A 72,089-nucleotide genomic window follows, 5' to 3' on the forward strand; every position below is an offset into this window, starting at 1 on the left:
CACTGCAGTCTGTCTACAACTTGTCTCTGCTGGGAGCCCAGGATTGGACTTGGCACTCCTCACATGGCCTCACCAGCACTGAGGGTACAGGAAGGACAGATTCCCCTGAGCTGCTCTTAATGCACTCCTAAATACAGTTGAGGATAGTGTTGGTCATTTTTACAAAAGGCCAGTGCTGCTGGCTTGAACTCAGTTTAGTGTCCTGCAGGACCTCACAGAACTTCTCTGCAAAGCTGCTTGTCATCTTCACAAGTCCCCAGCATGTGCCAGTGCGTGGAGCTACTCCTCCTTACCTGCAGGATGGTGCAATTGCTCTCGCTGTTCTTTGTCACATTCCTCCCTGTCCAGCTCTGCATTTTGCCTGTTGAGGTTCCCCTGAAGTGCAGCACAGCTGTCTACTGCACCTTCCACTCCTTCCACTTTTATATGCTCTCTGAACTTGCTTGAGTCTGTGCTGTCCCATCCTGCAGGTCACTAAGGGAGAAGTTCAACAGTTTTGGATTTGTTTTGTAAACAGTTTTTGGTTTTCTGCTCAGAAATCCAGGCTGACTACTCCTGAGCACCTTCTGATTCTTCATGCTGTTGGAAATGCTCTCCAAGAGGATTTTCTCCAACATTTTCCAAAGGATTGCATGAGGCTGTATCTTCTTACATGGTTAGAAGGCAGGGCTGAGAGTAATTTGCAACTTTTCCCACTCACCTCCACCTTTCAAAGGACACTGAGAGTGGCCTTACAATGCCACTGGCCTTCACCTGCCTCAGCTCACTTGGGTCAAACCCATCTGGCTCCACAAACCTGTGTACATACAGGATGTTGAAGCATACCTTAACCTGATGCTCCCTAATATGGTATACAGCAGGTATCTGCTTATCTACCTCAACAACATCTCTTTTTCTCTGCCAGCTTTCCCTTTCCTTGGAGCCTGGTTATGTCCTTCAGATTCTCACCATGGCTGCTGTGGCTGTGGGACTCAGAAGTCTGCTATGAGCAGCAGTTCTGCAACCAGTGGTTCATGCAGTTTCTGCTGAGTCCTCTTTGGGCACAGTGGAGAAAACCACTTGGGTGTCCACACTCTTCAGCAGCTCCCCTCTAGCCTGCTAGTTACATTTGATAATTCTCAGGTTGCCCTTGGTGGTGTCTTTGGTACACACATGGAAAGGCACCACTGCACAGTAGACAGGCTGATAAGCCTTGGTAGCCTCTGCACAACATTATCAGCGAAAGGCCCACATAAGCAGCAAACCTCCCTAAAAGATAAATCTGATCAGCAGATATGGGACTTCTGACCCCTGTAGTGGACAGCACTGTCCTCTATCTATGACTTGTCACTTCCTTCCAGTTGTTTTAAGTGGCTCACATGCCCCTAGGAAACCCCTTTCTGTTGGTCCTGACAAGGCTGGGACTGAGACTACATGGTTAGAGGTATCACACTTAAAATTCTGCTCCTCTGAGCTGCTGGCAACTGCTGCTTCTGTCAGCAAAGTACACTCTCCTGAGTAAGATCTTTGTGGAGAATTAGAGGAAAATAATATGAGTTTAATTTTCTGTGTCACAACACGGCAAACATTATGCCCAGTTCTGTCCAAATCCTTGTTTGTGGAAAAATGATGCACAATAATCTGTTTAGGAAAGTTCTTAAAATGAATGCATACATAAATGAAGATTGTTTCCTCTTCTGATTTTCTCACCTCTTGTTTTAGTGTGTTTTATCTTCAGTAGAAATTTGCACATCCAGTAATTATGATCACACCACAAACACCCCTTGAGGATTCTCAGAGGAAGGGCCATAATAGCAGAAGTTATCTGTGTTTTTCATCTTTCTCAGTGCTTAATCATGAGAAATGGATAGCATATGTGAGGGGCATTAGAAGTAGATAGAGGCAGCATAATTTTATTTCCTTTAACAGTAGAGAGCTTGGGCCTTCATCTGCTTTGGATGTTGCCTCATATTCTTCTCTCTTTTTATTAGAGTGAACAACTGGGCTTCTTCTTTGTATTGGATTTGATGCTTTATATTTTCACTGTCTTGACTCACGTGGTATATTTGATCAGGTCTTGCAAGGTTTATGGGAAAATACCATCACTACCTTAACTCAGCTTCAGGTCTTTAAATGCCAAAGTTGAATCTTTGCACTGATTCCATATCTCTGCAGGACTTGATGTGAGCAAATTTGAGCAAGGAACAAAAAATTCTGGTGAGTAAACCTGAGGGGTAGTCTGTAGGGTAGAATCACCTAAAAATGAAGGTAATGTATTTTGAATCAAACCTTACTTCCTACTGATAGCCCTTACAGAACACCTAAGCTTCTTTGACTTAATGTAATCTGGAAAGCTTAATTTCTAGGTCAAGTACAGTGTATCTGATTGTGATGCAAAATGTTTCGGTACATTTTTTTGACAGGGCACAGGACTATGTATTCTCCAATTTTCACACAGATGTTCCTACAGAACTTTTTCATGTGCGTTTACCTGAGCCTTTTGCAAAAATTATGTCCACTGTGATTTGTGAGGCAAATGAAATCTTTGGGAAGATTTAAATGAAATTCTGCTCAAGCATTATTTTCATGAAGAAAGGCACAAGATGCTTTGTCCCAGCTGGAAAAGTGGTAGAAGTAGCAGCATTTACAACAAGGTGCAAAATAAGGAACTGATTTTACTTTCTATTGCTGCTGAAAATGGTTGAAAATAGATTCAAGGGAGAGACTGTGTTTTCCTAAGGCTCAGTTACTCTGATTTGAAGCGTGTCACACATTTTTCTACACACATAAATTTTGTCTGCTCATAAACCCACAATTGCTTTTGCTGGTGGTAAAGTTAAAAGTGCATTCCTTCTCAAGCCAAATACATTTTTAGGGAAGGGAAGTACACTGAAAAAGTGAGGCACAGGTGAGAATGCTTGCCTTTTTTCTGAGAGGAGTGGTGAAACGGGAAATAATTGCCATACCAAAGAATATTTTGAGTTCAAAGGGACACACAATGGTCTTTGAGCCCAGCTCTTGAGTGTATGGCCCATCTGGGGACCTTGTTTTTAGGACCTCAGAGGTGGATCATAGCAGTTCACACTCAGGTTCTTAGAGTGCTTCTGTCTCTGACCCTTATGCCTAGAGGGTTAAAACAATTTTTAGGAAGCTTTGGAAGCCTCTGGAAGTGAAAAAAAGGCTTGAGAATTTTTTATTTTCATCATCATAAGGAGACAATGAAAATCAGGTGCAGTCAGTGGAATTGTCAATCATACAGAAAGAAGAAACCTTAGTTTTTTCAAATGATCACTGGAAGGGAGCAAATCACTGTGTTCACGGTTCATGGAAACTGATTCATCTTACAGTGATGGAACAGGCATCAGATCCTTTCATGAAAAGAATATAAAACATGCTTCTCTCCCCATTGGAAGGTAAATGTAGCAGAATTGTTTCGCTATTCATTTGAATTCAATACCAGAAAGGAGCAGGTCAGTATACCAAACATGAAGCCCTTTCAGCTACCTAAAGCTGACTATGTTGCTATAGAATATGTTCCTCTCACAGGACTGTTTTAGCTGCAGGCTCCTCTGTATGTGTGGAGAGGAGATTTTATTGATTATTGCAACAGCAAGCATTGTAACACTAATTTTGGGAGTATGTGGCTCTTGGAACAGTATCTTTTAGACATCAGAGAAGAAAGGCCACCACCCTGGTAAAGTTCACTGTGTTTTTCTGCAGTCAATTATTAACCCAATTAAGCACTGAAGAGATGGAAGTTAAACCTATTGGTCTCTTCTGCCTGTTTTACTGGAGTATGCCCAGGCTCTAGGAGATCCAGTGGGACCACTTAGAGTTCACAGAGTACTCAATAAAATTTCCTGATGGTTAGGACAGGCTGATCTCTATTACACCTATACAGCTGGACTTGGGACTGATAGTTTTCACTCTCCCACCTCCATGTGAACCACTGCAGATTCTCAGGGGGGCTCTTGTTTCAAAAAGAGGGTATTTTGAGCAACCTCTGTTCAGGGATATTTTCATCAAGAGTAACAGTTGCTGTGGTTCAAATACAGGCCCTGTTCTGCAGAGACCATCAGTTTTTTTCCCAGACTCACCTTGCCAGACAAGGCAAGAGTCATGGAGGTCTGTGGAGCAAGGCTTGAACTTCCTAGTGTGAACTTCCTTGAAAGTGTTGTTCCAGAAGCAGAGTGAACTTCCTTGAAAGTGTTGTTCCAGAGGTGAGTTTGGCACCCTTTGTTCACAAGATTGACTCTGTACCTGCCATTTGTCTCCAGCTGTAGGTAACCTAGAGTTTCAACTCTTCCATACTGGTACTTTGCTGTACTGGCCTGCTTTTCACAGAAAAACACTTGTGAGAGAGCATTAGTTAGTTTAAGGCACTTGTGCACCTTCAGAAATTTGCTTCCTGATGCTTTATTCAAGGTGGGGATAACAACTGGTGTCTTTGAGGGCATGTTCTGTGAATCTGGAACTTGAGGTTTTTTTTTTTTTTTTTTTTCACTACTACTTCCTCTATCCATTGTCTCTATTCTTTCAATGGGTGGTTACATTTTAAAATTTAGTATGTAGTAGCTGATCTTTGGTTATGTAATCGATGCTCCGGCCCAAAAGCACAAGACCTTGAATTAAACACTCGTTTAAAATAAATTCCTCCTTCCAGATCAGTGATTTGTACCACTTTTTTAAAAACCCTGGGAGTTTGGGAATCAATGCATTCCGGAGAGTTTATGTTTCACTATCAAAATGGTGACAGGTCCTTACTCACATCTGTTGGAGCTATCAGTGCCTTTAGGTGAAATCGAATGCAAAGCCCCACAATCCAATACTTCATTGATTTCTACACCTCTCTTTCTTTATGTGCTTGACTTCTTTGTGTATACACTTCAGGGCTTTTCTTTTTGTTGTAAGATTGTTCAATTAGGGAAGAAAACCCACACCTTTAGTGAACATTAACCAGAATTCTGTTATTCTAAATGTAGCATTACCTCAGTCCAGAAGAGGGAACTATTGTTTCACGTATTGTAAGTCCAAGCAAATAGTTTAGAGCATGTTCCAATGGGAAGATGAAAAGATGAAAATGGTCTTCTCTAGTGACAATAAACAACGAGGTGTGAAAATTGAGATATTTAGTGACTTTAACAAAACAACAAAATATCAGAGCATACAAATGCCATCTATCTTTGTTTTTAGAATATTCTTACGGCGGTGATTTACATAAAAATGTGTAAGTATAATTGAACTGTTTACCATAGAATAGGAACACCTGAGAGCACACTCATTTTCAGACATGTGAAATAAATTATATTAATTCAGTTATTTTGGTAATGTACTTGGATTTAATTTGATTTTATGTTAAGCGCATTAGCCTTTCTGGGGAACAATAAATGCCCTATTAAAAAATACATTTCTTCATGTGCAGCTTTCTGCTATAAGCCATTGCCAGAAATTAGAGGAGTGTTTTCCGTCCCACAAGAATTTACTTAAGGGAACACTCTGGCACTTCAAACTTAGATGTTGTAAAGGCCTCAGTTTCTTCAAGAATCACTTATGAGGGTAATTCTATAGTTATGGTTGTATAATTCAGTTCTTATAAGTACATGCTGAGATAATTTAACAGTCGGTGCCCTTGTAGCTAATGTTTGTCTTTGGAGAAGGGGCTTACATCTGCTCAGGGATGATGGTATATTTCAGTTGTTAACTATATTGTTTTTAGCCTATATGCTCAACATTAAATAAAGCCTTTGTATCCCAACATATTCCTGTTGGAATATTCAAATGTTCCTGTACATGTTCCTGTTATCATGCATAAAATCATGCAAATGAGTGTCAAGTAACAAGTGAAGGCAAAACAAGAAGTCATTGAACTACTATCAACTTATTTGGATCCGAGACTGGGTGTATAATTTAGGAGTGAGGATTGGAGAGAATCGTACCTTGACTGTTCTCAGCACAATGTGTGGACTGCATGTGTTTGTGGTCTCCTGGTGCTGGTGCTTAGCACATGGGAGCAGGTCTGCAGAACTGTCAGCCCTGATGCTAGCTAGCATCTGTGCTCAGGTTTGAGTAAAAACTGCAGGGCTACCATCAGCTGCCAATTAATGATTTGTCAGCCAAACCACAGCAGCGTTCTCACTGCTACTACTAAACAACACAGGAATGTATGCAGACAGAAAAAATCAGCCCTGTGGCTTTGTTTTATTCCTGCTGATGAGTTGCCTAATGACTTTCTCTTACATAGCCATCACTGGTTCATCTTGCTGACAAAGGGCAAAACTGATGAAACTATTTAAGTATAGCTATCAGGGAGATGACACTGTAGAATGACTTGTGGTTGCCACCAATAGGCTAAATGCATTTCTTAAGCGAATCCACATGAAATCAGCAGAATTTCACATATTGTGTGTCAATACTGCGCTTTGCAGTATTGCTAAAGCACTTTTTAGTCTGAATCTGAGAGGAAATGTTTTGCCAGTTATAATGAGTTTGTTCTCACTTTCTCCATTTCCTAAGTTGGAATTTCCTACTATTTTGCATGGTTCTGTGTTGAGTTTATTTCCTTCTTCACCATTCCTTGTATCTTCCCACTGATTTTTAAATTTTCCTAAGGAATAGTGAGGCAGTGGCAAGACAACAGTAGTGGTTTGCCCTATTGTCGGATCTCAGGATCTCAGTCCTGAGGTGCTGAGCCACCGAGACCACCTTGGGGGGCTCGGGAGTCCTGGAATGTTGCCAGAAGTGTCTGGTGGCTGGACTTTGGTCCTACACAGGAGACGACAAGGATGAGGGCTTCACCGGGGTGAATGGTGAAGGGATTAGTTAATTAAAGGGTGAGAAACAGGGTTTAGGATTTATGTACAGGGGGGTTTAGAGAAGTAAGATGGAGGAATTGGGGTGTGTCCTGTCCTTCTTCTTCCTCTTCTCCTCCATCTTCTTTGGCCATGGTGGCACTTTTGGATTGGTTATTACTGAGAGTGCACCCAGCAATGAGAATAAATGGTATTGGGGAAAAATGATAAATATTGTACACGTAACAATGGGTATAAAGATACGTGGCGGTCCGGAGGACAGCACTGTGTGCTCATGGCTGACTGCTGAGCAGATCTCTGTTCGGCTGAAAGAACATCTTTTAGATAAACAATTAATAAACATAAAAACCGAAAGAAGAACTGAAGCCTCTTCTCGTCCTTCAATACGCGGGCTGCCCCAAGGCCACCTCGGGCTCTTCCAGGCCCCTCAAACAGCCGAGATAACCGGACACCCTATGAGCCATCAAAGAAAAACACATTAAATTTCAGCTCTTGAACCTTAATGATTGAAAATTATATTCCAAGTTGTAAGAACACAGCTTAATTTGCAGTTAGGGTCACAAGACATTTCAATGACAATTTAGAGTAGCTCAACTTTTGTCAATAAACTAAGTAGATAGGGCTCCAGATGATACCTTGGGGCTATATTATAATATTTCTCCACATATTACTTGTATTTGCATTTACAGCTGTATTTTGCCACCATGTGAAATGCTTTATAAGTTTTCTGTACAAAAAGGTTTTGCCATAGAAGCATACAAATGTATTCAAGCAGATATGATCTGGAACTCGCTGGGGAGACTAAGTGTGGTTGACTCCAGTGTTTCTTCCTTCTTAGCTGATTTTTGATTCAGATGAGAGTCAAAAGAGCAGAGCTGAAAGGATAAGGGGGTCATCAGTTCATGGCTGTGCCTGATGCAGGATTAAGTGCACCCACACCATTTTGGCAGGTGTTTGGCTGTTCTGGTTTGACATTGGCACAAGGCCAAATGCCCACATGAAAATACACCTTCTCTGGTGTCTGCTGTGAGATTTTGACCAGAAATAAACAAAGCAGGCTCTCACTTGAAAAAGAAGAAAAGTTTATTAACTAAACTACAAAGACAATTACTAAACTACACACAAAAGGAAGAAAAAGGAAAAAAAAAAAAAGAAAACACAAGGAAAATGAAAACCTCACAAAAACACTCTCCTCCTCCTCCTCCCCCCCAAATTCCCAATACAATACAATCCAAAATCAATTCTGGGTCCAGCACCACCCTTTAGAATGCTCATCTTCAGTTCCTCAAGAGGAGAGGGAGTCCTTCCATGTGTCGTGGTGGCCTTTTCCGTCCTTGTTCCGGTGCTCTCACCACCGGACCAGAATCAGGGCTGCTTCCAGGGTTGTCCTTTTAAGGAGGCTGTGTCCAGTTCCAGAGAAGCTCAGTCTCTCACCTCTGGGACATCTGCTGTCCCCCCCATATTTTATATACCCCCTGGGGCTGAGGGGTACCCACACTGAATCTTCTTTGGCTCTTAGACATTTCTCCCCCTGGTCTCAGTCTCTGTATTCCAGGGAAACATAGCTCTGTCCATGGCTACACAAAAGAGTCCAGCATAAAATGCCACTCCCTCTTCTCCGTCTTTCCAACATCTCTCACTCTCTCTCTCTGGTCCAGACTTTCATCACTCACTCATCTCCTTCGTCCTCCTCCACTCTCATCTCTCGTCTAGGAAGAGTTAGTGTTCTGTGAAATTTTCATTGTCCAAAGAAAGGGTTAAAAACTCCTCCAAGCGGCTGGACTCCTGGCTACACCCCCCCACCATCTCCTCAGCCGGGCTGCCTGCTGCCAGCACATGTTTACTGCTTTCAAGGTAACGGCACACAAACACCGGCTGCACTTTCTCTGTCTGCCTCCAAAGGGGGGGGGGGGGGGGGAACAGGCTGCCCATTGCTTCCCGGTATTTCTTTATTTTCTTCCTTCCACCCTTGGGGCCAGGCCTACCTCTCCCAGGCTGGGCCGCATGGCTTTTCCCCTCCCCCAGCCCAGCCAGCAACTGGGCCGGGGGAGAGACTCAAGTCCTCCACTGCCGGAAATCCAAAGAGAAACTGCCAGGGGGAGAGCCCTGCTTTTACCCTGTGTTCTCGGAGGTGGATCCCATTGCCCAATGGTTGGGCCAGATGGCAATATTCAAATCTGAGCACTCATTGGCCCCATCCACACAGCATCCCAGAAATCCTGTTTCCGGGTCAAACCATGACACTGGCCTATTTAAACCTCCAATGATGGAGATGTGTGTCATCTTTAAGTAATCTGTGCCAATTCTTTTCCATCTTTACCCTCAGCAGGATTTGCGCTAATGTCTTGTCTGTCTAATCCTTTCTACAGAAGAATTTTCCTTTCTGGACATGAAGGTTGTTACTTTTTGTCCTATTTTGTGGAACTGTAGAGCTCACTATTCCTTTCTATTCTGCAATAGCACTTTGCCTTGCTGGAGACAAAGTCCCTCAGTGAAATTACCCTTAGTTCATTCTCTTCTGATTCATCTCATTGATCCCCTGGCTTATTTTAAGTGGTTCTACTTAAATCTTATGATGCAACACTGTACACAGGCTCCCAGATGACAAGGGTGCATTCAAAGATTATCTTGTCTGTAGCCATGTTTCTGAATGCCTGTATGTTTCTTTTTTACCTATAGAAAAGAAATGAGCAGAATCATGCTCAATATATTCACTGTAAACCTGGCCTCCATTTCTGTAGAGCTGCTATGTTCTTTTTGCCTCATATTTTTCAGATGATGTTTTGTGTTTATGTGTAACATTTAATGCATCTTTGTAGAAGTATTTTATGAACACCTTGAAATAAAAATGTGCCTGAGGAGGAATGCGAGGACAAACTTCAAAATTGTGCTATTAAGAGCTAGCAGGTGAATTTTTTTCCCCTGGAGGTTACAGTGCTATGTTAAATTACAACAATGGGAAATTCAGCTGTCTTAATTACTGGAAATCAATAAACAGTTGTCCAACTATTTTTGCTCAAACATTCATGAAGCTGGGTGCCTACCTGACTCAAACGTTACTTTAATTTACTTCTCTTATGCTGTTTATAAAATTACTAGATGCCTTGATATCCTGTTCCCTGGGAAAGAGTATGAGAATGATCTAAGTACAGAGTGCCAAAGCATGGGTTCTCTTTCTCATAATGAGGCCTCTTTCTTGAATTTTCAGTATTGACAGAAAGTCTTCTTTTTCCCTGCTATACATAGGTTTCCTGAAATACACATATTTGCATATAACAGAAAAATATTAAACACATGCTACAAATATTAAAAAATGTAGGAGAAAAATAATTAAGTACTTACAGAAATTGAAGATAGGAAGGAGCAGGATGGAATTAAGTCTTTCCTTTCAATCCTAAAATACTGACAGCTGAAGGACATTATCACAGAAAGGCTATGGTGAATTCTTTGACCTGTGACATTCTTGGATTATGAAAGAGTACTTATTGGATAAAATTTTAGCCAAGTGTGAGTCACAGTGTCTCTTGTAAAAATACCTGGGTGAGGTTTCTCTGGGTTGGGTAGTGTGGAAGATTAGAAAAAAATTTAGAAGTCCCTTCAGCCTTAAAATCATTGAGTGAGGAAAAGGTCAGTGAGAATACTGTTAACAATACCAAGGGCAAATAATGTGGAAGGGAAGCTAAAAAGGAGCATAGAAGATGAGGGAAATTCAGTACTAATAGGCAATATGGCTTCTAAAGAGGGGAGAATGGATAACAAAACAGAGGTTCAACTCCATCTGCTGGAGTCTGCTGGAAGATTGGACTCTTAAAGTGTCTGTAACTCATATGTAAACGTAAGTATATACCCAACGCATGTATGCACACACAGGCATACCTTAGTATTTAGAGTGTTTGTTTTGTTATGAATAATTTTGAAGGTTTATTTGGAGAACTTGAAAATGAAATTGTGTTCACCCATGAGGGAAAGACACTACTATGACTAACACAGTGTGAAGCATCAATAATGGTTGGCTATTTTCTGTGCACTTGTGGCTTTCTTAAAGATTAAATTAAGAAGCATCTCCTAAAAAAACCCCACTATATCATCATTTTTCAGAGAATAGATAGATCTTAGATTTGGGACAGAGAAATCAGGAGATGTGTGCTCCATCACAAAGAGAGCTTATATACTTTCTGGGAAGAGGGTGTGATTCATTCACTTGTGTACTTCCTGTTAATAGGCAGAACCATCCTTTCTATTGGCATAGAACAAAATGTTTCAACTGAGCTGTCAGATGAAAGCACAAATATATCTTCCTAAAATGAGGAAAACAGTTTTCATAGAGCTTGATTTTACTTCTGACCTTTAAATTCAGGATTTGGGGAAAAAGAAGGGAAGGGAATGATTTTGGTAGCAATACTCCTTTATTAAACATGTTCAGTGTTCTGGGTCAAAAGGGGCATCCATCAATATCCAAAATACTCAGCGGAGCAGCTGTGGTGGTCCAGTGTAGTCAGGTTACAAACCATTGCTGTGTATTAGCCATCTGGGAACATTTGGAAACGTCTGCCATGATCTGCCAGGGGCAGCAATTTGTAGGAGCTATGGCACATTATGATGGATTAGCTCTGCAGCTGAAGGTGTCATGACCCATTTCTCTGCATCTTCTTTGGGATAACATTGCAAAGCAAAGGCTTTTATTGTTGCAGTTTCAGGGTATAGAATCTAATTTGCAATAATGCTGTAGGGCAGAAGGGAAGAAAGGCTTAAATAGCCACCGTGCCTGTGAACAAAAGCATGCACTTCTGTTCAGCACTTGGCTGCCTTCATGGTTACCTACTTCAGGGAATTCCTTATTCATTAATTATTTACATACTTTCATGGACATTGGAGCTGAGCCATTAACACTATTCTGGGCCTTGTTTGCCAGGATGCTTCTTCAAGGATTGATCTGCTCTCTCACTCCTGTCCCTCCATCTCCAGTGAGCCATGCGCTGGCTGACCTTTGCCATTCCCATCAGCCCCAGGCTGCTCTGATAGTCCTTGGTAGCCCAGCTCCTTGCAGTTCCTGCCTCAGGGAAGGCACGGAGTCTGTGCTACTGCTCTGTGTGACACTGGCTTGGACATTTGTAGGGAGTATGAGGCCTCCATTGTCTTCACCCTTGTCCTGAGAACCTTTCTGAGCAACCTCTCTGTCCCTCTTAGGTGCAGCTGATGAGGTAGCTCACTTCATCTCATCTCATCTCGTCTCGTCTCGTCTCGTCTCGTCTCGCCTCGTCTCGTCTCGTCTCAATCATCTCATCTCAGTTTCCCTTTATCCTTGTTCTGCTTTAGTACAGCAGGTTGTGCAGTGTGTAACTAATCTATACAAATACAGGCATACAGACATATTTTACTGTCATGATACTCACATATACATGCACTAACACACACCACTGCTGATGTGTACGTAGGTACTTTGGTAGTAGACTTCTTTCAGTGTGCAGCTGATCATATTGTTATAAATGATCAAATCAGAAACCAAATTTATAAGAAAATTTAGCAATGATTTATTGGATGGGTAAAAAAATAGAATTTGAGAAATAAACCACCACAACCACATAAGACTCTGCTCCCAGCCAGGGTGGTCAAAGACATAGCTTGGATTTTACAATATTTTACACATAAATAGCATGAATTATCTCTACCATATATTACAATATTTACATTGTTCCTGAAGCAGGCACCAACAGAAGTTTCGTATTTTCATTTGTTTATTTGCTTGTTTTTATTTTTTGTTTTGTTTTGTTTTGTTCTTTCAAAAAAGCCTGGAAGCTATGCATTTTAATTTACTTTTCTTTAAAGCAGAATGGTATCTGGTTGTGTGAATCCCAAATACCCTTTACTTCTGACCACTGTTCTGACCACTGTCCAGGCCTGTTTCCCTAGAGCTTAAAGGGAAAATAAAATACCATATTTGTTGGACTAACTACTTAAACTGTTGCTGGCTATTGGCTGATTCCCATCTCAAGAAAATAACTGCAGCTGACCCTTTGATTAAAGATCTTTCAGGAAGGCTTAATTCTGTTTAAGGAGGAACAAAATGGTCTAAAACATCAAGCAGGAAGTTCCTGCACTTCTGTCGTTCTTTTGGCCAGGTGAGTGAGGGCTTTGTACAGAAATGCAGGACATTTGTGAGGGAAAGGTGAATACTTTCTTAATCTCAGAAATTCCTACATCTTCTGATAGGTTTTGTCTTTGTCCCAACAAGCAGAGAAAATGTGATTTCTACTTTCTGGGATCAGATAGCTCTATAACTCCTTTAACTGGAATTTGAATCCTGAACCAGAGCAGCAGTTAGTGTGCATGACCTCACACTAGAGCAAAACAAATTCTTGGCTGAATTAAGTCATAGCATCTGTACTCTCTCATGTTGATATTAGCATCAGTAACTGCATGTTACTTCAGCCCTCACTGATTTCCTCTGTAGTGATGGAGTGCTGTGAGAAGGGTCATTTTGATGGGGACAGGGCTGACATGAGGACCTTCTGTCCAGATGATTCTGTAATATTCCATATGGCATTCTTCCCCTGCAAGACACAATAAACAGTCTCAAACTGCAGGCTCCTTGTGATAAGATGATAGATGTTATGTAGACATATTCTTTGAAATGTGAAGCCTAATCTACTCTTGCAACAATATTTATCCATTCCGCTTCACTATCCATTCCTATTCACTAACCTTACAGTACTCTTTCATAAGCCCATTGAGAGACTGACCATCAGAAGAAAAATAGAAAATGCAGTGTAGATACCAACCAATATATTTATTTGTTACTCCTTACTGCTTCACACATAAGTGAAGGTATAAGGTTGTGCTTCACATATGGGTGAAGTTGGGATGGGTGGTAAAGTGGGATATATAAGTTATATATCTTAAAAATAATATTATTTGGGGGCTGGGAGAAGAATATTGTGCTGGTGACATGAAGAGCTGAGTTACAGAGCAAGTGCAAGTACACAGGACAGAGGAGAAGACATGCAGTGAAAAGAGGCAGGTCTGGCTATAATCTGCCTTGCTGCACCCTGCCCTGTGGAAACATGGTGTTTGTGTAAGCCAGTGGCAAGTAGTCACAGACAGATGGAGTTGGTGCAGTGCTGGGGAAAGGCAACTCTTCTGTGGCTTTTTCTTCATGCTAAAAGGGTTTGCGCCTGTAGCCAGATTGTTTGACAAACTTCTGGTGTTCCCTCTACCACAGGTTTGGTTATGTATGGTGAGGAAAAGTGTGATTCAAAGAAGCACAGCAACTAGATTTAAATTCCAATGAAAGTGCATGTACAGAACACTGAAAGGAATGTCAGCTCTCCTTGTTTTAAGCCCAGAAACTTTTTGTTGCTAACCTTTTGGTGAGAAATGAGAGAAGTAAACACATCATTGTGTGTTATATATAGGTCGTAATTACTTTTCTGTCCTGTATACACAATAGCCACTGTTCTCAGAGAAAACAATTGGACACATTTATGGAGAGCTCCTAATGGACCAGCACAGCAAAATTTTTTCTGAAGTTCCATAAGAAAAATGCAGAAGAGGTTACCTGTTGGGGTATTATTACTTAAGCCTTGCTGCACAAGATAATGGTGGATTGCATATTAACTCTTGAAGAGGTGCCTCATATGTCACAGCTATCAATACAAGTGATAGCATTGATATGCAATCAACTTGGAAACTGCAAGTGTAAGGCAGATAAAATAATGAAAAAAAGGGAAGGAGTAATCTTAAGTGCAAAAAGCAAAAAATATGCTAAGAATGTTCCTTTGGAAAGCCCAGAATTCCTAACAAGTCTACAGATAAAGTGTCAAGGGGTGAGGCAGAAGAGGGTACAGTTGGCTTCTGTTTCTGCTGTGAAGGAGCACTGGGCCAGGGACTGAATGCCACCATTCACACACAACCAGGGCAGAAGTGAGTTGCCTCAGGGAGGGGCTGTAATCGTTCTTTCCTTGGCATCTGTAGAATAGACAGCACCTAAACAATCTTGGGCTTATTTAGGAGTGGTGCTGGTACTTTTCAAACTGCCATGGAGATGGTGAAACCATAGACTTGAAGAGCAAAACCCAAGCTCTGTGCCAGAGCAGAAAATAGTGCTTGTGACTGCCAGCAGGTGGATGAGGTATGCATGGTAACTGTCAGGCTCAGAACATTTAAAAAGGCACTGGGGCATTTAATATATCAGTGCCTGGAAAATTAGCTAAACATTTCTTAGAAAAATGTTAATCTTCCACCTGTGGGGAGAGACCTTACAAGCCTCTCCTGCAGGTTTTATTCTGGAGAATTGGTGGAGTGTTTGCTGAAGAGAAATGACAATGAATAAACAGGTTGAATCATGCCATATCAGTGCTCTTTACTCTGCTGTCCCAATGGATGTGTGCTTTTGGGCCAGCATCTGGTATGGGGTTTCATCTTGTTTAGCTGGAGGCGCGTGGTGTGCATATATTTGGCTCCAGACCAGACACACCAACCATGCAGTCAGTGGAGGAGCAGCCTGCTTCTGAGGAAGGAGGATTTTGTCTTGGGTAGGAAATGCTGGTTTTTCAAAATGGTGAAATCTGTGCATGGTGTGAGGACCCTGAACATGGTGTCACAGTGATCCTAAGGGGTTCATCAAAGGCATCACTTAGAGAGATAATTCTCAGCCCTAATCTGTCTGGAGTCTTAAAACTGGAGAAGTTTTCTTTCTGTATCTCAAAGGAAGTTATTGAGGACAAAGACATTGTTGATGCTCAACTAGCAGAATAAGGCACTGTATGTACTTTAGGTTTGCAAAACCCTGTGAAAGACATGTGCAGCACTAATTGGCTTTTGTTATTTTCTTAAGGCACCTTTTGGGGCATTCATTCCTGTGGCCTCATTTTGGCTGCATGGCAGGTATTCATCATTAGTGCTTCTTTGCCTGCTACAGAAGTATTTTTTCTCAGCATTGTGAAAAGGCCTAATTTATTGTCGTGGGGATGCCTTTGGAGAAGCCCTGGCAATTCTTGCAAGAGCTGTGTAAGGTAGAGTGACCCTTGGCTACCAGCAGCAGTTGCAGAGGAAGGAGAATAGTGGGTGTGTTTTCCACCTGCTTGCCCAGGGTCAGGGACAGGGAGACTAGAGCAAACTGAAACAGTGACAATGATCCCAGCCTGAGCACAGCAGATCTCATATACAGGTAGATCAGGGTTTTGGGTTTCTGGGTTGTATTTGCTATTGAGTCCTTTTCATATCCTTCTGAAGATCAAAAAAAAAGTAGCTACTTTTTTTTCTTTTCCTTTCTCCAGGACGGATGGGCCCATACATCTTCCTGCTTCCAGCTACAAAGTTTGATTCTGCTTGGATGAGGACATAAATGTAGTCTGAAGCAGGGCAGGAAGGAGTGACTTAGGGATATGCTTGAGCAGGGGTAACTGTCACCCTCATGTCTCATCTTGACAAACAGAGACATTTTCCAACAAGGTATTCAGTACTGTGATACAGGGGAGCAGAAGTTCAACATATCTCTCTTAAAAACCCCCACACTGATGACTAATGAAGGCTAGCTGCTACTATTGTTATAATTAGATTATTTTCAGTACCAGGAAATCAAACCTCTGTTGATCAGTTTCCTCTTTTTCTGTCTTACATATACCCACAGCAAAGACAAAATACATCACATTCTGTATTTGTGGGTAATGGCTGCATCTGAAAGCAACTGTGGGAGATCATAACAGCAGAGTTAAGGGACCTGAGATCTGCTGTAGAGCTTCTATCACTATGCAGCAAAATATTACTCTGTAGCTGGAATTATATCACTAATTATTTCAGGTTTTTTTCTGAAGCTATTATTTATAAATGGAAGTAATAAATGTGTGCTTACTGTGCTCACCTGAGCAAAATGTACGATCATAGAATCATTAAGGATGCAAGACTTCCAAGACAGTCAAGTCTAACTTTTCACAAAAAGAATCACCATTTCAAAAAAACCCTTAGCACTAAGTGCCATATCCAGTCCTTTCTTGAACTCCACTGCCTCTCTGGGCAGCCTTTTCCAATGCTTGACAACTCTTTCTGTGAAAAAATTCAGGCATAACCTGAACCTTTTCTAGTATGGCTTGATGTGGTGTCCTTTTGTTCTGTCACTGGCTATCTGGGAGAAGAGACAAACTTTTACCTGGCTACAGCTTCCTCTCAGGTAGCTGCAGAGAGAAAAAGTTCTTCCATGAGCCTCCTTTATTCCAGGCTGTGCAAATCCCACTGTCTCAGTTTTTTCTGTTAGCTTTTGCTCTCTGGACCCTTCTCCAGCTCCACTGCCCATCTCCGAACATGCTCCAGCATCTCCAGGTCCTTCCTAAATTGAGGGACCCAGAATTGGACATAGAACTTGAGGTGCATCCTTGCCAGTGCTGAGTGAAGGTGGACAAGAAGTGCCCTGCTCCTGCTGGCCACACTATTGCTGATACAGGCCAGGATGCCACTGGCCTTCTTGGCCACCAGGACACAATCCTGGCTGCTGTACAGGCATTGTTGACCAGCACTTCCAAGTCCTCTTTTCTGCTGGGCAGCTTTCCAGGCATTCTGCCCAGCCTGTAGCACTGCACAGGGTTGTTGTGACCCAAGGGCAGGACCTGACACTTGGCCTTATTGAACCTCACACCTTTGCCCTTGGCCCATCAATCCAGCCTCTCCAGATCCCTCTGCAGAGCCTTCCTGCCCTCTGGCAGGTGGACACTTCTACCCAATGTAGTGTCACCTGTGAACCTAGTGAGATGCACTCATCTCCCTCACCGAAACCATAAATAAAAGTATTAAGCAGGACTGGCCCCAGCACAGACCCCTGAGGAACACCACTGGTGACCAGCCCCCAGCTGGATGTGACACTGTTCACCTCCACTCTCTGGGCCTGGCTGTGCAGCCAGTTTCTAACCCAGCAAAGAGTGCTCCTGTCCAAGCTGTGGGCTGCCAGCTTTTCCAGGAAAATGCTGTGGGAGATGGTGTCAAAGGCTTTGCTGAAGGTCAGGTAGACACATCCATAGGCTTTCCCTCATCCACCAGGTGGGTCACCTGGTCATGAAAGAGATCAGGTTGGTCAGGCAGGACCTGCCTTTCCTAAACCCATGCTGTCTGGGCTTGATCCTCTGGTTTCCTGTATTTGTCTTGCAACAAACTTTCAGGGAGAAGCATATGCAAAAAGTAATTTTTTAGGACTTTTACTGTAAAAAAAATTCTCTTCACATAAACTTGAAAGACTTCAATATTTCAGCCATGCCAATGAGTTTATCAGTGCATCATTATGTCACTTGATAATACCATAAAACTGTAAAAGGATACACATATGCCGCAGTATGTCAGCAGACAGAGACACAGCTAATTTTCCTTACTGCAAAGGCTATAAAAATGGTCATGGTGAATAAGACTAAAGATCTAAGGCAGAATTCCCTTTTCAGTGATAATCAAAACCAGGTGTGTAGAGGAAATTAGGATCAGGGAAAGCATAAGTGTAATTTTCCCCAGAGTCCAATTATTTTCAGCTTGGAAACTCCCTTGTTTAGAACTGGGATCAGTGTATTATTCCAGCTTGCTAATATTCCACAACTGGATACAGGAGAGTAGTGGATGATAAGCTAGTGGAAAAACTTTAAGCCTGTCCTACTGTGAAAACAATACTTTAAGAAATCATTGAAATAGATACCACAATGATGAGGAGTTTATAAAACCTAGTCTTGTATAGAATTCTGTAGTTAACATGTTTTGCAATGGAAGGTGTGATTACCAGGTAAAATAGAATATAGTTTGCAATGGCTAAAATGGCCAAGAATGTGGTCTCTGAGCATCTTTTTCTGTAGCTCAATGACTGTCAAAAAGGCTTATGTCTACTTTCTTATCTACGAGTCACTCCCTGTACTGTTAATCATAAACTGTTTACTCCAAGAACCCCTCCAGCAAGTTCAAATAAACAAAGCAACTGGTAAAGTGGTAGCTGCATGTGAGTGCCTGGGGAGAGAGATGTTATAAATGCTGACAATAGATGAGCTCAATATATTGTTTGAGAAAGTTGTAGCTGGTTGCCTCATTCATCATAGTGGCAGCAATACTGACAGCTCTCTGCAGTGCTTCATCTGTGAAATGATGGATCAGCAATGAGGGGTGGCTGGCAGGAGGCACTTGAAACATCCAGGGCTTTCAAAGTCTACTTTCCCTGTAATGCTTTATTCGTGCTGCATAATGGACAAGCACAGGCAGTGTGCTGAATTATAGGCTTGAGCCTTGAGATCCAGTCCAGGGATAATTTTCCTAAATCTGCACAATTCTCTCCCTTTCAGATGCACACAATAGCAAAGCCTGTGGCAGAAGAGGGGAAGGTGAGACCTCTTCAGGGCCTGGCCACTCAGACCTGTTTGAAGTCAGTGCAGAGATGCAGGGCAGTTACTCAGTACAGCTGGAGAGGCCAGACTTAGCTGTGATTTACAAGTGGAATAGAATGGCCTGGATGTAGATGCTGATGACCAGAGATTATTTAAAGCTATAAATCAGTCTGTGAGCTGTATACAGAAAGGCAAATTAATGATAACATAAATCTAATGGCTGGTGTATCTCAAGGAGTAAGTGAAGTTACAGTGCCATGACAACAGCAGCAGTATTCAGAGAGGATGTGAAACAGAGTTTAAAATTTTGCAAAGATAGGTTGAATAAAAGTAGTATATGCAAGACCATGGGGGAAATGCTCCCTGACAGCACCATGATACTTGGCTTTTTCTTCTTTACTGCTGTGAGGTTGATAGGAGACTTGTTAAGGCAGAGCAGTAGCAACATCTAAAGCTGTATTTTAGTTAAGGGTCACAGTCAGTGCTTTCATTATAAAACTTGTTCCTCCGGATAATATAGCACTGCAATAAAAACATTCACTCTGGCCTGAAAGGTGCTGTATGACAGTCTGGTCCAGGAGTACAAACAGAGCAGTGAAACAGCCCAGCTGGAAGTCTGCTGAAGTGAAGGGCAAGGCTTTTGTTTGCTTTCTGATCAGGCTCCATGTAAGCTGAGTGGCTGTGAGATGAATTTGCAATGCTGAATATTCAGTGTCAGCAGAGCATGAACAGTGAAAGCACATGTTTCCTTACAGGGACTATTGTCTGAGCACACTAGTTTTATAAGAGGAACATTAAGTGAGCACGTTGTCAAAACATGACACAAATTTTGGTCAGTTAATAATTTTCCCTTCCCTTAAAACACATATCTATGTCATGAGCAGGGGCCAGTCAGCACAGCTTGCAGAGATGGCACAGATCAGACCATTGTTAGCCACATCCAGCCACATCCTGGGCTGCAACAAAAAAAGGATGGCCAAGAGGTCAATGGGGGATTCTCCCCATCTACTCTGCCCTCATGAGACCCTCAGTCCTGAAGTATTGTGGGCATTTAGCTCTGGGGCCCTCACCACAAAAAGGATGTAGGTCCTTTCTAGTGTGTCCCAAGGAGGGAGACAAAAATTACGAGAGGAATGGAATGCCTCTTCTGTGGGGACAGGCTGAGAGAGTTGAGCTTGTTCATCCTGGAAAAGAGGTTCTCTGGAGAGAGTTTATTATGGTCTTTCAGTAAACCTAAAGGAGGCTTATAGCAAAGATAGAGACAAACTTTTTAGCAGGGCCTGTAGTGGTAGGACAAGGGGTAATGGTTCTGAACTAAAAGAGGATGGAACCAGACTAGATTTAAGGAAGAAATTTTTTATGATGAGGGTGGTGAAACATTGGCACAGGTTGCCTGGAAAGGTGGTTGATGGTCAATGCTGTATCCTTGGAAGTGTTCAAGGCCAAGTGGGATGGGCCTCTGAATACCCTGATCTAGTTGAAAATGGCCCTTGTTATTGCAGGCATTTTGTATTAGATGACCTTTAAAGGTCCCTTCCAGCTCAAACTATTCTGTGATTCTGTGATCAGCTCTCTTCCAAATAATGGAAGCATGCAAAAACTTACCTGGCTGTGAAGATCTGCATCATCTTTGGGCTGGAATCTAGTTTTGCTATTTTTTGAGAGCAGGAATTTAGATGTGAGTGGTCCTGAGCAGTGTGGTGTGTATGCTATCCTGGAACTTGTACAGAAGAGCTATTCCATGTTCCAGCTAGAAACCTCCCCCAGAATTTTGCTGCTGGAGAAGGGCTCTTCTCTTCGTGGTCTTATTTTAGGTGAGAACTTCATCTGAAATAAGTCAAACTAATAAGGCCTTGAAAAAAGCCTACAGTGTCTGGCTTTACTCGTTGAAACTCCATAAATTGACCTGTCATGGAGCTTAAATTGTGATCTGCCTGTCAGAAGAGATCAGTAGTGCCCAAGGGCAGAGCATGTTTGTAATGCGGGACATGTGAAGCTTTTTCATGCTTTAACATGTATGAAGACTAGTTCTGTTTGTGGTTTTATCATTTCTTTCTACGACAGTGAGTTTGGCAGCAGGGGCATATTTTAATTAATCTGTATGTTTTTGTGATTTTTAAAAAAACTGATTTATGAGCTATAAAGAAAAAAATGTTAACCATGAGACATAACTTAGGATAGTCAGGTTTCCAACTTGAAAAGTTCTGGGAAACTAGTTATTTGATCTACGATTGCATTTTCAACTTTGAGTCCTGGTATTTTCAGAGCTTCTGATAATTTGTGTATTCTAAAACAACTGATGCATTTTGTGGCACTGGATTTGTATATTTCTGCTACCTCTTCATTTTTATAAAAGAATAATTAATGCTATTTTGATCTTGCATTTTAATTTCTAGAGGACATGCATTTACCCAGATATCATTTAAGTACGGGGTTTGCTTGCTGATTCATCATTCTAACAGGAATGGGAAAGAACAGTTGCAAAACTAATCCAGTTTATCATTTGTCCAATCCCATCACCCACCAACCTGGTGAAGCCCTATGACATTCTCTGAAATGTGTTGTTTGTTTTAAGTATGTTCAGGATTGCTCCGATGCATAGAATTGCTGGAAGGGGGACACATTGTCCCTCTGGGAAATCTTAATACCATGCTTTACATTCCAGATACACTGCTACCATTATTCTGTGTTGGCGTTATGCAGATCTACTCGCTGGGATCACAGTCCTATTGTCAACTCAACAGAAATATGATAAGAAATTGATTGAGGAGAGGGACCTGACACAGGGCTGTGGACCTGCACACCTTCCACTAATCCCTCTGCAGTTGAAATGTGTCTTTTTCATCTCTATATGAAACTTGTGAACCAAGGAGAGACAAAGCATACTATCTTTAAAAAGTACTGGTCTGGCACTACCTAAGAACTAGTGTATTTTTATGTTTGGTTCCAATAAAATCAAAAGATCATTTAAAACATTCAGACGTAATTTAAAAAATAGCTTTTTGCTTTTTTCTCATTTAAATTAAAATCTTAGAGTGTATAAGGTGTGCAGTGCAATTAATAGAGACTTGGGCAATATTATCTATTGCACAGTTATAACCATTCAGGTTTTTTTTTCCTACTATGTCCTTATGGCACAGTAAACAGCTGAACATACATCAAAAATGTGCTTATCATTGATATAGCTTCTTACATCTTACCTTCTATTCATTGTGTATGAAGCTGTATAAATTGTAAATGTGACAGCAGTATATGATAATGCCAAAAGTATTGTGCTGAAAATGTCAGAGTTTCAGGAATAAAGAATTCAGAGAGATGAAAGTAGTCAGAAGCATTGGGACTTATGCAACTTAAATCCATTACTCTAAGTGTGCTTTTATCCTTAAACAGAGACCCCCTAAACACTCCTAACTTCTTGGAGTCATTGAAGTATGGGAATAGTGAGCATCTCAGGAACAGTGCCTGTCATTGACCATGAACTCTTCCTCATAACAAAACCTTAAGGCACTGGTTTTAACACTACAATACAGGGATGCAGGCATTTTGACAGAATCCTTGAAAAGGAAATCCCTTGTAGAGGTGCACATGTAAAGATGTCAGAAACCTACTGTGTGGGGCGTGGGTGGGCTCAGCTCTCTAGGAGCAGGATGGTGGAGATGCACTCTGTGGGATGCACAACCACACTGCAGGATAGCAGATGGTGAAAGCAGATGTGGGCCAGCCCTGCACAGCTTGCAGATTCTTTCCCATGCACTGTTTTATTATTATATTCGGCTGTGGGGTCAGCAAGGCTCAGAGTTCAGTACTGGGTAATCACAAACTCCCAGTTCCTTGGGAAACAGTGAGCACTGGGTTTCACTGCAGGGACTGAAGCCCTGATAGACCTTTTGGTGAAACCATACCACCTTCAGGGAGTACCAGTGCCAGGACGCTTCTTCCACAATGTCGGGTGGAGATTCCTTTACTGGAGGGATGAGAGGTGGTGTCAAAACTCTTGTTCACACCTTTGAGGACACCTTAGATAACCCCAGCACTGTAGTAACTGGCACACACCCCCATATGGCTTTTGGAAACCTATGAGGAATGTTTTAGATTATATACCTGTGCCTTTGCCATTACATCATTTGCAAAACCCACATAAAGTTACTTGGTTCCTACACACATATATTTTAATGTTACATTTTGCAATACACAGGGAGTAGTAGAATCAGGTAGTAAGTTTATGACCAAATGATGTTTTCTCTGATGCATATTATTTCATGTTAATGTAGGGAAGGAGAACAGACCAGGAGATACTGCCTCTCAAGAGCAATGCAGTAAGACCGAAAATATGAAATATAGACATTGTATTTATATCCCTCATCTATCTCATTCAGAGCTATCTGACATGAAAAATAGACAGTCCTTCATTTGGGACTTTTCCAAGCTTGGCCCATGTCCCAGTCAAAGACATGCATACTTGAATTGGAAAACCTGAAAATCCAATTTAAAATAATGCATTTCAGCGCATTTCTGTGTTTATAAGAAGATTCTGAGTAGTTGTTATTCAGCAGGGGACCAAAATCCCTTTTCAAAACTGTGTATGCCACACAATGGAATTGTTATCCAGAGGTCAGTTGTCCTCTATGCTTTTAATTACTTTTGGGATGATTATCAGTTAGTGTAGGCTCAAGCCCTTGGGATGTGAAAATTGTAATTAAAAGAGTGAATTTTTATGAGGAATTATGGACAGTAAGTTGTACCTCACAAAATGTCTGTACAAGGCAATGGCATCTAAGCATGGCTACTCTAAGTATGATTCAAATTTTCTTTCCACTAAAGGGGTCAAGCCATAAACTGAGAATTTAGAGGGCTTGCTAAGTTTTCAAGAGGTTTGGGGCTCAGTTTACTAGATGTCTATGGCAGTTCCATCTCCATGTGTTTGGATTACAAACATATGATAGCATCATATGGCTTCAGCCCACGGATGCTTGAAGAGGGGGAATGGCAGCAATAAGAAACTGAGTGCTGCAGTGTCACAGTATGTTTTTTATTCATATGTCTCCATTCTGCCTTTTAGAGTGGGTCCTTTTGACAAAAAGTCTTACCATGGGGACTTAGCTAGGCTGGTGAGTGCAAGGAGCAGAGTTTCATTTATAACTTTTCCTAAAACAGCTGCTGTACTTTCAACTCCTTTAAATCAGAGGCTTCTGCAGCTGCATATTTCAGGGATGCAGAAGGCTGGTTGTGTTCTCAATATTTCTTTTGATGTTAGGCAGCTCAGGATAAGATAAAATTGTGAACACTCCTTGGGTTATAACTTGAATTTACAATCTTGACAGCTCTGTTCCGGCACAGTGCCAAAAAGCTCTTGGTACATTTAAGCAACGATAGGACGAAGTGATATTGTCTCCTAAGGGACAACAGGAAACAACTTGGCCTTTCAGAAATGTTACATTGATGTGTTTTCCTAGGAACATCAAGTGTAAGTATGGTAATCTCCTGGTAGAACATCTCAAGGGATCTGAATTGAAAGAAAGGCATGATATGATAAAACTGTTGTATGGAATGAAAATAAGGAAAAAGAATGAAAATGGGAAAGAAGTTTCCTTTTAGATAAACTGTAAGTCTGCAGGAATAATTTCTCTATAGGAGAAGGGATTCTTTGTTCATTAAAGAGCAGCTTGAAGGGACACTTCCATAGTAATTGTAAGTGCATGATGGACTCTCAGCATAATCTAGAACTTGTCATTGAGAGATAATACCAATGAATTTGTCATTCTTTGTTTTAACAGCAGTCATTTCTGTTTCATCTTGGGCAAAATAAATATCAAAATCCAATCTTGTCAGTCATACTTCTGCATCAATAGTGAAAGGCTAAACAAGAAAAATGTGGGCTAAATCAGGCAGTCAGTTTTTACGAAAAGAGGTATAGATAAAGACAGATGTGCTCAATACTGTCTTTTCCTCACTCTTTGCTGGTGGACTCCCCTGAGACAGAACTTAAGGAGGGTAAGAACAGACAGCTAGTGTATGAAGGTTGAGTCAGAGATTACTTGCACAGACTCAACACCTACAAGGCTGTGGAACTCCAAAGGCTGCACCTAAGGCTGCTGAGAGAGCTGGCCTATGGCTGGGTAAGGTCTCTATGGCTGGGTAAGGTCACCTTCAAGAATTTTTGTAAAGCTATGGAGAGTTTGGGGAGAATCCCAGCAACTGAACTAAGGCAAATATCAGACTTGTCTTTAAAAAAGCAGAGGAAAGATGATCTGGGGAACCCCAGGGCAGTCAAGTCTCACTTTGTCTCTTGAGAAAATCATGGCATGCAGTCAGTTGGAACACATCCCTTGCAGCATGAAATAAAAGGTGATTGGGATTGGGGGTGAATCAGGTCTGAGAGCTGGTTACCTTGTGTGATAAAGTGTTTGTGGATAAGGGAAGAATATCAGCATGTTATATAGAAGGTGTATAACATATACCAGGAGTATAACATCAGCAAGGTTTCCAACAGTATCCCACAAGGTCCTTGAATCCATGCTAGAGATTAGAGTCTGGGTGGATAAACCCTACTTGACTGGCCAAGAGGAGAGGTGTTGGCCACCAGGCGGACCATGGGGTCTTTCAGGATCTTCTCTGTGGCCTTTTCTGGTTACTGTTTCCAGCAGTGAGCAGGGGAAGTCACAAGAGCACTCTGTCAGGTTTGTAGGTGACACCAAGGCTGTGGCCCTGGGCTCAGCTCATCTGGAGCCTCAAGGCACCCATCATCACCCCAGTGCCAATGGAGAGGGCATCAATGAGACAGGGACAAGCTCCTCATTGCAGCTCTTGGCTGCATGCAAGAAACTACTTTTGCTATCCAAAGATAGCAGCCAAGCCCTGGAGAAGCTGCCCTGCATGCCCTGAGGTCTCCACTGTTGGAGGAGTAGCAAATCAAGTGCTGAGATACTGCTCCGTGCAGGGGGTGAATAAGGGACCCTCTGGGGCCCCCATGTCCCACCAGTGCTCTGGGAAGTGCTCTATGACTTTATGAAGCAGAGAACAATAGACCATTTTTTTTTAAAGTGCAACTGAAGGTATCATATCAGCACAGCTCTGATTATGCAGCAGATGGAATTTTCAGTCTTTTCTTTACTAAAATATTTTATCATTTTAAGGAGTGAACGGAATGAATCAAAGCCACAATCAAAATGCTGTGACTTTGCAGTGGAAAGGACAAGGACAGCCAGTTCCCTATAGTCTGCATGTCGGGTGACATGGTCTTTGCTTAAAGTCACTTATGCCTTTGTAATGCCATTGTAAAACTGTTACTGTCCTCATTGCTCAGTCATTTCAATCTACTTTGAGGAAGGGGCAATCAATATGTAAAACTGGAGTCTAACATTTTTTATCTGGCAACTGCGAAATTTTATCAATTTCTAGAAAAAAATACCCTGTTGGCATTTTTTGCTTGCCCAAAACTGAAAGAAGTATGGGTAAATAAACTTTTGAATATCTTTTTGAAACTAGCCACTCCCCTTCTTTGAGACTTAGCCAAAGATGCAAGAGCTGTTATCCTGATTTCTGAGTAATTTCCATGGCAATATTTTTTCATTCATATTTTGGTTTTGAACTATCAGTCTTGCTACATATCTTATTATTCAGCCTTATCTAGAGAGAGACTTTTTCATAGTGCAAAGTCTATCCATTTTGGTATACCCAGGAGATTTTGAAGTGGTAGCTATCATAGTAAGAAGCTAGCAGAGGCCAGGAGATTGATTTGCTGTGGCAATCAAGATGAGTCTGATATTGATAAGCCTAACTGAGGGCTCATGCTTCACCCAGCAGGCTTCAGAAGGCTGCTTGTTATTTCATTTTTTGGCTTAGAAGTATGTGATAAATGACCTCTTGTCTTACTTTGTGGCTCTCTTTGCTCCATTTATTTGTTGTCATCATACTCCCATGAATATTTCATCATTATTTTTACAAAACATTGCCCAGCAGGTTACATGAACATTAGTGTTTGAGAAAACAGAATTTTTCAGTACCAAGCTTTTGAAGATGTTTGCCATTTATTCATAGCAGAAGGGTGGAGCAGGTCACAAGAAGCTCACTGACTTAATGAAGAGATGAAGGAGGAAGTAGTGAAAGAAAATTGAGAGAACTGATAATTCTGCAAGCTGTTGTAGGCAATATAATATGTGCATTCACACCATTTTTCCCCTTTGCTTACTGTAATTGTGACACTGTGTTGTATCTTTATAAAACACTTAGGAAAGACACTGCAGGTTCATTGCTTCATTACCCATGACAAAAAGAAAAAGATTATGGAAAGTAATAAGCAGCAAGCATTGTGCATACAGCTTATTCAAGGCAGCTGGAAGAACTGTGCATTGTGTGGCAGAGGAGTTATAGAGAGAACGAAATATTGCAACAATAAAAATCTTGATGGGATTGTGGCTGTGTTAGTCTAGGAGAGGTCATCTGCACATACCTTTTACAGTGTAGTGGCTGACAGCAGAGTTTGGCCCCTAGCAATTTCCAGATATGCCATTTCCCAGCATTCATATACCTAAGGTGGTTTAGTGGCAGAATATTAAAGTACATGACTAAGAGAAAATGTCTTGTGAGCTCAGTTCTATGCTTTGCAAAATATTAATTTTCTCTGTATGTCATGAACTGTGGAAATTCATATATTCTGTGGTTATAAACTGGTCAGGTCATGGAGAGAAATTCTCATATAAAGTGGGACAAAAAGAGGTGAGATTTTTGTTAGAGGAAGGAAAAGGAAGAATTTGAGCTTTTTTTAGGCAAAAGAGTTGAGATACAGCTGCAGGTCAGTGTAGTGCTTTCAAACAGTTGCTGGTTTTGAAATAGGTAATATACCTATTACCTATTACCTTGGTGTTGCAAGGGTCAGAAAATTGTTCCTCAACAGCAGAAGTTCCAGTCCTGCTTAAGTGCAGGAGTTTTTTTATGTGCTAAGCTGGAATGAGACAAAACTCTTTGCAAGCCTGCTATCAACATCCCATTGCTTTTCCCTAATTCACCAGCTGGATTCTCCACACATGTCTACTGGATTAGCAACACCCCTGGTGCCTAGACCTCAGCCTCCCACTGTCTCGTTAAATATGTGGAGTGTGCATCTGCTCGTGTTGCAAAGTGTCTGGGGACACCTTGATAAGCATTGCTGTACTGGGGTACACGCAGGTCTTCAATGATGTGGGTCAGTGAAGAAGACAAACCGTGCACACAGTTGTGTCTAGATAAAGAGAACACAAAATTATTAGGCCAACTCAAGAAGAAGATGAGTTCATAGGATTGTTACGGCCACTCACAGAAAAGCTTTATGCCCTGTCAGTTCTGTTCCTTCAAATATCAGTCGGAGCCCAATATGTGGCAACTGGTATTTTAGATGGGCTAGTTGGGCTTTAAGGCAAAGATCCTGAATACAATTTTTGCAACTTGCCTGTGGCTGAGAGATGAAGGCTTTTCCTGCCAGATTTGCTCTACATATTGACAGGAAATACTTGTCCCTTCTTCGCACTGTGGTGCAACTGACTCCAACTCAAGGCTGATAACACTGAACCTCTAAACCACTCTTTATCTTTCTGTGGTAATTTGCAAGTCAGGACTGTTGTGGTGTGCTGTAATGTCCCATTTTAGACTTCCAGGTCACCTCCCAAGTGTGCCTATACCTCTTCCCCCTCGCCCCCTTGCTGAGTGAGTCCTGTCAATCAGGTTTAACATTCCAGCAAGGCGTCGTGTGGTTGGTCAAGTTCAAAGTATGCCCCTCAGGCCTGGGCGTCATTGGCCTGTCTAGGTGTCCCTCGTCCCTTGAGACCCTGCCCCTTCCCCCTGGTTGGTGGCTCACCTGTCTCTCCCCTTCCCCTGTCCCTGAGCTTAAAATGTGAATCAGGCCATGCGGTCGGGATTCCGTTGGAGCTGTTCCCAAGATTCAGACCTGTGTCACCATGGAATAAACCTCTGGATATAACCCTTCAGCAGAATCCATCTCCTTTTTCTCTTCACCATCGCCTGAAGCTTTCCTCCTGAGGTAAATGGAGTCCCTAATGAGCCTGGACTTGTTTAGTGCCCAGCTGCAACCACCAGCAAGCTGAAGGTGTCTCTGGGGTGATACACCACACCTGCCGCCTTTGGCCCAGCAGCAAGGGTCAGACTGGCCCAGGCACAATCTAACTGGTAATATTGGGATTCTTATTCCAATACAGGACCAAATATATAAGGAAGAATAAACCTCAACAAAGCACAGTGAAATACGTAGATGTACTAAAATAATTGTAGGGAGGATGGAATACCTGTGAATGGATGGAGTCGATAGAATACTTGTGCAGGTGGAAGATGCTGAATAACATATTAAAAAAGAAAAGAAAAAAAAGAAAAAAGTGTAAAAAGGGTGGGATAAATCCTCCACTGGTGCAAAATGTTGTTACACCATTTGAATGCAACACAGTTTCATCAAAAGCAAGCTTTTACAAAACGGATGACTCTGTTTCACAAAATGCCTCTGTTCTGCATCCTTTTTGATTAATGAGTAATTCCTCACAGTGAGTCCACAAGAACAGAAGAAACCATTTTTGATTCTTGTTTTCACAGAGCATTGTCTTCCACCAACGATAAAGTAACAAAATACAATCCTGACGCACTTTTTACATTCTCTAATTTTCCCAGCTTAGACAAACATTGGCAGTGTTTGTCCCTTCAGCTGTGATAAACAGAGTGCTTTACTAATGCTGTAGAACGCAGCTATATTTATTTCTGTCTTCTGTCCAGCACCTTATCTGTTCTCTCTTGGAGACACAAACAGAATATTAATGAAAAATTTTAGCTAATTTACGTCTTTATTTCTTTTCCACTGAAGAAGCATTAATTCACTAGCAGCATATCAGTAGAAAGCAGTCTGAAGCTTCTGAGAAATGCAGCAAAGCACCAGGGATCTATAACTTTTGCTGAGGAAAGAGCTGGAATTTGTTGCCACATCCCTAACAGATACATTTATGGATTAGGTAGAGATAATAAGAAAAGAGCAGATGCATATATCCATTCTTTAAGATCAAACCTATGACCAGGAAGTAATTTTGACTTATTGCAGAACAGTGGAAACCAGTTTTTGCAACCAGTACTGCAGACCCTCAAAGGGATTGTTTTGCGGAGAAAAGAAGAAACTTCACAACTTTATAAAAGTTGTAAAGCTCGGTATGTTTATTTACGGTGCCGGACGCACACAGAGAAAAATTCTCTTCAAAAGGCATGCGTACCTCTGAAGATTTCAGACTTCTTTTTATCTCCTTTCTAAATGCATATGCATACATTTTCACAATAAGTTCATACATATTCATCTTGCATGACACTTAGCACCAGTTCTTCTTTATCAAAGGAATTTCTAGGTTGGGGCAAATTGACCTCGTGGTCTTTTCTGTTTTTCTTTCTCTGTCTCTTTGCTGTCTCAGCATGCGAGTTTTTCCTTCAGCTTTGGCCGTTTGACTTTTCACTGTTGTCAGACACTTCACCTAATTCAGGACGGATCCCTACTCTGTCTCAGGATTAGGTCAATACATCCCACTAAAATGTGTAAGTGTATGTTTTAGATAGACTTTTACACAGTATTAATAACTGGTAGTGTTAAATGGGGATGTAATATCACTGCTTTATTACTTTTGTTAGAACCTACATTGCAAAAACAAAAAAAATTGCTGAGTCACATGTTGTCCAATTATCCTCTTGAATGATTATCATTTTTATATTTCACATTTCTTGGAAATTTATCTATGCTAATCTATCTCTGACCAGTTGCAGATCTAGGGTTAAAATGGGGCTGCTTTTTAATTGACTTATAAAATACTCAAGTTTAAATAGGTATATCAGTGTAAATACATTTTATTTTTGTAATTTTATATGAGTTATTCTGAAATTCACTGGGGGGTGAAGCTGTAGTACTTTGTTTCTCTAGTAACTTCAGGATTTTTCAAGAAGACGTAAAAGACCACATGGGTTTACTCCTGACCTGTACCCTTTGGAGCAGCATAGATTAAATTATTGTGGAAAGCCTCTTTATCATAGGTTTTTTGCAGACCACCTAATCTAGGGATGCTGCAAGCTGTTAAAAATGATGGTGATGGTGTTCCTCTTGCTCTCCAAGCTTCCATCGGGAGAGTACAGCTGTGTAGCTGAAAGAGAAGACAAATAAGACTTCACAGAATTCACTGAATTCACGAATGGCTAGTTTGGAAGAGATCATTGAGTCCAACCTATGCCCAAACACCTCAATGAAACATGGCACCGAGTGCCACATCCAATCTTCTTTTAAACACATCCAGCGATGGTGACTCCAGCATCTCTCCAGGAAGGCCATTCCAATATTTTATCACTCTTTCTGTGAAAAACTACTTCCTAATATCCAACCTAAACTTCCCTTGGCGCAGCTTGAGACTGTGTCCTCTCATTCTGTCAGTTGCTGCCTGGAGAAAGAGACCAACACCCACCTGGCTACAGCCACCTTTCAGGGAGTTGTAGAGAGTGACAAGGTCACCTCTGAGTCCCCTTTTCTCCAGGCTAAACACCCCCAGCTCCCTCAGCCATTCCTCACAGGGCTTGTGTTCCAAGCCCCTCACCAGCCTCGTTGCCTCCTCTGGACACGCTCAAGTGTCTCAAGGTCCTTCCCAAACTGAGGGGCCAGAACTGGACACAGCACTCGAGGTGTGCCCTCACCAGTGCTGAGTACAGGGGCAGAATGACCTCCCTGCTCCTGCTGGCCACTCTATTCCTGACACAGGCCAGGAGCCCTTGGCCTTCTTGGCCCCCAGGGCACACTGCTGGCTCATGTCCAGCCGGCTGTGGACCAGCACCCCCAGGTCCCTTTCTGCCTGGGCACTCTCCAGCCACACCATCCCCAGCCTATAATGCTGCAGGGGGTTGTTGTGGCCAAAATGCAGAACTCAGCACTTGGACTTATTAAACTCCATCTTATTGGACTCTGCCCATCCATCCAACCGTTCCAGGTCCCTTTGCAGAGCCCTCCCACCTTCCAGTGGACACACACACACTCCCAGCTTAGTGTCATCTGCAAATTTACTAGTGAAAGACTCAATACCCTCATCCATGGGTTGTCAGTAAAAGTATTGAACAGGACTGGCCCCAGCACAGACCCCTGAGGGACACCCCTGGTGAGCAGCCACCAGCTGGATGCAGCACCACTCACCAGCACCCTCTGGGCCCGGCCATGTAGCCAGTTCTGAACCCAGCAAGGAGTGCTCCTGTCCAAGCCATGGGCTGCCAGCTTTTCCAGGAGTGGGCTGTTATGGGAGATGTTCTTGCTGCTCATGTTCCCCTTCTTACCTCAAAGGGAATCTGGACATATGGGATGTTCTGTGGTATTGAACGCTATATATCCAAAATTGAACAGAAAACTAATTTCTATTTGAAAGATAACTAAGAACTGAAAGCTTGTGAGTTCATAAACATGCAAGTTCTTAGAAAAATTAGACTTTTTTTGGTTGTTATATTGATAATGTTTGGCAGCTTCTCTCAAGAAATTTCTGAAGAGTAGGAAGTGAGTTAAATTTAACTTGATGGGGTTAAAAGGCCTTTCCTTAGTGGAAAATTATTTTATCACAGTATGTGTTAGAAGTTTGTTTCTTAGCGTTCATCTGTATTGAGCAAGATATTGGTCTAAATATGCCTGAGGCCAAAGACAGGATAACAACTTCTATAAAATTGTACTTTTGCTAAGTTGTCCTGAGACTGCAGGATGAGCATTTTCTCTTTTTAACTGTTTGTTTTTCATTTCTGGATGAAAGAATCCGCTTAGAAATTCACTTGCACAGCAAAATTAAATGCATTTTTCTTGTGGCTGTTCCTTCCACTGTTGTTATGAAGGAAGAGGACCATGTGATCTTGGTGGAGAGCAGTAACACTGAACATTTTGTTCTCAGACAGTCACTGCACTTCTCCAGTCATCATAAAAATACATCACAATAGCATGGTGTCAAGAGTGCTTGCATGTTTGATATTTTTGTAAGGCTAATGATGATACTGCTTCGATAGTATTATTATCTGTCTTTCTCAGGAAAAAAAAGAGCCTGAGACACAGACTACAGATGTTATAGCACTAAGATTCAAAAGACAAATGTGATAGAGGCATGTTGAGGCTAACATGGCTTTTGTTGTTTCTCAGGCTCCCAGCAGAGTTAAATATCCCAGGTGGCAGATATTGGTTTGAGCTTTGGTAGCCAAAGCTAATAGTGATTCAAGCAGCATCTGAAGAGCATCCCATGCTTCTTAAATAAAATGTGTTTTAGAGATGTAAGCTCATATATTTGCTCCACTTTCTACCAACCCTTTAGTTTTGGGACCTATCTTTCATAAATGTGTGTTCATGAGCTCTGAATTGACAGGAGTGAGATAATTTTACAAATTAGAGGACTTGATTATGGTTAGGTTCCTTTTATGGCCACTTTGTTGGTCTTTGGGGTGGCCTTGTGTTCCCTAAACTTAGTGTTTGATTCCTGTCTGTCTCCTAGGCAGTTTGTATGAACCTAAACATACATTCCAGAAACTCCTTTTTACAGCTTTGCTAATGGACTAATTTATAGAAAAGCCAACACATAAACCCAAGCCCCAAAGGCTTATAACACACCAGTCAAGAGTGTCCTGTCTGAAAAAGCACATGAGCGCAGTAGGAAAGAAAGGAGAGATTTATGCAGCTTGATTGATCGCTTCTTCTCTGAATTCCACTATTACTGCATGTCTTTCATTACAGAGGTATTTGCCAGAATACTAACAGGTTCAGACAAGACTTCAAAATGGTTTCTCTGCATGCCTCTCTGTACTATTTGTCTATTTATTTTTGGGAGATAATTACACTGGCACTAAAGTGAGCAGTTGGAGAGGGATTGGAAGGATAAGGTCAGTGAAAGAAGTGATTTTGTTTATATGACTGTAAATCCTGAGGGAAGGCTACTAAAATGGAGGGATAAAAACAGAAAAAAAAAGAAAAAATAGATAATTATAATAATAATCTACTGGCAAATTTTGCATGCATTTTTAGCAAAGTGCTGGATCCTCATGGATTTCATCTGATTCTTTTGACCTATGAAACTTGTCCCTGAACCACCTCCTCAGCAGGAGTCTGCAGGATATTTTGGGTAGTGCCTGGGGCATGAAGTGTTCTTGTTTCTCCCAGTATACATGTTCACTAATAATTTGCAAAGCCCACTCAAGATGATGGAAAAATATCTGTCCACTGATGTGAGCGACTGTTGACCCAGTTTTCACTGCATAACTTACTGATTTCATCCTAGAGCTTGGCAAAGACACTCCATATTTTCCATGAAGAGCATACACACTGCTTGTTTCTTCTGAATTGTTTTTGTGCTTTAAGTGGGGAAGTGGTAGGGATAAAGAGAAAGGAAATGAAAAGGAGCAAACTCAGAATTCCTGCCAGCCAATACAGGATGGGCACCATTCCAGAGCAGTACGTTACCTGAAAACCCCATTGTCCCCACTGGTTCTGAAGAGACAGAGGGATTCAGGATCCAGAAAATTAAATTGTTATAGCTCCATAATTGCATCTTTTACAACTTTGGTATCATATTGAGTCTTGTGGACTTGGCATCAAGCCCAGCAGCAGATGTCTTGCACTGCATTGACATATAGTGTGATGAGACCCAGGACAGAAGAATAATTTTGCAGCAGGCATGTGAAATAATTTTTTTGGTAGTCATTTTATGCAATCCTGAGGACTACATTTTGGAAGAAAGAACAGGGCTGCTTTGATACCTGTGACCCTAAATTACTTAAGATGAAGACCAGGGCTGGGTTGTAGCACCCTTTTGTTGTGCCCAAGACTCACAGAGAGGACCTTGGATGGAGTGATGGCTGGTAGCAGGCAACACAGTTGTTTCAAATAACTCCTCTCTGTTTTTTCCCTTGCCTTGCCTTGCCTTGCCTTCCCCCCTTTTTTTCTTTTTTTCCTATTTGGATTGTAAATTTCTTTCTGATGATTATTAAGGACCAAACCTTCACAAGTAGGCCTACTGATATTTTTTGTTGGTAGTGCTGTGTTAATACCTTGGAGTAATGTGTAACAGAATGCTCCTGTGTACAGCCAGTGTGTTCATTGTGTTGGTGAGCACTCCATTTACCAGCTTATGCAAACTAATCAGAACTAATCAGTTTTCCCCAGTCATGAGCAGCTCTCCCCTGGGCTACAGTATTTTGCTCCTACAGGTACTTTGTTTGCACAGGAAGGAGGCAAGATTTGCCTTGCCATGTTGCAGGCACACCAGGAAGGCTAGTCAGAATTCATGTTCCTTTGCATTACAAAAATTGTCTCTTGGCTAAGGAACAGGACGTGTTGGCTGTGGTCACAAACCTGCGTTAACTGGTGCTGTCTCAGAAAACACAGTTTTGCCTTTGGCTCCCTTTTCCTTCTCTCATACCAGTGAATGCAATTCAAGTATGGTTGCTTGGCGGATCTCCCCAGAGAGGTGAAGCAGACTAAATACTTCTTTGCTTTGGCCGCTTAGCTTCATATGGGACTTGCTTCACCCTGAGGTGCAAAACTCAGGGATTCACAGAACCACACCACGGGTAATGTTGGACAGGGCCAGTAGAGGCTGTTGAGTCCAACATCTCTACTCAAGGAGGGCTCAAGGAGGGCACAATCATGTTACTCAGGATTGTGTCCAGGCAACTTTTGACTATCTCCAGAGAAGGAGATTCCATGAGATCTCTAGGCAGCCTATTTCAGTGCTCAGTCACCCTCACTGTGAAGTTGTTCCTCATGTTCAGGTAGAACATCCTGTGTTTTGTTGTTTGTTCTATCTTGAGGAGGTGGAGGGCTGAAAGGCCACCAAGCCTAGCAGTCAGGTTAAAGGCAGATGCAAAGCTGCTTATGCTGTTGAGAAATGGCAATGCCCATTTAACATGATGGTGAAATTCTGCCTAAGGTTCAGTCTTCAGTGCTCTCACAAATTGTTTACCTGTGACTGATAGCTTCTTTGATAAAGGGATGGTGATATTCCCCCCCTTTTCTGTAATTTTTCAGTATAAATTTGAGAGGCTGAAGGTTGAGCCTTCTCCTTTTAGTTATTTGTTCATCATCCTGCAAAACACAGCCCTGATCTAGGATGGGCTTTTTCAGGCTCCTATGATGCAAAGACTAGAAGCCAATAAAAAGTGGGGAAATGGAAGTAGAGGAAGAGAGCTGTAATAATACACAGCACAGCTCTCTGCACTTGAAACAGCATTGGGGAAGATCTCTGAAAAGATTTTGAGGTACATTTCTGTTTTGGGGACCTGTGCTGTTCTTACTATGCAGTCAGGAAGAAGACATAAGTTGTATGTCCTTTTTGTCCAAAGAAAATGTCAGGAAGCCTTTCTAGGAAGTATCCAAAGGGAAGTGACATGACAGAGCACTTCACACATTCAGTGCATTCGGGAGCACAGCCACTGGTTTGCTAAGAGCTTGCACATGTACTGCAGAAATGGGCCATCATTAATTGCCTGTCTATTTCCAATATAAGGCAGCAGTTCCTAAAGTCTTCTGTGTGCCATGGGCAAGATGCAGAGTTCCTGCTTCTCTAGGGACAGGGCTATTACATTCTTCAATATAGTCTATAAGCAAGCTTCTTCCCATCCTGCATTGTTTTCTTTTCCAATGTGAAAAATACATCTAATATCATATCAGGTCTCATAAATGTTTCATAAGTAAAAACAGCAAGAAAGGAGAGGAAAAGAGGAGCCCTTGGTAAGCATTTATTTATTTAATGTGATTATTCAGATCTCTGATAGGAGAAAGCAAGACTTGACTTATCTGTACTACTATTGGAACATAAGTAATAATGTTAATGATATACTACTTGAGAATAATTGAGACCTCAAGGGAAAGAATGATGGAGAGATATGTGGTAGGTAAATACAGAGTGAAAAAAATCTTAAATAAGATTGACAAGCAATAACATTTAATAATTTTTATGGGAAAAGTGAGAAATTACTTTAATACCATTTTAAAAGGAAAAAATCCAATCTGGTTTACACAGCTCCATCTCTTCAGGCATGAATTTTACCTGCTAAAAGGGGGATTTGAACTGGTGATTGTTGTGGCTTCCAGCAAAAGTGTTATTTTGAAAAACCTAAATTAATGTTCCTTCTCTGTTGTTAATTTGATTTTACTGCTACTGAGCTCACAAAATGTACATGTTGCTCTGCTGTGTTCCCTGCAAAGCAGCTGCGTATCTGCCAGTGAGAGAATTGTAAAAGCTGCTGATGTTTAATGGCTGCTGAACTGGAGGCAGGTGAGAGTCAAGTCCTGCACAAGCTCAAGAAGGAGCCCACAGGAATCCCATGAGGATCAACAAGGCCAAGCTCAAGGTGCTGCTCCTGGGCCAGGACAACCCCCAGTATCAGGGGACAGGCTGGGCATGAGCAGATGGAGAGCAGCCCTGTGAGAAGGGCTTGGGGGTGCTGGTGGGTGAGAGGCTGGACATGGCCTAGCCATGGCACTCCCAGCCCAGAGAGCCAAACGTGTCCTGGGCTGCATCCAGAGCAGCGTGGGCAGCAGGGCAGGGAGGGGATTCTGCCCCTCTGCTCTGCTCTGCTCTGGGGAGAGCCCACCTGGAACCTGCATCCAGCTCTGGCCCCCCAGCACAGGGAGGACATGGAACTGCTGGAGTGAGTCCAGAAGAGTCCAGGAGTCCAGGAGAGTCCAGGACCAAGATGATCAGAGGGATGGAGTACTTCTCCTGTGAGGGAAAGCTGAAAGAATTGCTAGCTGGTTCCTGAAGCAGCTAGTTTCCACCAGGATGAATGAGATGAAACTGCTGGTGGTGAATATGGATTTGGGCAGACAATTGTGCGGTGTTGCTGGAGGAGACACTTCCATTGACCTCCAGACTCAGACAGCAGAGAGCAGTCTTTTGACTAGTGGCTTATTTGTTTTGGACTCCCACAAATTATTTTTGATCTTTAACATAAAGGCAATATGCCTTCAGTGGAACAATGACACCAAAATACTTTTGTTCATAAGGAGTAGGTGCAGTGTTTTGGTGCAGTGTTTTGGTCATCATCTTGTTAATCTCCAAATATTCACTTAATTCACATCCTCCCCCTGGCTATGCTGGCAGGTAAGCCTGAGGCTGTGCATGATATCCTTCAGCCAGGTGCACAGAGGAGAAGGGAGTCAGCTTCATTTCAGTCTCTTTTTTCATGTGCTGATGATATGAGCTAGTGATATGAGCACAAAGAAAGAAGCATTCTCAGGGCCAGAAAATGAATGTAAAATAAAAAAGATACATCCAGACATGTACATGACTCAATAGGAGTGAGTCCTTTCTTTCTCTGTTGCTTGATTAATTTTGTAGAGATGCATGTCCAGAGGGGAAAGGCTGGCAAGATGGAAGAAAACACTTGAGGGACCTGTCAGTCATGCAACTACTTCCTCACAGTGATAGCTGGTGAAGACATCACCGGGGAGTCGAATGAACCTGAAACAAGAGTCCCTTCGGTCTGAGCTGAGGAAGCCAACCCTGCCTGGATTGGATTTGGGTATTTTATGGGCTGGAAGAAAGGAACTTTGTGACAAGCAAATGAGAGATTGTTGGGGTGTTCTTGTGGTGCTGAACTGTAACACAAAACTGTCCAAGGAAAGCTGGCTTCAACAGATTGTCTTCTCATAGAGACACACAAAGCACAGAGATGTACAAGCCCGTGAAAGCATTTTACCTTTTGCTGCGTAGGGCTAAGACACTTAATAACAGGTTACACATCACCATAAATTCTCTTAACAAAGGAATTGCATTTTAGGAAGAAAAATCCCACCTCCTTCATCTCAGGAACTTATATTTCTTTCTGAGCAAGTAGTGACAATGAACATCCCTGTGCTCTGAGGGGCTGTTGAGTTACTGTGTGCAGCCAGGGCTCCCTCCATCCCTCCCTGGCGCCTCTGTCTGCCAGGGATTGGAATCATAGGGCCAGTTATTTCCTAGTGAGATGTGGGTGGCAGCCCCAGGAAGTACATGCAGGGATAGATGGAGGAGAGGTTGGAGGATGTGTAGCCTGAGTCACAGCCTGTGCCCAAGAGAGAAAGCCTGGCCAGAGCTAGGGCCAGCCACCGCTGATCTGTCAGCAAGTAAATATTCTGCAAAGCACCACTGAGACCAAGACAGAGGGGAAGCCCAGCACCCTCTGAGGGGCTCGTAAGAAGGGGCCTCAGGCCACACAAGAACTTAAGAATGCACAGCTCTAGGTTTTCATGCCTACCTTTTTTGTAAAACCAGTGAGTCCTCAAGGAGAGATTTGAGATCCTCTTAAGGTTAAGGTCTTTCTATAGGAGTGAGAATAGATACAGATGGAGGTGGGGAACTTCTATTCTATAAAATATCTGGAAAGCATCAAGGATTGATTGTCACACAAACTCATTTTTACTATTTATTTATTTATTATTATTTATTTATTTATTATTTATTTATTTATTATTTATATTATTTATTTATTTATTTCTTCTTTTTTCCCCTTTTGATCTAGACTTCCTCTGAAGCTCTACTAAAGAAGTAGCATCTCCAAGCCAGGCATCTGGCATTTTTTGCTCCTTGCATTACTGCTACATATCCTGAGGTGATTTTTGGGGGTTGTTTGACTATTTCAAGTTATAGCTGCAGTGCAGAGAGGCCAAAATTGATAAGTCATGGTCTCACAGTGTGAGTCTCCAAACGTGACCATGGTAATCCAGTGCAGACAGAAACAAGCTAGAACTAAACTAAACAAAGAATATTGTCTTTGGAAGCTCCAGTGGGTACATAGATGTCAGTTGCAGAAACCAAAGACTCATCTATCACTGTATATTTCTGGAATTGATGGTTTTATGCAAAAACAAGCTAAATATAGCCTCTTCTAGCCTTTCTTCCACAACATAAATGATAAGGGCAACAGCAGAGGCTTGCTTTTATGAAGTTACTGGCATTGAGTAAGATTATTACCTCAGGTTGCATGGATATTTCTGAGGCATTTTAGTTGCAACTTGAGTGAAAAAAACCAAAATGAGGAGTATTTTATCCAGATTGGTTCTACCCTATCTAGAGTAGTCCACCATGGTCAGTATAAAAATACGCCTGGGAGATACCTTGAAGGAAAAATAATCTTTTTGATTGCTGAACATCATTGTTTAAGTATGCACAATGATACATACAGAATAATTGTAGCCTACACATTAAATGTGCACATTCTAAATTCATTTCGGTGCAAAACTTAATGGAACTGTCCCTGGCAGTATGCATTCCCAGAATCGGTTTAGCTGTACCTGTGTGTCAATTAATCTCAGATTCATTACTCCCATTGACAAAAGTCCCTCCAGGCTAGCAGTGCCAAAGCTGGATAATGCAGGGGATTTTCTGTTGTGATTGTTGCCAGGTGATAACTCAAGCAAGTACAGGTTTCAACACTGCGTGTTCCCTTCTGTAGGCAAGAAAAGATTACTAAAGAGAATTTAGATCACAAATTTTGTGTTCCAATATTTTTCCTTAAGCAACAGAGCAGATTAAAGGAGCCAGGATGCCTTCCTGAAATTTAAGAGTTGGATGCAGAGAAAACTTGTGAGTGACCATCCTCAGGACATGTTCTTTAGCTCAGCTCCTTCAGCACTGAACCCCACAGGGATGGAGAAATGTCAACACTACTCTTGTCTGTGTATAAGGAACTCCTCTCTGTTTATAAGGCTCGGTAAGGCTGCAGAGCCATTTGCTCCAGCCCTCCTGCTTTGCATTTTCAAACCCTGTTGTAGAAGGATCACAGGCTTACTCTCACATGCAGGGAAATGAGCTAAGTTCAATGCAATACCTTTTCCAAGGGGAATATGATATTTTTTTACACGGTCTTTAAGCAAGTCTATTTTATAATTTCACTCTCCAACATAAACAAACTCATGAAGTTCCAAATATGTTAGTCCATGTGGTCTGGACACCGAGGCAAAGGACCACTTGCTGTCAAGTCCTCATCAGATTTTTGCGGTTGCTTTTGATAGGACACATCAAGCTTACTTTTGCATATTGCTTTTATATCCTTTACAAATCATCAGTTTCTTCAGTATTAAGAAAGAGTCCTTTGGTTTGGGTTCATGCTTACATTATCCTTCATAAATCTTAAATCAAATTGCTGCTCACTGTCTATTTTTCCTTAAGTGGAATATGTTTGATATGTCTGTTCCTGCTAGACTAACAAAAAAGTTAGATATCTGTGATGCTCCACAGGTTTCTAGCCACCTTGCAGGTGTCCTGATTGCAGGGTCTGTAGACTCATCAGGAACACTGCCTTGGTGGCAGAGACAAAAATGGCACTTCCCTTGATTTTGCTGCTGGAAGTGGTGTCCTGGGAGAGATCTGTGTTTCTTCTAATAGTCACATTTGGAATGTCAAGTACTCTTCATGCCTTCTTTAATTTTTTTGCCATCAGTCTTGACAAGCTTATATAGAATTGATGCTTATGTAAGATTTAGTACTGCGTACATCTTTCAAACGTAATTGCTAGTTGTTGGGGAAGATGAAACAGGAAAGCCTTATAAATATGATTGTCTGGCAAAAGATTTTGAGAATTTAGAAACTATAAAGGAGATTGAAATGAAAGCAAGCTTTGAGATACCTTAGTTACTGAACAACTGGAAAACAATGGTGTGGCTGGCTAGAAGTAATCCCTGTTTGATGAAACAAGACCCTCTGCTTGCAGACAGGTTCAAGATCTGAGCAGACCCTGCCAGCTTGGCAGAAGGGGTCCAAAGAGTAATTTTTAGGGTTTAAAATGTAGCACAGTATAGTAATGTAATGATTTTTATAGTCTGTATGTAACTGCTGTAGGATTTGTATATTGTACTAGACTGGTTAGAGAGAATTAGAATATTCAACACAGAAGAAGATTTATTGTATTGTAACGGGAACTTCGCTTTCCTACCCTTTTACTCTCTTACCCTTTCAGTCTCTTACCCCTTTTACTCTCTTATGCTTTTACTCTCTTACCCTCTCACCCTCTCTACCCCTCTCTTCTCTTGGGCCTGCTCCGAGCTGTGGCTGGCAGCTCTCAACAGGGCCCGGCACCCAGGCCCTCTGCAATAAACCCCAAGTTCCACAACCTGGCTGCAGAGATCTCTCATCTCCGTCTGTCCCGACTGTGCTACCCTGCAATGCTCCAACACTAGTGATCACTGAGGTCAAGAACCTAGGCAAATCATCATTTGAGGCCCTTAGGAAGATGGCTGCCAAAACTTTTATTGACTTTTTTGTATGCTAGTTCATTTTCAGAATCTGAAAGCTGTACTCTCTGATGAAGTAAACAAAGACTGATGAGTGTGGCTAATCACAGGGCAGGATGGGTAACTGAGTATATTCAAATACAAAGTAAAGGAATAAAGAAGCAAAAGGTGCCCTGTGCTACTAGGTATGGAAAGTAAAGTTAAACTTTTCTCCCCAGCTGACCTTAGTAGCAGTTAAACTACTTTTATCTGTACAGTTGTTTGAACAGAAAGGAACAGGGTGGAAAAATCAATGATGAGGTTGTTCCGCATCATGTTCTGGAAGGTAATACCTCATACAATTATTAAGTACCTTTTAAGACAGACCTAGAAAATCTCTAAAAATGGACTTTTCAAGATTATGAACCAGACAGCTATTGCTGGCAAGTACAATTATACGCTCAGAGGCTGCAACTGTGAATCTTTACAAGGTCAGTATCGACTTTCTTACTCTTTGTTCCATGCTGCTAAAACCCATTCTTCCACTCTGCTGGGTGTCAGCAAGACAGCTGGGAAGTATGACTCAAAAAGAGAAAGGATGAGAATGAAGCATAAGTCTTGCAAAAATTTGCTCACATTTATCTGGCCTTCCAACTATTACAGCTTTACCTGATGCAGCTACTGTTCCTCTGGTCAGTTATTTTAAAAATGAACTTTCTAATGTGAGCCAGAGTGTTTCTACTTGGCTACAGAAGGAATAGATCAAGCTCTCTCAGATGTCTAACACTCACAACACTTCTTTTCACAGAAGTGTACTGGGAAAAACTCTACAAAGGTTCTTGAGTGATAAGGGGTTATTCTCATCTTTCACCACTGAACAACAGATATCCCTGAGGTTAAGACTGCAGACTGTGGGCTGGATTCTTGACAGTATGACTGAAAGCTTCTGTGGCCTACAGCAAATCTGGGTTCTGTCCCAGTGTCTGGGTGCTGTACCAAGGATCATCAGGGTGTTAGTGTTTTGTCTAGCCCTATCTTCAGTGCTGCTATCTGCACATTCTGGAGTTAACCAGCCTTTCTGTTAGGCTGGCAGCACTGCTGAATTAGGGCTAGAAGAGAGGTGTGTTAAGAGAGGTATACTTTGTTACACTGGCTTATGTGACTGGAAAATGCATGTAAACTTACAGACAAATGAAGCCTTTCTCAGTGCTTAGGGAGATATGAAAAACTTGGAGCTAAAAATCAGGAAAAGTAATTTCGTGTTCAACATTGGTTGCTGGAGTGGCAGGAAGTTACAAAAAAGGGAATTAGTAGTCATGGAAGTGAAAAATTATCAGCTCCTAGAGAAGGCAAAGGAAGAGAAAGTAAACATCTATAGAATGGAAGAATACCCTAAATTCAGTTATCTCGTTTACTGGATAATTCTGGGATGACATTTTTTTCCTTACATTTTCCATTCATGAAATGAAGATAGTAAGGACTTGGTAATGTACTACAAATAAAAGAAATTGTAGAAGAAAAAAATGTTTTCTTCAATTATTCACTTGGGTATTGAAGCTAGTAATTTTGATCTGTAAATCTGGGGATAGTAATGGCTGCCTGAAACACTGAGAACTTGGATTGTTTTTATTGGAATAAACACACACCTTAATAGGGGGTTGCCAAGAAATGTTTCCAGTCTTTTGATCTGTTTTTAAATGTCAGGTATTTAATGCTTATGTTGCTAGAGGAACTTGTGAGAGTCTGTGTGAGTTCAACCTCTTGAGAGTTTTTGTTGAATTTGAAGGGATAATTATTTTTAAAATGTCAATTTTTAATTATACTTTAATCAGGCTAAAACTCATGTTCATATGGTTAAACTGTCTTTTCTTTGTCCCTTTACTGTGTTTTGAAATTGCTTCTTCCCAAATGATGCTCAGACTTTGCCAGGCAGGGGGTGGTTGTCACCAGAAAAAAATGTGCCCGATAATATTATAATAGTTGAACAGTACAGTAAGGGATGGCAATGTACATGTGCCATCCCTTAAGCCAACTCTGTTCCTCATTAGGTTACAAGTATAGATGTAGCCAAAACCACCAGATTCCTATAATTATAATAGTAGTAAGCTAGTTTAGTAAATGAGAACACATCATTGATAACCTTGTGAAAAGAAAAAAATGGTATTTGAAGGCAGGCACTACTATAGGCCAAGACAAATACATTGGATATAGGCGTGGGGCAATTGCCCAAGATGCTTGGGCCTAATTCCTCAGTTCTGGCTTCTCCATGCTAGAGGTGCCTAATGAAGCATGGCAGAGTGGATTCATTCAGAGCACATTCTCCGTATATTTCAGCTAAAACTCAGTCAACTGCAACAATCAAATCTGCTGGAAATCAGTTCCTGGGTTGCACACAGGGCAATTTATTGTGCTGTTGCCTATGTTTAGATGATTTGCAGAATAGACTTGCTGGTGTGCAGTGGGTGGTACTGTCTGTCCTCAGGGGCTTGCTGAGGATGGTGGAGGTGCTGGAAGCCAAAGGTTAGGCTGGTGTGGGTGTCTCACCCCCCACCTTTCTGCTGTTTATGCTGTGCCTTTTGAGGCAACCTGGCTGGATGTGCTAGGTGGTGCAGTAACCAGCCAGCTCTGCTTAGCTGCAAGAAGCCCTGTAAGTTTCCAGGCATCAGCACAAGGCCTTGTCCATGCCAAATTATCCAGCTCTTCTGTCTCACTAGTAATTCCTGATCGCTGGGCTGGATAGGACTTCTAAAGGCCCCATCCCAAACCTTGCTCCTGCTAGTTCAAATGGCATCATCAAGGCTCAGAGGCAGAGTATTTAGTTCCACAATCAGTGTTGCAAACTACTTCTGACTCTTTATGATACAAGATTATTCCAGAGCAAATAGATTTGGAGAAAACCCAGTTTTCTACAGCAAAGTGGCATTTTCTCAGTAGCCTCTCACAGATCTTGGATTGTACACTGTCATGATGTTATTTACTCGGTCAAGAGCCAGGAGGCCAGCACACTCCATTACATTGACTGAAAACAACAATATAGGGTATGGGATCAGCTTCAATGTGACAAATCACCTCCAGAGTCAGATATTGCAGTCTGTCACCGTCATATTTTTGAAAAATTCCCTTGCCCAGGATTCTTCTGCTGGGAAGCTGAGAAGCTGCAGAAAAAAAGGAAAACAATATTTCATTTGCTTCTCCTGTGTTTTGCTGCTTTGGAATGTGGTCGGAGATTGCTTATCCAACATGTGGTTGTTTGATTGGTTTCATGTGAATTGTTTTTGGCTTAATGACCAACCACTGTCCAGCTGTGTCGGGACTCTGAAAGAGTCACAAGGTTTCCATTACTATCTTTTAGCCTTCTGTCTGTACCCTTTCTCTATTATTTAATAAAATTTTAGTATAGCATTCTTTTATATAATAAATATAATATAATATAATATAATATAATATAATATAATATAATATAATATAATATAATATAATATAATATAATATAACATAACATAACATAATATAATATAATATAATATAATATAATATAATATAATATAATATAATATAATATATAATATAATATAATATAATATAATATAATAAATATAATATAATATAATATAATATAATATAATATAATATAATATAATATAATATAATATAATATAATATAATATAACATAACATAACATAACATAACATAACATAACATAACATAACATAACATAACATAACATAACATAATACAACATAACATAATATAACATGATACAACATAACACAACATAACACAACATAACATAATACAACATAGCATAATATAACATAATATATACATAATATAGTAATAAATTAGCCTTCTAAGAGCATGGAGTCAGATTCATAACTCGTCCCAGTGACGGGGGAACCCCAGAAAATACCACAGCAGCCTGTAACAATTGCAATTTAAAAAAATCACCATATCTCATTCTAACATAATTTCTAGCTTCTGCTCAGGATGATCTCCATACATAGCTAATATTCTAATAAAATCTGAGGTGGTATCATGAAGACATTCTCAGATGTCTTGCATAAAACACCTCTTAACAACTATATGAACAATATGAAAGCATATAAAACATGCTTTACATGAAGGAAAAGTTGCTTTGTCTGTCAGAGTTAAGACCAGAGCTGTATTACCTTTACACTACGTGGAAAAGAGTTTATGTTATTTGCTTGGTAGAACAATCTGTTAATTCTGATCCTCAGGACAACTCACTGAATTGCAGTAGACAGTCTGTGTGTCACAAAGATAAATTTGCGCTATATCAAACACTTATGTCACAACCCCTTACTTCTTCAAATCATAGATTTATGGAATCATTATGGTTGGAAAGGGCTGTCAAGGTCATTGAGCCCAACCTTTGGCCAAAACCCACCATGTAATCTAGACCATAGTACATAGTGTCATGTCCAGTCATTCCTCAAACTCCTCCAGAAGGGATTCCACCACCTCACTGGGTGGCCCATTCCAATGCCTGATCACACTTTCAGTGAAGAAATTCTTCCTGAATGATGGAGAATATAACCTCTATACCTTGCAAATTAGCCATGCACAAATTGCAGAAAAAAGACCTATGAAAACCATGCAAACCTTTAAAGAGTTGGAGGCTATTATTCCTAGTTACAGGAAGAGCAATAGCGTCTGTAACTTTGCCAGAATGGTGCTACCTCAGAGAAGATAACACTTGACATATATTTACATGTAATGGGAACACTAAAATAAAATATCATGTGCTTTAGGAGACAAGGAAGTAATAGGAGATTCCATGGCTGTCTGATAGTAAAACTTTAAAGGTTTTGGCAGAAGTTCAAAATAATGGTTATTTGAAGTTAGGGTGTTGAAATGTGAACTGTTAGGTTTCTGGGCAATTCAGAAACATCAGCTGCTTTAGGACCCTAATGTTAGTGTAAATATCTAACAAATATAGCAAGTACAATGTGAACCATGTTCAGCTGTGTCAAGAAGCAAGAAAAGGATGAAACAAAAATAACATACTCCCATCTTTGGTTTTTGGCTTTAGGCTCCTTCCTGTTAGATAATTCAATCCTTCAGGGGGATGTCAAGAGACTACATCTGGCTAATTACATTTCATACCTTTATTCCCTGGCTAAAAAGGTCTGCAATACTGTGGCTTGCTTGGATTTTTCTCTATTATCATATGACAGTTTAGACTGTATACTGTGAAATATAGGCTAGAATTTCTTCTATGTTGAAAGTTGCAATGACATGTTTTGAACCTGTGTTGTAATTAAGTTTTAACTTGGTTTGATATTTAGATTGATATTGAGGCCACTAGATAAGCCAAGTTAGAACAGTGTAACTGTCTGAGCTCAATAATGGAGTCACGGGGTCAACTGTATGAAATGTTTCAGAAAACACAGTTTGTTAAACCAGCAAGATCAAGCAGAAGTGAATGTATTTCCAGAATACCTGAGAGGTAAAAAAATCTGTATGGAGAAGACTGGTGATATACCAAATAATGAGCTTATGAAATATTGAAAGCAGACAAGAATTTGACTCTTTTTTAAAGGTGACCAGGCCTAAGGGTGCTTGTGTACTATAGATTCAGTCTGACTGACATTTGGGCTATGGTCCATGTCCATTGTGCTAAATCTCTTACTATTGTTGTATCAGAAATCAGATTTAGATACATGTGGGTAGCATATGTAATGAGTGCAGAAAGACACCCAGGAGAAAACAGACAGAGATATGAGTTATTATTGTATCTACTTTTTTCATTTTGTTTTTCTTTGATTTCAACCAGAATTTGGCCATTAAAAAAATAATTTTAATATTATGTCTTTTCCCCCTGTGGATTGTTGGTAGATTTATAGAGCTTGAGCCATTGTTTTGCTATTGGAGATTGCTATAAAGGGCCATACGGAAGGTGATTCACTTATAATTCTTAAGGCACCTTTTACTAAAAGAAACATTCTTAAGTACTCTAACACTTGCTCCCATTTTGTCACGTTTCTGGTGACAAAAGTCTTTTGTCTGACTTTGTACCTTTTAGAAGGATTAATTTAGTTCTGATAATCGCCTTTTCATTTTTAAGCTGCACTGCATTTTTCCTATCTGGACATGGCAAAGCTGCAATTAATTTATTCATACAGGTGCCTTTGCATATAGCCTGCCAGAGATCATGTCAAAAGTCTCCAGAAACTTTTACAATTAACAGTTGTAGCTATTTAGCATCCGACTCTCATTAGTAGCCTCTCTGTTCAGGTTACTTAATTAGTTACAACCAATTACCAGTAGGTCGTTCTCTTCTGCGCAATGTGTAGTTTAGTGAAGCAGCTCTTCCCTCACCCATTTAAAAATCTGTTGTAGGTTGTTGTGCTTGAATGATTAATACCTGCCTGGTAGGAGATCTGTAACAGACGCTTGATCCTGCTGTGGCAGGACTTGCTAGCAAGGCTTCCTCTAATGGCAGCACCAGCGCAATTCCCTTCGCAGGCAGATCAGAGGGTGAGGCTCAGTGTGATGTACAGAGGCACTGGTGGGAGAGTCACCTTTTTCCCCTTGAACTGTGTGGATTTATGATAAAGCCAAGAGCTTTATCCTCCCATGCGTTTATAATATAAACGACTTTAAACCAGCTCATTAAAATGTCATTGTGCTGCAAGAGGAGCTCCATTTTTTCCTCGGCACATTCAAAAGATCAGACTTATCAGATCTGTGCAGACAGTATAGAAAGAGGAAACTGATGCCTCTGGGGTGTGCTCCTCCCTGCCTCAGGGAGCATGTTAGAGGAGGGAAGAGAAGGCTCTGGGGAGATCTTATTTCTGCCTTTCAAAGGCAGCTTACAAGAAAGATGGAGACAGACTTTTTGGCCTGTAGTGATAGAAAAAGAGGTAGTAAGTTTATATTAATTTAAACTAAATTTTTTTTATGATGAGCGTGGTAAAGCACTGAAGCTGGTTTCCTGGAGAGGTATTAGACCCATTCCTGAACACATTCAAAGACAGGTTGGACAGGGCTCTGAGCAACATGATCAAGCTAAAGATATCCCGGCTCACTGCAAGGGGGTTGCACAAAATGAGGTTTAAAAGTTCCTTCCAAATCAAACTCTTCTGTGATTCAACATTCTATGATATGTTTCTGCTTCCTGGAGAAGTCTGCTGTGACCACAGAAGTCTTTTCCTAGCAGTGGCCATAGGACCTGCCAGCTTTATTTCTTGTAGGAACCTAAAACTGAAATTCCTGTAAGAGGATGTTATACTTGCCTGAAGATGCCTGGTTCTCACCAACTAATTTGTATCACTGAACAAGCCTTCCTCTGTCCTGTGAAACACTAATTTCTTCAAAAAGCTGAAATTTTAGTGCTTTGATTTTAACTAGACATTCGGTGTGTAAACCTAAAAAAGCGTTTTCTAGTGCCAGAAATGTGTTGGGGTAGATGTTTGGTGAGATTCTGCGGACTCCAGGCCTTTTTCAGGGAATGCTGCACAATAATGAATACCAAACAGAAATTATTGAATACAGGTAAATTTTAATGAGCAGCACTTGTGTGCTGAACATATGTAGAAAAAAGGTTTATTTATGAAGGCTCACCTGAGACTTGTTTGTGAATGTTCACTTGAGATTTGAACATCCCAATCTAAATGAACATTACTGTTCTTGATATGTGCCACTTTGTTAAGATTTCTGAGTAGAGATGGAGAAGAGGAAAAGAAGTTTTCATTTAGCTTAAAATACCAGTTTTACTATTATCCAATGAAACTTGTTGATCTTTAAAGTAAAGGGAAGCTTAAAAGAGAAGAGTGAAATTAAAAAATTGCAAATAATCACAGTAGTCTTTTTATATACTATGCCTATAGAGTGGCTAGATCCACTAATGTTTGTGCATTTCTTATTGCACCGTGGTCAGAACTTGACTAGAACTGAAGAAACATTGGTGCTTTGCACGAGGTAGCTTTTGTAGCCTGATAACTTGCTTCTTTGTGTTTCTCAGCATATTATTTGCATGGTATCTGCTTTACTTCAACTCATCAGAGCAAATGTTCTTTGTACTCTGGATGTGACCAAATAATATGTGTAAATTACATACAAACCAAATGATGATGTTAGGACTAATTATTGAGACTAGAAGTCAAATAGTACATATGTATAATTATTTCAGAGACTGAAGTCATGGTACGGATTATGGTTAAATTACCTTCCTTTTACCCATTTATTTAGACATAAAACAGAAAAGGTTTTCTGAAAGTATACATTAAGTCTATTTTAGGCTCTCTTTGGAACAGTTTTGGGTACTGAATATAAACTGGTATCAGCACTTTCCGTGATGCTGTATATGACTCAAGCTTGCAGATTTTTTAAAATTATTCTTTAGCACAATAGATGCCCCTGTGTAATGGCACTTGTCTGTATTTTCTCAAGTGACACTTTGCAGACACATTTAGTTATAACACTAAATCTATCTTTTATGAATTAATTAAGATGGTATTTGTGTTTCTAACTCCCTCAGGGAAGAATGTAAATGAAGTATATTATACTTAAAGTTATTGTTGAGTTGGCTTGAATATTTTGGTTTGAGATTCTGAATGTTGCTAGTGCTGTCTGTGTCAAGAAATAGAAGGTCTCTGTAATCCCTTTCCTATTAAATACACACTCTACATTTAAAAGAATTGACTGTAAATTTCTGTTACAGAAAAGGGTAAAATATTAGATAGAATGCGTATCATATTCTCCATAAAAATATATGTATTTGAATAAGTTTTATAGTTAAGCATTCAAAAAATCAGGAAATCTGAAAACTGTTGACTGTATGTTGTGGTGTGTTGCAATGTCCTGTTTTAAACTTCCGAGTCCCTTCCCAGGTGTGCTTATGCCTCTCTCCCTGCCCCCTCGCCCCCTTGCTGAGTGTGCCCTGTCAATCAGGCTAACATACCAGCAAGGCGTCGTGTGATTCGTCGATTTCAAAGGATGCTCCTCAGGCCTGGGGGTCATTGGCCTGTCTAAGTGTCATCCTCCCTTGAGACCCTGCCCCCTTCACCTGGTTGGTAACTCACCTGTCTCCTCCCCTTCCCCTGTCCCCGAGCTTATAAGGTTAATGAGACCATGCGGCCGGTATTCTGTTGGCAGCAGGGCCCAGTGCAGATATCTCTGTACCAATGGAATAAACATCTGGCAACCTTCTAGCAGAATCCACTCCTTCCTTCTCTTCACCATCGCCAGAAACTCTCTCCTGAGGAGAACGGAGTCCTGTCTTGTGCCCCGCTGCACTCTGCCGCCAGCCAAGGTATCTCTGGGGTAAAACACCGCAGTGCTGCCTCTGGCCCAGCAGCGAAGGTCAGAACTGGCCTAGGCACCATCTAACTGGGTTTATTGGGATACATATTCCAATAACTGTATAGCTGAAAGTTTCACTTTGTATTATATGTGGAGGAAAATTATTCCACTGTGTCTTGGTTACCTATAAAAATGATAGTGCTGAAGAGACACACACAGCACTTTAAACAGAGCACATGAGGCAGCACACAAGCTGAGATGCCAAACAATTTCAACTATGTGTAGTTACATGGCCCTTCATACAATTCCTTTTTCTTTTTTAGCCCAGAATACAGACTTTTAAGTTCCTAATTTCTATGCATATACCACCCATACAGTACTCAGTTAAAATAAAGTGGGTAAAGTTTTTTCAAGAAGAAGAGTCCATGCCATTTTTGGTCATGCAAGATGTTTGTCTGTTACTAGATTAAGTGCTGTAATGAAAAAAAGCCCATTAGCATTGATACTGTGACTGAATCAATTGTTAATAGATTTGTAAATGTGCTATCAATGTGTATCAAGGGATCAGTAGTACAGACCTCTGCACTTGCACTCCCGTCTTCAATGGAAATGCTTCATGTGTGGATGAGTGTAACGTGGGTTTTAAAGAGAGAGAAATTAAGATGGGAGTCACTGACGAATTTTCCAAGTAACTTGTAATTATTCAGGATGCAATTCATGAGTCTTGAGCACATGACCCTCAGAAGATCCTACAGCTTTACAATATATCAGCCTTCTCGAAAATTCAAGTACTGACAGTGGTTGCATATCGAAAGGTACTCTTAAGAATCTGGTTAAGGAATGGCCACCTGGACATGGCAACAACTTATTAGCAAGACCCAATTGTTTCTGTGTCTCAGGCTCTGACTGAGACATGTCCAAAAAAAGTGCAATTATCTGTTTGACTGGAAGTCCTAGAGTGTCTCTCTTTTTTTTTTTTTTTTAAGATGTAGAAATGCAATCACGTTTCTCTTTTAACTGTGATTTAAGAAGGCTGAATTTTTCTATGACAGGCAATATCTTAGTCTGACCTAAATTCACTATTTTTGGAGCTGCTTTGCTGGAACAAGATGAACAAATGTCAATCCTTGTTTTCTGTTTTCATGGGAATAGATGAGAGTGGATATATTTCCACCAATAAGATTTGGAGGGTGATGTGTAATGTTAACATGCAAATCAGGCTGAGATGATATTTCTGTCAGGGGAAATAAAAACTCTTCCATGAATTTCCCTCATCATTCCTTTCATTTTCTGCATATAAGCTCCATGTAAAACTGCCAGGCTGGTAATTAGGCAAATTATAGGGACCTTCTCATATGAAAACTAATGCAATTTCCAGAGAGAATTTCAAATGAAGATGCCCACAAGGAAGGCAGAAGTCTGAGCTTGTTTTCCTTTATTGAGACCGATTTATAAGTACGCAGATTTTTCACTGTCTAAACTTGACAGCAGCAAGAGGATCTAAAGGTGGACTTTCTTGCAATGAATAGGTCTCTGAAAAATACTTGTCTTCCAGAAAGTAATGTATTAAAATGTAAGGTAAATTTTTGGAAAGTATTCCTGCTTAGCTCTGGCAAAATTGTGCAAGCTGTCTGAACATTGCATGATTTTTATGAGAAGTCATGAACTGGTGAAGGTTTATCCAAAATCAGCACAGACTTGTAAAACTGGCAGCAATCTTTCCCAAGAGAGAGTTTGTGGGAAAAGCCAATTATAAACTAGGTTTCAGAATTTTCTGCAAACTCTCTGTGCAGAGCTCTACAGAGAAACAGAATTTCTCACTTTTAAGGACATGGGGCAATAATAAAAAAACGTGATCATCAGCCTTTGTCTGTTTAAAAGAAACAAATAACATTCAGTAAACAGACAAGAGGCTGGGGAAAATGTAGTAAGCTGTGTAAGAAGGAGCCACCTCTCAAAAGAATTGAGGGAAGGTTTTGGGCTGGTAGAGTCAAAAAGGAATACAATATACAAAATAGACTAATTTTTACAGTCAGAAATTCATTGAAATTAATATTCTTATACTTCTGTTAGACATTTTTCTGAGTCCTGCATTATACCCATGTAAAAAGATTAGCGTTTCTCAAAGTCAGTATGTGTTGAATGAATCTAATTTAGAAGAAACTCATTGTAAAATTGAGAAAGTGAAACCTGCTGGCATGTCATCCAGTTGACCATTCTTAGTTGAGGTGTCCAGGGATTGGTTTATAACCTATATTTAATATTTCTTCATCAGTGATGCAGAAGGGGGAATGTCAGCCGCCTGCTTTGGTGGGTCTGTGAGGAAACCACCCTGGCCCTGAGAACTGACCTGCTCCATCTCCACCGTGCTGGGATGGAAACTCTCCCCAGATCTTGCAGCCTGCTCTTTCTCGTCCCTCTTTACAATTATTAAATCCTGTCTACCAAAATTTACAGCTCACACTGAGGTCACATTTTAAGCCAGCAAGAGGCTTTACTGAAGCGTGTGAAGGATGTTTGAGAGCAGGCCTTGCTGTCTATGTAATACAGTTTAAGTTTACTTTTTGAGCAGACATTAGGATTGATCCAGTGTCTGGGACCTACCAGTAATATTGGGCAAGTGCCCAGAGACACTAGTGCTCCCTGTTGGAAAAAATACTACCCAAGGCTGATGTCCTGAGGAGGAGACATCCCTCAATAAGATTGTCTTGGTGAAAAGACAACTAATTTAGACATTTAATCAATTTTCCTCAATCACATAGTCTTCTTAACCACTTTGGAAATTGTGAAGTGGAGCCTGAAAATACAATCATCTACTTCCAAATACTGGTCCCCGGTGTCAGTCTGGGATCATCTTTGGTACTGGAAGATGGATTGCCATTTATGCTTATTATATTTCAGTGAAAGGTATTGAGGGCTGTTATGGAAACTAGATAGCCATTTCCTCATAAAACTGCTTGGACCAGTTGCTGGAGATGAAGTGCATTCACCTCAAATTATTAATGAACTCAAACCATATAGAAGTAACATAGGAAGGAAAAGCACAGCCAATATACAGGAGAAATATTTAATTTTCTTATTAACCTTTAATTAATCTTCAAGCAAAATATCTAGGGACATCATAGAGTCCTAATTTCCTCATTGCTTGGAGGGTTAATCTCAGATGTGTCTGCAGAGCGTACTGCTGTTCAAGTGAAAGCTCTGAGGTGCAGGCAGGGATCAATGCATGAAGTGATGCTATCTAGAGGGTAACATTAGGCAGAGAAATGTTTCTCTCATTTTTAACATGGTGTAAACCTATGCCTTTCACTAAACTGGAGTGATTTTATTTTGATGATTTCCATTTTGAACATTGGTCCAATTACCTCCATCATTAATGAATATATTTACATTTTGACAGCTGAGTCAATAAAGTTAGGGTTTATAACATATTGTAGCTATGGCATTACATGGCATTTTCATTCTTAAATCCTTGAGTTTGGTAGTACTTGGATATAATGAAGTAGAATTTAATAACCACCTACAGCAGGAAGAAAGTTCACATTTTTATATCTATACAGCTGCAAGGATATGATGACCTACTCACCTTTAAGTTTGTTACCTTAACAGCCAAATAGGAATGCCCTCTAGGAATAGTAATTCTATAAGCCTAGGGTAGTAAAGTGCTAGTTTTCATACTACAGCTATACTGTCTCCTCTCAGTATTTTCATCTACTTCGTTGCTGAAGAATCTTGCTGCTTTATCATAGTTTTTCTGAGCATTAGCATGATTTCCAGCAGATCTGGATCAGCATTAATATGTTTTTATTGCCAAAAGGTCTTACTCAGCACAGGACACTTAATATGTAAGTAGAAGAGCCAGATGTGCTGACAACAGATCACAGGTCTCCTTCTACAAGGACTAAGGGCATAGAGAAGCTTCTGCTGACAACACTGAGAGAAGGTGCTAAGAGCATGCTTATTATAATCTTGCCTGAGATCATCACTGAAAATGACAGGCCATAGTTTTGGAACCTTGTGATAAATTGCTCAAGGTATTTTTGAGATCATAGTGATGCAAAAATGGGGTCCTTTTTTTAAGAGAAGAGGAACAGGTAAGGTCAGGTGAATTGCTTTCTTCTGATGTCCGTTGTGTTTCTCTGTTCCCTTGGGCTCAGAGGGATGTCTGTGTAGGAGAATTTTCCTAAATAATTTTATCATTAAAACCAGAAATTTTTTCCTGCCAATATAGGAGGTATTTACCACGGCATGCTTGCCTGGGAGAAGCAAGACCCTTATGAAAATACCCAAGCCAGCCCTTGCTCTGTCTCACTGCTCTGCTGGGTTGATTTTCAGTTCACAGGTGAAGCTCCCAGTCCATATTTCTGCAACCTGGACAGTATATCAACATCCACAGCAGGGTGGCACTGTGTGGGCACTGTGAAGGACAGTGAGGAGAGGGTGAGGGTGCCAGGCAACAACGAGGTTGAGACACACAAAATAGTTCTTGTTGCTCCTGGATAATGTGCCTGTTAATTGGAGACCCATGCCTGCATCTCAGCCAGCTGATGGACTGACTTCCCTTCTCTCCCTGTTTATCTTCCAAATCTCTGACCAACAGGGAACTTCCTCTGAATGTGGATACTGCCATCCTCTGAGCTCCTTCAGCCCCCTCAGGCTGCCTCTATTCTATCAGTCACGGTCTGCATCCTCCAGGGTGAACAACTTTGGAAAATAATTATCAGTCAGGCCTTATCAGTGAAAGTGAAGATGAGGACTCTGAGGATAACTAATCTATCCACACAGTGCTTACTTGTGAATTTCTGGACTCTAGACTGTGCTCAGGTTTTCACCCAACAGCTAAATTAAGCAAATTCAGCATCCACAGATGCATCTAAGTAATTTGTTTCACATGTAAAAACACTGTGCATCAGGTGAGGAAGGAGAGAAAAAATGAGCTTTTTTCCCTGCTGGTGAGTTTGGGAGGAACAAGAGAAGGGTTTGTACCTGAGAACTCTCCTGCTGTTTTAGATAATGGAGCCATTTTTTCCCATAAAGGTTTACCTCTTCACCTTTCATGTGTGCCCGGGATGGGGACCCTCCCACGCTCTGCAGTGACTAATTATTGAACTGAGTTCAGAGCAAGCTCTGTCACATGGCAATCAGATGGGAACAAGAAATTATTACAAATGACACTGTAGGCTAGAGGCAGTGGCAACAAGAAATCTTTAGAAATCCATAACAAGAAAAAGAATCATTTGGAAAATACATGTGACATAATTAGTTATAGAATCATTATGTCTATTTTTCTTGCCTATGCTGGTTTTTTAGACCTAAATATTTTGCTTCATTTTAAATATTTTATTTACTTGTATGTCTTGACACAATTTCCTTCTTCTGATGTGCTTTCTTATCAAATCATTGAAGAGAGCTGCCTTCACTCTCCCTTGTCCTCCTTTCCCTCCTGCTTGCTTTTGCATAATTTTAAAGGCATACTTGCTATTTTTAGAGCAGGACTTCAATATATTCAGACTGTGTTTGACTCCATGAAGAATTTCTTTTGCCTCTGTGATTTTAGAGAGCCTGAATTTATAGTAGAATATCACGCAAACACACATAGACACACACACACATAGACACACATATATATAAAAATTAAGATGGGAAACTGTGGGGAGAAATGTCTTTGAACTGTCATGCCAATGTAATTTTGTTTTTAAAGCATATTTGGAGACCTGTTGTTCACCTGTTGTTTTAGTGCAAAAGCTTTGCATTTGGCGATCTGGCCATGGAAGCAGAGGCATGGGTAAAAGTCATAATTAAGCCTACTTTTGGTGTCACAGCAGTTCTGCTCTGGAGTCTGCAGACCTACAAGCCAGGCCTAGAAATTACTCCAGACTCCAGGCTCAAATGGGAAGGGTGATACTGTGTCTAGCTGATGTTGTCTGCTGTCTGAGCTGAGAAAGCAATCCTGTAGTGGGTGTAACCCAGAGGAGCCTTTACTCCACAACACCTGCTGCGTGGTCAGTAACAGTGATGGGGGCACAGGTCAAAGGGCATTACTTTATTGCCCTTTGAGCATATTCTCAGCTACAAACAGGGCAGGCAGATGCATGTCTGTGTCTCTGTGCATGTCACAGTTAGATCATGCTTTAATTCCTCTTCTTGGATCAAGGGAGGGTGAAAAATCTCTGAACCTCTAAAGTAAGGAGAGCCTTACTTAGAAAAGGATATGCAGCCCTTCCCTGGATGAAGACAGCCTTGGAAAAGCAAAAGGCTTAAAAACAAGGGAGTTCTGCCCTTTTTTGGGTTCTCTGTGTCTTTATACTTCTACCAAGGCCAGACTGTTAAATCTTGGGAACAACACAAGGATGTGTACCACACAGCTTTTGTTTGTGCCTGTGAAAAGAATGATCAGTCACCCTGTGGATTGCTCAAGAGACCTGTGAAATGTTCTTTGAAACAGAAATAAGACTGTAAAGGTTTTTCTTTCATTATTATTATTATGCTGTCTGTTTATCTCAATTTTAAGTACTTATTCAAGCACCTTTTAACATTTGCTCGGCAACACTTGTTTACCTAATTTTCTATTACAAAATTTTTAGTGTTCCAGATACAAATTTCAAAACGAGTAAGGTGGCTAAAGATGTGGACAGACTTTGAAATTTCTAAACTCTGAGAGAAGTCACCTGCCTGTGAATTGTGTGTCTCATTGACTTCAAAACTCTGTGGCTTTGCAGAACTAAACTTCAAGGGCAAGATTTATGTGTCCTTGAAAAGTTTATTTGGAGTGTTCCATTTGGGGAAAAAATTTTAATACTGGGGATGATAAGAAAGCTGCAACAGTATAGCCTACATAAGAGAAGTCTCAAGGAGGGATCTTTTTAGTGAGTATAAGTACCTGAGGGGAGAGTGCCAAAAAGATGGAACCAGGCTCTCTCCAGCAGTACCCACTGACAGGATAGAGGCAATGGGCAGAAAACAAAGCATAGGAGGCTCCCTCTGAACATTTTTCCACTTGGGTTGACCAAGCACTGTCAAAGGTTGTCCCAAGAGATTGTGCAGCCTCCACCCTTGGAGACTTTTGCAATATCCACTTTTGAAGCTTTCTGGACACTGTCCTTGGCACCATGCTGTAGGTGATTCTTCTTAAGCAGGAGCCTGGGCCAAATGGCATCCAGCGGTCCCTTTCAAATTCAATCCCTCTGTCATCATGTGACTCTCTGGTGCTGTTATCACACTTAGATGTCATTTACATTGGAACTTTATTAACATTGTTGTTTTCTTATTTTGGAGAGCTACAATACTATTTTTGCCAGTTATTCATTAATCTGTATCTCATTATATTGCCTGTTTCAGTTTGAAACCATTCATATTTCAATGGTTTTACATTAGTTTAAAAAGAATTTTGGCTCTTTGTCTCTAGTAATTCCCTATTCTTCATGTAGCCTGAAGTTTCTGCAGCAATGCAATAATAGAAAACTAAAATCCTGTACTACTCACATTTTTCCCAGCAGATTTAGTTTGTAAACCATTAAAACATCCTCCTTTGCTCACAGATGAACGACATATTTACCTTGAAGTTAAAAAAGTAAATCTCCCTTCTATCAGATTTGTTACACAGAAAGTAATTTCATTCGCTATATATATTTGAGGCTGTTACAGTAGCAAATATAATTTGCCCTTTCCTTTTCTTCGATGTTACATTTTGGTGGCAATGTGTTAGTAGGAAGACTTCAACATGAGACATGATTGTCTCACCCTGCTCTGCACTGGGGCAGCCTCACCTCGAGTCCTGGGGGCAGTTCTGGGTAACGCAATATAAAAAAGGCACTAAACAATTAGAGAGTGTCCAAAGCAGGGCTAAGACAGTGGTCAAGGGCCTTGAGGGGAAGCCTTGTGGGCAGCAGCTGAGGTCACTTGGTCTGTTCAGCCTGGAGGAGACTGAGGGGAGACCTCACTGCAGTTACAAATTCCTTGTGAGGGGAAGAGGAGCAGCAGGCACTGACCTCTTCTCTGTGGTGACAGTGACAGGACTTGAGGGAGTAGCCTGAAGTTGTGTCAGGGGAGGTTTAGGTTGCATTATCAGAAAAGGTTCTTCCCCCTGAGGGTGGTTGGGCACTGGACCAGGCTCCTCAGGGAAGTGGTCACAGCACCAAGCCTGGCAGAGTTCAAGGAGTGTTTGGACAATGCTCTCAGGCACATGGTGTGATTCTTGGTGATGGTGCTGGCATGGCCAGGAGCTGGACTTGATGATCTTTGTGAGTCCCTTCCATTTCAACATTTTCTGTGGTTCCTAGCTCCAGGGTACTCTGTATTCTCCCACATTGAGTTAATATAGATTGGTTCACAGCTGGAATCATTGGCACTTAGGATGGTGAGGGATTCAGCAAAGCAAAAAGCTGACACTAGCTGGTTGGTTTAAACTCCCCACCAACCTACCCTAGAAAAAGAGACAAAAATGGGGAAGACCAGCAAAACCAAAATTACAACAGATTAAAAAATTCCCTGACCACTAGGCATGTAGGTAGCTAGACAGAAAAGAAATGTTATTAGACCAGTAGTTTGTGCTCTTTGATACCAGGTGCAATGATTTCACATGATGCTTTTACACACAAAGGACTGTATTTACTGTTTGAATCCCACACAAAAACATGACATATCTGTTCATTCCTTGCAATAGTGGAATCATCATGCTACTGACTTCCTAATGCTTTGCCTTGACTGCTATCAAAGGGAAATGTCTGAGTCACACAGAGCATAGTAATGAGAGGATAAACTCAGATGACCTACTTCTTACCCACTACCTTCAGGCAGCAGTGTTTCTGTGCCTAGAAACCTTGAGGGCAAGCATCCCACAGCAACCCTGGGTTAAGAAATGGTGAGGTATTTTGGGGGTTAAACATCCTGATCAGGAAGAGGGCTGCACCTTCTGAAAAGAGGTGTGGGAGGTGGAGTTTCTGGACTTTGTCTGATGTTCCTGAGGAATGCTGTTGAGGAGTAGCACTTTCAGGAATTTAGAGAAGGGAAGGAAAATAGTGTTTTGTCACAGGCATTTGTCACGAAAATAAGTGAATTAAGCCAACACACATGTGCACACTCTGAGGAGCAGATCCAGAGACATATTTACTATGGTGGCTTACTTTTGTATCGCTCTGTAATTCACTCTGGGGCTCTGAGGGTAATGTAAATGAGCAGCAGTCATGACCATAGCAGTTCTCTGAGCCAGATGTGGGGGGCAGAGTGCAAACTGTCCTGTGTTTCCACGGCTGTTTCAACTGAGAGGGTTTAAGTATGCTTTTAGCTGCTGCACCAAAGGAGGATGGCAGGAGAAAAGGAGCCTCTCATGCCTCTGCTCTTTCCTTCTGCATCTACCTCTGTCCATCATGAGGGATAGATAGCAAGAGAGATTGCAGGAGAAGACGGAGGAGAAGAACTGAGCAGACTGTCTACTCTTGATCCCATAAATAATACACAGATATGTATAGTTTCAGCTGGTAACACCAAAGTGTGATTATGGTGAGGAACAGGGCAGGAAGGAGGTGGCAGGAAGGGTGTTTGGTGTCTCGCAGTGCTGCAAAACAGACCACGTTCCTCGTGATGCTGCTAGAAACTTCTGGCTTTGTCTTCAGCAGAAACAGGATCTCACTTTAGAAGGAGAATATCTTCCTTCAAGAACAATAAGGTTTCATGCCCCAGCACTTGGTAGCAGGTCCTTCACCTGCTGTTCCCATTTCTTCACAGGAGTATGAAGAGGAAAAAAAGGTAATTAAAGTTATCATAATCGCTTTTGCTCAAATGCAGGAGATGGGAAAAAGCCTCATAGATTCAAAAGCATTTTTCTGCTTGCTTTAAAAGTAGATCTTGTCATATTAACCCCACTTTAATTATAAATTGCACCTATTCTGAGGGAAACTGAGGGAAAGATACCAGTAGAGTATCCCTGGATAAATGTATTTTTAAAGGCTCTTTTTAAAGGCTGAAGAACAGCAGCGAAAAGATGATCATATTTCCTTGACAGCTCCATAATCTACACTTTTTTAGCTTCTTCACGTTACTAGGACTATCACTGGTACTATCAAATTGAAATTCATGTGAAGGACCTGGTTTCTTTCCCCCTCTCTGCCCCCATCTCTTCCATTTCCCTGCCTTTTTCCCTTTCCTTCCCCTTTCTCCCCTGCTTCTTTTTTTTCTCCCCCTTCCCTCCTCCTCTCCCTGCTCTTCTCCTCCTCCACCCACCTCTATTTCCTTGCCTTTTATTCTTTATCTTCTGCCCCCTCACCTCTTGCACTTTCTCTGTCCTACCTTTTCTCATAAGAAAACATGTTGGCTGGCAAGAATCTTCCTGAAGAGCTAATTCGAGAATAAAGGATAGTACTTATCTGGCCACAAGAGATTTTCTTTCATTCAATTTGAAATAATAAAACATAATTTATACAACATAAATAATGTTAGCTTTCAAAATTCTATGAGAGAATGGCAGTGTGTCTTTGCTGAGCACAATCTGAAACCTCTTGTGTGAGCTGATCAAATTAAATAAAGCTCCTGTGCTGTCAAAGTTCGAATCTACTGGTGTGCCAACATCCATTCTTCAGCTCCATATTTAGCTTTGCAGGCAGACAAGGTCAGCTGTATCTGATTGATTCAGCTTCTGTCTTATAGCAATACCAGACGGTTGTTTCTCTAAGAAAAAGGGTGTTTTCCCCTATTTTCCTCCCACAGCAGAGCAGCTGATTTGGTCTCATTCCACCAGATGGCAAGCTTTAACCAAGGGAAAAAACAAAGGTTTTTTTGCAACTATCCATTTACCTTAGGGGAGCAGGGGAAGCGAGCTGCTCTTAGTGGTTGTTTTTGCTGTTTTTTCTTTCTGTTTTAAAAAATGTTTTTTCTATAAGAGGCTCACATCTTCTGGCATGATTTGTAGTGTTAGAAAAATAAATCAATAGAACAACATTTGCTGTCAGCTATTGAGTAACTGACAGGTGTCATGGAGAGAAGCAAAAAATAGTTTAGAATATGTGCTCCATCCCCAGATTTCACCTAACAGAGACAGAAACAGTGCTCCTAAACAAACAAATGGGTATAGTGATTACAGTTAAAAATGAGATTATGTTACTAAGCTCTCAGTGCTTCATAACCAACTCTGAGTTTTGGTTATCCCCAAACCCCACATTAATCCCTGCCTTTGACTCTCAGGAAGGAGCTGCTCTGCCCTGTATTTCTGCTGTTATAACCTGTCCTTAATGCATGAACAATGCACAGAGCAGAGAACTCTGCTTGCTCTGCTCAAGCTGCATTATCTCTTTGGTCCAGGGCAGCCTATGTCTCAGATCTCCTGGGAATGGAGTTAAAGTCTGCTTGTATTAGTGCAGCAGACTTTATCTGCTGTGCTAAGGTGCTAATTTTCACTCCTTATATTTTATAGACTGGCTGTTCCAGCTTCACAGAGGAAGCAGTTTGTCATCAGGTTTGGCTTGGCATTGGTGACCCAGCCATGGAGCATTACAGTGATGTGTGAGGACCAATTCTCCCAAGTCCAAGCTCAGAAATCTGGCCCTGTGGATATGGAGATATCTGCTCTGTCTCCAGAAACAACAACTCCAGGGGACTCTGCAGCCTTTGGATTAGAAAATCTGGCACAGGAAAAATCACAGTTGCAAGTTCCTTCATTAATTACTCTTCTACTTTTTGTTTGTTTGTTGGTTTGTTTGTTTTTGTTAGCAGTTCTCTCCTCCCTGAGGTCGTGGCTCCATCTCCTCTTGGTAACTGGGCTCCAGGTAAGTAGCATGGTGGGAGCCTTGGCAACTCTGGGGGTTGCTGTCCCCATCCCTGCAAGCAGAAGAGTGGTACCCAGTTGTTCAAGAGGACAGATATGATTGGCTAGCATCATGAAAATCTTAAAGAGTAGAGGGGAAATCAAACATACATTTCAGCTGCTGACCTAATGACTGGAGAAAAAGAGTTCCCGCTTTTTCCTGTAGGTTCTTTTCAAGTAAATTACTCTTCCACTATAAACAGCTTTACAAGTTTGAAAATAGCTTTGCCTGTGTCTTTACACCTATTTCTAAAGAATAAACTTCTAAAAAGTAAATCAATGCCATGGACATTTGTAAGATTATGCCAAATGAGCCTGAGGAAAATTTATGCAACAAACACAATTATGTGGCACTTTGTGGAGTAGTAAAAACTTGTGAGCTTCAGTTCTGAGACTGAAAAAGAAATACATACATTTTAGCTATTTTTGCAGTTCCTGGTTCATGGTTTTAATCTTTTTCTCAACATCATATGAGGTTGGAAGCCTTTGTTTTTCCAAAAGTGGGAACTCATTCTTCTGTTCTGACTCCTGGAACTGAGGCTTTACAAAAGGCTCAGGATTGATTATACTATGATGATTGGAGAGCTGCAGCAGTGCAGACTGCAGTGAAATGGAACAGCGAAGGAGTACAGGCTGTGGGTGTCTGGCTCGCTATGTATGCTATGAGGTCTCAGCTTGTGCTTCATTTCTCTCAGGGAGAGGATTATGGGCTTTGGAGTTTTGTACTGTGCCTGCAGTTTATGTAGGTTTTAGATTTTTTTTTTCCTTCTGGATAAAGCTCTGCAATTTCATGCAGTGCCTCTGCCAGAGCTCCAGGCATGCCTGAGGAAGTCGTGGATACCCTCTGTGACATGGGCACCCCTCACACACACATCTCTTCTCTCTGCAAACAAGCAATATCTCTCCAAAGCCATGTAGGTTTGACCAAGAGCACAACCCATGCCACCTTGCTTTGCTGTCACTCGCCTTACTGTCCACTTACTTTTCTGAATTAAGGGAGCTTTTGAAAGCATCACACCAAGGTGACAGAAGTGCAGCCAGGTAAGAACTGTTCGGTGCTTCCATGGGCAGTTTGTCCTCTGAGAGATATGGGAGCCTGCTGCCCTTCCCAAGGTGCTCTCAGCAGAGCAGCAGCATGCCAGCCTGGCATACTTCTAGGTGTAAGGACAGCAAGGTAATTTTTGAGCTGGGCCTCCCTTCTCTGCTGCTACTAAAAATGCCACTGCAGCGGTACACAAGTCACAAGAAGATTTTTTTTATTTCTGCTCTTGCTGTGGGCTTTGGCTCTGTGAACTTTGCTTTGGTTTTCCCAGTGTGAATTAATTTAGAGATCACTTGTTTTTGAGACAGAATGCAAAGGATGAGACCAGTGTGATGATTTTGGAACAAGACCAGAAAACCCAGGCCAAAATTGCCCAGAAAGAGAAGTATTTTTCCTTAATTGCATCCAGGATGTCTGAATACTATACTAAAGTGAAAGTCCCCCAAAACCTTGAATGTATTAATGTCTTTTACTTGGTTTTAATTTTACTGTTGGTCCCATATGTGAAACTCTGCTGAGTCTGAATTTCACCTTTTGTTTTATAATTCAATTGTTGATATACAAACTGAAATAAAATCAGATTCCTTTTCCATATTCATAATGGCTCTGCAGTTCTGAAAGAACTTAACTGTAATAAACCAATGCAAATCAAAATTCTTTTCTCTTCTGCTAAGAAAATTCTGTAATAAAAGTTCAAGTAAATGTAAAGGATTGAACATCCACACAATACCTTTTCAAGGGTAGGAATAGATTTTGAAGTCATGCATCTTAGTTAAAAAAATGCTTTCAGTTCCTCTCTGAATGACATTTTGCAACCTGTAGGGTTTGTCTAAGTACTAATCTGTCAAACATGGAGAGAGCTGAGATCACTAGTTGAAGTAATTTGTGGAGAGGAGACAACCCATCTACCTTAAATAAATCTGAACTTTGAAAGAATTGCTTGAATCAGAAGTGCTGGGCTAGCAGGTGGCTGAATCCACATGTGATGTTTGATCTCAGATGTGTGGAAACCAGGCTAATAATGGTATATAAAAGAGGTATCTGCAGTAGGCTCAGAAAGATTCCAGGGCTGCAAATGAAGGTGTGGTCGAGTTTTTGAGGAAAGTGCTGGGTGTACTTGCCTTGTGCTCAGTCTTTTCTGGGATTCAGCTTGCAGTCAGGCTGGAGTCAGAGTCCTGAAGTAGATGAACCTTTGGTATGAAATGTATGGCTTCTCTCATGTTATGTGATTGCAAACTTTTTCTGTGTTGTTATCTGTTGACAATATTCTGAAATCTCTTATTTTACATACTGAGATAAAAAACTTTTGCTACTGATGGCAGGCTCCTACTCAGTCTTCTTCAAATAAATGTTGTTTTGTTGTTACTGCCTCTCTCTGCCACTGCTAAAATAAATCAGAATCCCCATCTCAATGCCTGTAGAGACAGGAATATTTAATTTATAGCAATTTCCTTTTCTCTTCATGGTTTCTACTAAACAGAACATGCTGGGTCTCAACCTGCATTTGCATTTATGCTAAATTACAAGCAGAACAATCAATACAAGTCCCAGCTCATGCTGCCCACAGCGGAACAGCAGCAAAAAAAAAGAAAACTGCCAAGGAAATCTTTTCCACCCAGCCAGCTTGTTACTTGTTTCTTGTTAATTTACTTTAACAGACGGCAATTAGCCATCTATTTATTTATCACGGTGGTCTTGGAGCACCTCCCAAGAGCTGTGAAGACGAAAAGAGTAGCTAATCCCCAGACACCTTGTGAAGGCAGTAAGGCAATCCCAGATACCCACCTCTCAGGGCAGGTCAGGACAGGCAGAGAGGGTGTCTGGGCAGTATCTCCCCTCTAAGTGCCCAAACAGATGGAGACAGGACCTCCCTTCACACAGGACTGGTACTGCTTGGACCTCCACCGGGGTGGTTATTGCAAGCATTCATCCCCAACAGCTGCAGTTCTCCTTGGTGTGTGTGTGCCTGCTCTCCCCCTCAGGGCCCAAGCGAGCAGGCCCAGGGTGAGCAGGCCCAGGGTGAGTGGCTGCAGGAGCGATCCTAGCGCTGGGAGGCTGCTGACCCTGTCCTGCTGTGCCCACTCCAGCCCGAGTGACATCCCCTGTGTCCTGCCACCACCTGCTGTGCTGCCACTCGTGTGGCTGAAGGAAGGCCCTGCTAGATCTCTGCCAGCCCTCCTTGCAGAGCACAAGTGGGAAGGTGTTTGCAGCTTTTGCCTTGGGACCCGTGCCGAACTTCAAACGAGCAGAAGAGTATCTCTGTAATCCTGCAGATAGCAGCCATATCCTGCAGAGCCACAGAGACTGACTGAATTGACAGGATTAATGTGACTCCAGGGGGTGTCCCTGCAGCTAATCAGAAGATGTTGGTCCTAATGAATGAAGCACAGTGGAGACAACTGGTATGCTAAAGGCAGTGAATGTCCCCTTTGTTGTAGTTACAGTGCTAGTGATTAACGCATTACTCTGTGGGATGCAGCTAACTCTCATGCTAATTCTTGAGTTGAAGCAGGAGCAGCTCATAAAATGTCAGCTGCAAATGTAATAGCAATCACTGCTCAGGACACTTGTATTTTTTGATCAAGGGTCGTGCTGTAATTGATGCAGGTTTTGGCGATTATGACTCCAGCTTCTGCCTATCTCCCACGCAGCTTCTACTCAGAGCCTACTCCACGTCTCAGAAACAAGTAGGTTCAACAGAAATAAGATGAATTAATCATTTCCCCTCCATAAACTGATGCTTATAATCCTGGCTGTGACTTCCTGTTATGTCTTCCCTTCTGCAGAGAACTTTATTCCCCACTGAGATGAAATAAAATGAACCAAACCATTGTCAAAACAATTCAAAGCGCTCTGCTCCTTTGAGCAGAGGGATCAGCTCTGTAGCCTACTTTGCCTGTTAACTCCTCAAACTGCTGAAGAAACAGATGCAGGAAAAATGATAGTATGTCTAATACTATATATAAAATTTAATTGATGTGTTGATTTTACTGGTAACGCAACATGGTGTGCAATACTCCTCTCTGTCCTGGCAAATGCCTCGCCTTAGAATAAATCAAAATCTCTGTGTATCTGCAGATTATTGGCCAGCATCTAAATGAGCTATTGAATAAACATACATGAAATATCATATAAAAGACACACAAAAAATTGCAGCTGTGAAGAATGGGCCCTCAGTCTCTGTTCAGTCACACAGTTGGACCAATTGCTTAAACCAGTGCCAATCACACTAAAGGTGCAGCACAGCTTCCCAAAAGGCATCAGCTTGGGGTTCTCTGGTCTGACGACACAAAGTGTTTGTGGGTAGGTTTGGGACAGAGTCCATCATACCACACCTTGATGTAATGGGTAGCCAACCAGCCAGGGTCTTTGGTCAAACAGCAGTCTCATGGTTGCTGAATTATATATGTATGTAAGACCAGTAAGATTTGTTTATTTTGCATGTAAAGGCTTTTCTTTTTTAAAAAGAAAATATTAAATTGTTTCTTCCTACAGAGATCTCTTAGCAGCTCCCATTCATTTTTCCCCCCAAATCCTCTGAGTCCGTGAAGGAATAGAAGAATCTGTATTTTTGAAAAAGGCTAAATATGATAATGGCCATGAATGTGTTTTTAGCAGGGAATAAAATGTTATTATTCATCCTGTCTTTAGCAAAACCTACTTTTCTCCTGTCTTGTATTTCTAGGGATTCTTTCACCCATTATCTATGTTATGCTAATTAGTTCCTAACTTCTACTTTCTCTTTTTCCCTCTCTCCTATTTAATTAACATGGTGGATGTTGTCTTTTGTCTTATGGCTACAATGAACAAGGCTCCTGTGAAAACGATGTTTTTTTTAAACCTTTTAAATTGAAATGGCATGAATTCAAAGATTGTCAGGCAGTTCTAGTAATTTTGTCACATGAATGTTGCTTTGGAGACTCTTCCTCTAAAGCACATTTAAAAACCCCCAAACTAGCTTTTTGCTTAGGCAGCAACTGTTGTGTGAAGGAACACATAAAAAGGCAAGGAGTTAAAGAATAATTAAATATTTTCTAAATTTTGGCAGTTGCAGATAGAATGTTGCATTCAAGTGTGGATGCCCTCTATTCATACAAATATTCTTCCTCTAAGGTCGAAAATAAGCCTGAGATACAGCCTGTTTTTAAAGATTGGTGCTAGGTTCCTGTCCAGTGTGTATTTCCATATGTAGTTTCCATTATTTCTTTCCCCATGCAATGAAATCCTTCTCCTCACTGAGTGGGCTCTAGATATTTTGCTCCTGCAGGTCAAAGCACTATCCTAGTTACCTGGATGAGGAGGTGCTGAGGTGAGCAACCTCTCCAGCCCCACTGAAGCTGGATTACTCATCCATGTGGGAAGCAAACCACCGGCTGTGGAGGACAGCAGGGAAATGACAGCCAGATCTCAGCCAAGAGGGGGTGGATGCTGATGGGCTGCTCTGCTGCTTTGCTGTTGTGGCTCCTGTGATTGCTCACCCACCTCATTTCAGCTGAAATTTCCATGGCTTTGCTTATTTGTCTGTATCAGACATTTTGTTTTCAAAGGCTGCTCCTGCTTCTGTGGCGTTTTCAGTTTGTTCACAGAGCCTCCCACCTGTGCATGTGTGGTGCACGACATTGCTGAGGACCTGTGGGACATGACATTCATGCAGAGTGTGGCTGTGCCTTCATAAAATACATTAGCAATTGTTATTTAAGTTTTCACTGAAAGACAAATCTGAGCAGGCTGCAATAAGAACTTTAACAACAGCTTGTAGTAGATGCTTTGATTTTATTTTTTCTCTCTAGCACCCCATAAACAGATGAAAAACTCATTTAGGCATCTTCTGCTTTAAATGTTACCTAGCACAGGGTGCTGGCTGCAGAGTGGAGCACCAAACACAGGAGATGAAATGCTGCAGTATGTTTTTCTCCACTTATACTGCTAAAGCAGTTGGGATATGTTGTGAAAGAGGTCCCGGGTGAACCTCCTCAGAGTGAGCTATAGACCATAACTGCAGAGTTTCATTGATGCTAAAATGTCTGATTTCAAATAGTGAGTACTGCCTTTACCAAAAGCACCAACAGCTGCCCCAGTCTGCTTCATTTGCCCTTTCCAGAATCCAGGCTGGCAATCCGCAAATCTCTTGCAGTCTGGTGCTGATACCTTTGTAATAGAATAATAACAGAGGGAAATACTAAATCAAGGCCTTAATCCAGTCATTATCACAGTTACTCACATTCTGGAAAAGTATAACATCATGAATATCTATAGTGATTTTTATCACAGAAAAAGCCACGGAATTTTTCAGCTGCAGAGACGCTTTGTGGTAAGTTCCAGACTTGTTTTACTGCAGACACGCTCTGCAGACTTCACTTCATTTGATTCACTAATAGTCATGCCAGTTGTGGAGGCATTTAATTACAGTGCCTGTAGCTTGTGAGTTCTTGATTCAAAGCCCACCAAAGTCAAAGGATGCTTTAAAGCTGAATGAAAGAAATTCAAAGGACAGAAAGGATCCCAAAGTAAGCTGTGACTACAAAATCAAGGTTGGAAGAGACCTCTAAAATTATCCACTCCAATTGTTCACCCTTCACTGGCACTGTAAGCCCTGAACCACTACACCACATCACCCAGCATCAGATCCTGATGCCCCCTGAACACCTTCAGGCATGGAGATTCCATCACCTCGCTGGGCAACCTATTCCAATGTCTATACATTTTCCAAAAAAAGGAAAAAAAATCTGTTAAACTGTGCTTAAGTTTGGAACTGTACTTCTAATAATTTCTATTTAATGGGCTTCTGGCTTCTCCTTCCTTGACATAATTTTTTGTATTACAGTATTTGTTCCTTAATCTGTTAGTACCTTTTATTTATTCAATAGTGAGAGTGCTCACAAATATTCTACACTGGGTATTAGTGGATTTCTTGCAATTCTGAATTTAAACAAATTGCTCTTAGGAACTGCAAATTTTATTTCATGTATGTTCTAGTTGAGTTACACTTACTCAGCAATGGAACACCACAATGGTTATTTGCCTTCTATTTTATGTTTTTATATTTTATGTTTTATGGTTTCTTTTCTCCAGGTTATTGTGTTTCAATGATACAATATGATGATAGAGCAGATTAAAATGCATTGTGAAGCTCTTGTACTTTGCTCTTTTGAACAGATGGCAAGGATGCGGGTTAGTGTTTATCAGTGCAAACACAGTGAAACCAGTGGGAAAAGAGCATTTTATAAAGCACTTTCTAAATATCTCAGAACTGTGAGATGTGATAGGGCTGGACACTGTTCTTGGTTACCCTCACCTTCTGTAAGCATTTATACTCGAGGAAGGGGCATGCAGGATTTCCACAGGATGCTGCAATTCTGACTGGGTAGAATGTTTACTTTCTGCTTCTTTTAAAGACAGTGACCCGACTACAAGGTGGCTTGAAGTAGACAAGCTTTGACAGCAAAATGTTGTGATTCTGGTTAATTTTCCAAATCTTTCCTTATCAGTAAATGGGATAACAATGCGTAAAATGCCACATTATGGGAGTGGCAAATCTTAGTTTTGACCTTTGCACATGGAGCAGTGATCCATAAGTAGAAGTAGGTGCAGAATTGGGTGGTGTAACTCTGAAGAGATTGGTTTTACCCCAGAGATTGCTGTGCTACAGCTGCTCCTTAATGGGCAATTTTTGTAAAAATGGGACTGATCAGCATTCCTTTGGCCCACTGAAGGTGCTGTGGGAGAAGAGGCTTCATGGTTTTCCACATTAGAGGCCTCCTCTATTTTTTTCTAGTCTGACTACTGTGATATCCTCAACATTTCTGCAGTACTATTATTGCTCCTGATATTTTTTTAATTATGTATTGAGTTCTGCTAATCAGACGGAGGCACAGAATTCATCAAAAAGCTTCTTTAAAAAGTTATGCTAATTGTTAATGCTACAGCAGTAAGGAACCACTGTGCTGACTCACCCTTGAAGGTATGGAGAACCTCCTTTAATGTTGGAACCAGAACATCAACTTAACTGAAGTTATTTTGTCTTTTTTTATCTATGGATTCGTTATAGCAAGTAAGTTCCTGCTGATTATTTAAGAAGTTGGAACTCTTATGATGTCTCTTTAAACAAGCTTTTGCTTGGACTTACACAATTAAAGCTTATACTTTGATTTGTGCAATGCAATTCTGCACAGTCCCAAAAAGCTGGAAAGACTTTTTTATCGAGTACCTCTTTACTCTGTGAGCCAATCTGCCTGTGCTCTCTGGATGGGGAAGGGGAACTTGGAAAATCAGGAGACAAGTCTGTAGACCATCACCACATATTTAGCTAGTGTACTCTTCTGGGAGTGGAAGGAAGTGCTTGATGAAGCTAAATCTGTTAAATTTAATTTGAAAGATCTCATGTTAGTAGAAGTTATTTGCATTTTCCATGTTTTGGAAGTAGTTCTGCTGTCTTTCATACCTAAAGCCTTAGCAATTGTACTGTGTTTAAATCCTGTAACTTAAATCATGGCAGAGATACTGTGAGTTATCACCTATTTTGCAAGGATTGCAGTTAGCTATTTTTTTATAGCAAAATAAAGCAAAAGTTACTCTATATTTGTCTGTAACACTATCTTTTAGACAGTCTGTTTCATAGGCAGATACTGTGGCCTAGTTCCTTGCAGTGTCAAGACATGTACTTAGCATGAGTGA

The sequence above is a fragment of the Zonotrichia leucophrys genome, chromosome Z (assembly GCF_028769735.1).
Source record: "Zonotrichia leucophrys gambelii isolate GWCS_2022_RI chromosome Z, RI_Zleu_2.0, whole genome shotgun sequence".
Classification (NCBI taxonomy): domain Eukaryota; kingdom Metazoa; phylum Chordata; class Aves; order Passeriformes; family Passerellidae; genus Zonotrichia; species Zonotrichia leucophrys.